General features: G+C 32.9%; 5 protein-coding genes and 1 non-coding gene across 7 annotated transcripts; 4 read left to right on the forward strand and 2 right to left on the reverse strand.

Annotated features, from left to right (window-relative positions):
* Positions 1-613: 613 nt before the first annotated feature.
* LOC105785856 (adenylate kinase 4) lies at positions 614-2,512 on the reverse strand. The gene is made up of 6 exons (XM_012612045.2): positions 2,308-2,512; positions 2,083-2,228; positions 1,868-1,987; positions 1,617-1,784; positions 1,013-1,102; positions 614-915 (listed from the first exon to the last, which is right to left on the reverse strand). The coding sequence occupies exons 1-6, from the start codon at positions 2,417-2,419 to the stop codon at positions 814-816; spliced, it is 738 nt and encodes a 245-aa protein (XP_012467499.1). The 5' UTR covers positions 2,420-2,512; the 3' UTR covers positions 614-813.
* Positions 2,513-42,358: 39,846 nt separating this feature from the next.
* LOC105787033 (B3 domain-containing protein At1g05920-like) lies at positions 42,359-42,718 on the forward strand. The gene has a single exon (XM_012613494.1). It carries the CDS (start codon positions 42,359-42,361, stop codon positions 42,716-42,718), a length of 360 nt encoding a protein of 119 aa, XP_012468948.1.
* Positions 42,719-44,626: 1,908 nt separating this feature from the next.
* Positions 44,627-46,625, forward strand: LOC105785858 (60S ribosomal protein L17-2). The gene is made up of 7 exons (XM_012612046.2): positions 44,627-44,752; positions 44,842-44,878; positions 44,988-45,028; positions 45,672-45,902; positions 46,000-46,102; positions 46,183-46,250; positions 46,340-46,625. The coding sequence occupies exons 1-7, from the start codon at positions 44,750-44,752 to the stop codon at positions 46,391-46,393; spliced, it is 537 nt and encodes a 178-aa protein (XP_012467500.1). The 5' UTR covers positions 44,627-44,749; the 3' UTR covers positions 46,394-46,625.
* Positions 45,374-45,503, forward strand: LOC128033405 (small nucleolar RNA snoR74). Its single transcript, XR_008189540.1, has one exon. It is a non-coding gene; the product is annotated as a small nucleolar RNA snoR74 (small nucleolar RNA).
* A 1,829-nt stretch (positions 46,626-48,454) lies between the features above and the next one.
* LOC105785859 (signal peptidase complex subunit 1) lies at positions 48,455-49,598 on the forward strand. 2 transcript variants are annotated; one of them, XM_012612047.2, is made up of 2 exons: positions 48,455-48,619; positions 49,177-49,598. In XM_012612047.2, the coding sequence occupies exon 2, from the start codon at positions 49,177-49,179 to the stop codon at positions 49,450-49,452; it is 276 nt and encodes a 91-aa protein (XP_012467501.1). In that variant the 5' UTR covers positions 48,455-48,619; the 3' UTR covers positions 49,453-49,598. The 2 variants fall into 2 exon arrangements, with proteins under 2 accessions (XP_012467501.1, XP_052489874.1); XM_052633914.1 differs by having other exon boundaries at positions 48,552-48,644.
* A 70-nt stretch (positions 49,599-49,668) lies between these two features.
* LOC105787034 (small ribosomal subunit biogenesis GTPase RsgA 1, mitochondrial-like) lies at positions 49,669-51,421 on the reverse strand. Its single transcript, XM_012613496.1, has 5 exons — positions 51,397-51,421; positions 50,955-51,313; positions 50,734-50,906; positions 49,894-50,041; positions 49,669-49,701 (listed from the first exon to the last, which is right to left on the reverse strand). Exons 1-5 carry the CDS (start codon positions 51,419-51,421, stop codon positions 49,669-49,671), a joined length of 738 nt encoding a protein of 245 aa, XP_012468950.1.
* Positions 51,422-64,405: the final 12,984 nt, after the last annotated feature.

Genomic DNA, 64,405 nt, shown 5'->3' on the forward strand with positions numbered 1-64,405 from the left:
GAAATTTACTTTGTAAGAATATATAGTGAAAATATCAAATATTATTACATGTGATTATCACTGCAATCTTGAATTTCAAGTATTTGGAGTACTGCCCAACATCGGTCTTTGCATTCTATTACTTATCACCAATGTTAAAATAAGTATTATGAATTATATTGTATCTTGTGCTCTTTATTCTATAAATGGATAAATCAGTATATATGCATTACAGTAAAGTTAAAAATTTTATTCATTTCTATTGTTAATATGTCAGTTTGAAGTACACATGACATGTTACATGTAACTGTTTGGTTATTCCGCCAATCACGCCAGTTTTTAACAATAGAAATGGATTTTTTTTAAATATCAATTTTCTCTTTAATCTAATGTATAGAAATTAATTTATCCAATTTTTTAATGAAGTAAGCAAAATATAATCTAACTTTTGATGCTTACCAAAATAAAATGTGTTTCCAAACTTTAAAACAACATAATTGATTGATAATATCGATAATAAATAAGAATGATTAAGATGGATGAATTAAATATGAAAAGGATGGTTTTGGCTAAAAGGACTATGAGAAGGATATTGACACTACAAAACTACAAAAATAGGGACAGAACTCAGAAATTTAATCACTTCAATGTCACTACAAAACCTGTAGTAAACTATTATTTTGTGGGGGGAAAACCCTCTTGAAGGCTCCCAAAACCAGTAAATACTCATTTTTGAAATGTAAACAACGGTTTGCCGACAATGTATCGGTTTAATTCAAAATGATTAACAAAAATTTGAGAAAAATAAATAAATGAACGAGGTAGGATCAAGTCCTATGAAGAAAGAACCTTCTGAACCTCAGAAGTGACCTCTTTTGGAGGTTTCTCCGCAGGAAGATTGGCAAGAATACCTTTGCTACCATAATAATCGATTACCTGCATATCGTCAAACTATCAGAATTTGTTTATAAGGTCATCACGGCCACAAAGAGTTGAGTGATTTTGTTATATTCCATGGAGGAAACAAGCATACCGGCTCAGTCTGTCGATGAAAAGCCTCTAGCCTTGACTTGAGAACTGCTGGGGTGTCATCTTTTCTTTGAATCAATGGCTCCCCAGTGACCTTCAATGTACAGTAAGAACAAAACGTGTTACATCACAAACCAACTAAGAACTGATAAAAATCCAGATTAAAATCAATAAATTGAGACTAACTAGACTAAAACTATGAAACTCAGAGACCTACACATGGTAAGTCTTGAACCTGGACACTCAAGACCCAAGGCCTCCACCTTTGCCAACTGAGCCAAGGCCTCATTGGCCTGAAGAATCCGATTTTACATATTCCTAGAGAGTGCATCATCATATTTCAAAAACACAACCCTAAAACCTGCAGATCCCTCTTACATATGTGATGAAAATTGATGGATCAGGTAATGCATCAGTCCAAATAAATGAGCCTTAACCAAAAACTCTAAGTATATCTAAGAGAATGCGTGTCATATCCTTTATTTGCTTAATCAACTCAAAAATGTTTGCAAACAAAGACAAAGGTATAAAGATCCAGACGGAGCTTGCAGATTCATTCTGTATCCATAATCATTTAATAGAAAAGACAAATGAAAAAGGAAACCTACATCATCAAGACCAGGAACTTTGGGAGGTGCAAATTTGGTGTGGTAGGTTCGGCCGCTAGAAGGATGAATCCAACGACCGGTGATCCTCTCTTCCAATATGGAATCATCGATGGCAAAGTTCAACACCTTGTCGATCTTAGCTCCCTGCTTCCCAAGCATCTCATCAAGCTATACATCAAACATAAGAAACATGGTTAAAAGACCCCAAGAGTAACCCCAAAAGATTAAAAGGGAAATGAAAAGAAGGGCACCTTCTGTGCTTGAACCACAGTCCTCGGAAAACCATCTAAAATGAAACCTTTTTGGCAAGAGGGTTTCTTCATGGCTTCATCAATAATCCCAACCACCAAATCATCAGAGACAAGTTCACCCTAACATCAAACAAAGCACATGTCCTAATATTATACTTCACAATTAGATTAATAATGGATATGACTATCCAGTAAGGGGAAAGATATGATGTTACTTTATCCATGGCTTCTTTGGCCTTAATTCCAAGAGGTGTTTTGGCAGCAACTGCAGCTCTGAGCATATCACCTGTGGCTAAATGGCACAAGCAGTAATCATCCTTAATCATAGGCGACTGTGTGCCCTTTCCAGATCCAGGGGGGCCTGCAATTCATTGAATTTTGTCACTTCAATCACCCTAAGAAAAAATTAAAGCAAACACTAGAAAAACCAAGAAACGAACCAATGAGAATGAGGCGTTTGTCTGGTTTGGAGGAGCACTTGAAACGGCGAAGTAGCTCAGTCATGATATCAACGGAAGCAACATCCTCCAAAGCCACAGCAGAATCCGCCATTTTCTTTCTGAAAAAATATTACTATGAATGTTATACACAAAACCAAACTGAAAGACTATATGAAGAGGAAGGAGGTAGGTGGAACCAGTGAAGATGATGTCCTGTTATTTTACCTTCAAACTGGCTTTTTAAGGTTTAATTTAGAGTTTCAATCCCTCTACTTTATAAGAATTGATAAATTAGTTTGTTTACTCTAATTTATTAGAATTTAGTTCTCATATTTTACAAAAATTGACAAGTTAGCCCATTTGCTAAACCTTGGTGTTATATCATTAGTCTAAAATTAACAATTAAATAATTTACTAAATTATGTCACATTTTATTTAAAACATATTTTCTTTTAAAATTTGTTCAACAATGATTCTAGGAAAAGGGGCAAGCGTTGAGTTTATAAAGCTTATTATACATATGTCCGATCATTAGACAAAAACATCATAATAATAGTATTTATCATTTAAAACAAGGTACATTAATCTTTTTACAACTGAGATTTTATAATAAGAATAGACATATAAAGAAAAACAACTTACATGTAAAAATTAGCAAAATTAACTGTTTAAGCGCACATGCTTATCAAATTTTGATAAATTAAAATAAAAGAACTAACTTATTAATTTTCATAAACTAAAAGGGTGAAATACAGAATTAAACCTCTTTTTTTAACTTTGGGTTGGTATGGAAACGTTGACCTAATTTCTCCATCTCCATCCACCCCACTTCCCAATGTTTTTGTTTCCTTTTTTCTGTTTTACCCTCTTATCCTGCTTCAAATTGCCGCTGTTGTCCTCTACCACTACAACTGTCATGTCCCTGCCTTCCTTAGGCGACTTTGGGCTTTTTGACATTTTCGATTTTTATTTCTTTTCTTATTTTAATTGTGGATAGTTTGAATTCAGCGCCGGGCCCGTTCTGTAGTCTACCTCCTGAAATACTTAAAATATTTATTCTTCTTTTACTACTTTAATTATATTTTTGGTAGGCCATGACTTAATTATGGTTTAATTTCACTTTCGTCACCTAATTATAAAAATTTTAAACTGATTATTCAACTTATTGAGTTTTTTTCTTTATCTTTTCTGTTAAATCTTTAATAAATCGATGTCGTGATAGTTTTAAAATTGATATAATAACATATTTAACCCTCAACGATTACATATTTTATTATTTTTCATGATTATAAAAGAATTAACTCTCTATATTTACAAATTATCTCAAATTAACCTGATTCTAATAAAATTATAAAATTCTCTTATATTTAATTTTTTTAAAACTAAAATTTTAGCAAATATATTAATCAACCACTTTCATTTACCCAACATTTAGCAAACTTCAAATACATCACTTTACATATTCACCACACAAATTATATTTATTCTATAATATTCACATTATAATATTATAAAAACATATTTTATTCTTTACTGCTTTATTTTTAACTTTTCTTTTTGTGAATTATAAGAAAAGGGTAAAGCTATAGTAGCAACGTGACTAGTGCAACTCGAACCCAAGTTACATCTGGGGCGGTGAACACTCAACCATTAATTATTACACTTATGATAAGGAAAAATCTAGTTATTATTACACTTATTCACCTCAACCATTAATTATACTAATTCTTTAATTCAAAATTATATACAACCCTTTCTATATCGGTCACCCTTTATAATAATATTTCGCAATAAAAGTCAAGTTTCTAATAAAACTGATTTTTATATATTTTATTTTAACCTTTTATAATGACTTTTCACTTATAGCAATAATATCCATGATTACAAATTACATTCTTTATTAAATAAGTTGTTTATCATGCCAAAATCTTAAATAACTATGGTGGATATGATGGAAATATGATTTCTTAAATTGATTAAAGCTTTCTTTCTCTAAACAAACTTTATCTTACTAAACAATGAAACCTTGGTCTTGAATGAAGATGATGATGGTGGAAAACAAAAAATCTTGTATCATTATATCCGCAATGAATGCGTTATCTTGCTATGAACAAGAAATGACTTGAAAATTAAACTAATTTTTTGAATTATTGTTTAATTGATTGAAATTAAATAGTGAAATTCAAAGTAGAAATTAAATTAATTACTCATTGTAGTTTTATTGAACAAGTCAATTAAATTTATTTACTTATAGATACTAGTATGATAAAGTCATTATGACTTTAACGGAATCGAAATTAAGTTGAAAAATAATTTAATTAAAAAAATTAATTAAATTTATTTTAACTAATTAAATAAATAATATTTTAGGAAATAAAAAATTAACTATTAGGTTAAATAAATTATATGAGTTGACTAAAAATTTATATAACGCATAATTATACCCAATACATGAGACAGGCCAAATGATCCATCTCACATAGGATGGGTAACAACCCTAACTTAGAAAAGGGGGTGTCCTTACCCATATGTAGTCACAATAGGGGATTATATGTGTATTTCCTATTAAAACAAATTTTTTTCTTATTATTCAACTAGAATTCTTATATTATTTCTCTATATATGATATAATTTAAGCCAAAACATACACATATTGAATGTCGCTATTCTACTAGAAAATAGTGGTGATTTATTTATAGATAAATTATATTTGTTAAAGGTTCGGTTTTTGTTTTTGTCTCTAAATAGAGATTTAATTTTTCCCACTCGAAAATTATTAAGTTTTCATTGCATTTATCAGTTTGTGAATTGGAGTCCACACCCTAAGTAAACTGAGGGTTCGAGAATAACAGAGAAGACCATGTTAGTAGAAAGCTAGCGAATGATTTAGACCACCTATTCCAAACATAGGTAACAATTCGAGGAATGTTTTATTATTATAAATAACACAATCACTCAGTTTTTAGAAAAAAAAATTAATTTTTCGCTATGCAACAAAATTGATGTTTAAACCGGATTTTTCCAGCACTATGAATAAATTTTTAATAATATATGTAATTTAAAATTTTTATACAATTTGACTATTATTAATTTTATTTTATACTATACAGAACTTAATGCATGAGATATATGAACTTACTTTTAAATGTAGAGGAAGTAATAATTTAATAACTATGATTACAAAATAAAAATAAAAATATTTATCTTCATCCATATTATATGACGGGTTGCTGTGTTTTATAAAAAAAATTTAAATAACAATTAACAATATTAAATAGTGACTGGCATAAAAATTTGCTTTAAACTTATTTAAACTTTGATAGCATATATTTTATTTAGTTGTTTAAAACTTTTATTAGAATAAATTAAAGACAAAATTTGAGCTTTAAAACTTCTACAATTATTCTAAAATAGTATTTCAAATTTCTAAAACTTTTAAAATGCATACAACTTTTGATAATTTATTCTTATATTGTATTTAAAAAATAGTGTTAAATATAAAATAGCTTAAAAATTTTGAAACAAGATTTTAAATTTTTAAAATATTATAAATTTATACAAAAATGTTGTTTTGAAAATTATTTCAAAACAATTTAACTCCTAACACTATTGATAAAATGATATTCCAATTTTAATTTTTTAAAACTATCTTTTCAACATTTTAGATTTTAGATTTAAAAGTTATATGTTTGCAAACTTATTTTAAAAATGAAGTAAATATCCTTCTAATTTTGTTTTTGAAAAAACTTCAAAACCGTTTTAAAGTTTTTTTTTTTGAATAAAAATGACCATAAGGGTCGAAACAAGTTTCATTTAATAGCATCACAAATTACAGCATTATGGATATATGTAGGATAATTCATATAAAAAAACCAATTACAAGCATCCGCACACATTTTCTTACAAATATAATCTGCCACAGAATTACATTGCCAATTAGTCCAAACACAAGTGGCAGACCTAAAATTTGCTAAAGCCTTAAGACTGTCCTTAATCCATGCGCCAATAATTGCCAGGTCCCTTTTCTGGCCATTTATTTTGTTGACTAGCCCTGCACTATCAGATTAAAAAATCACGTCTCCTTTAATATTAAGACGACATGCTATCTTAATGCTCTCGTCAAATGCATACCACTTAGCCTCCTCAACCGATAGCTGCATCTCCTTAAAGCCCCCACCTCCACCCAAGACAAAACCATCGACATCCCTTACAATAACCCCATATCCAGTTCTATTATTACCAGTAGAAGCATCAAAATTAATTTTAATACAGTTCTTCGGAGGTTTATCCCATTTTTTTCTGTCGAGCTGGGCAAATATTATCGGCACATTTAACAGATTATGGATGTGGAACTCTTTACTAAGCATGATGGCCCTTTCCCATATAGCCTTCGCCTCTTATTCTTTACCCTAAAATAAACGGTTGTTTCTATTATTCCAACAATTCCACAAGATAGTCATAAAGTCCGCCATTGCTTTTTATTTTTTATCAACAATTCTCAACATATCTTCCAGCCAGTTGATACATCTATCATACTTCTTGAAAATAATGCTACTGTCTAGACCGCCAAACATAAGAGTGGCCCTCGAAATCGGATAGTCTTTGAGGGCGTGTACGAGAGTCTCATAATCGGCACCACACCTAGGACAAGCTTGACCAAATCCACGATGAACAGAGGCTATCTTGACATTAGTTGGCAGGATCTCGTTATCCACACGCCAGGTGAACACACGGATTTTAGTAGAGTGTCGAGTTTCCAGATCGCTCTCCAAAAAAACCTATAGGGGCCAAACCCAATTTGCTTCAAGAGAAGCCAAGAGTAAGCAGACTTCGAGGTATAATCTCTTAAAAAATTGTGAAACCACACCATTCTATCATTGTGATTCTCGTCCTCGATTGGTAAGTTACATATTTTCTCTTGGCCATAAAACTCATAGACCCTACAGGTATTCCAGCTTCTACTTTCAACATGCCAAAGCTCTCTTACATTGTATTCATTATGACTCAACAGGTTTGACTTAATAACTTCCCTATTTAAGCCTTCCAGCCCTCCAATTATCAGTACGGATATTAATACGGTCACCGCACCCAACTTGCCATCCGAAGCCATCTTTGAGGGCATCAGCCGCAGCAGTAATGCTACTCCAAGTAAACGAGGCTTTGTCAATTTTTTTAGAGTTGAAGATATTCCCATCAGGAAAGTACTTAGAGCTAAGAACTTTATAGCAAAGAGTTTCTTTATTGTTAATGAGCCTCCACACCTACCGACCGAGAATCGCCAAATTAAAAAGGTGGATATCCCTAAAGCCGAGCCCTCCCATACCCTTAAGGTGACACAACTTCTTCCATGAAAGCATTGTCCAAAATCTACCCCGTTCTTTGCCAGTCTACCAAACTCTACTGATATTTGTTTGCATATCTTCGGCAACACCTTTAGGAGCAAGAAAAACCGACATTGCGTATGTTGGTATAGATTGGAGAATCGCCTTGATGAAAATCTCTTTGCCTCCAAACGATAAAAGCCTCTTTGTCCAACTATTAATTCTGCAAGACAAACGATTGTTAATCTCTTGAAAAGAAAATGATTTTTTCTTACCAATAGGCAAGGGAAGGCCAAGACAGTTATCCAGTTTCTCTACCACTTTCATCCTTAGTAAGTCACCAAGTCTGTGCCTTTGCGCATTAAAAGTGTTGCAGCTAAAAAGAACCGTAGACTTACTAAAATTTAGCTCCTGTCCTGAAACAGTAGTAAAGTCCTTTAAAATATTAAGTAAAGCAACAACATTACAATTTTTATTTTTAACAAAAATAAAGGCATCGTCCGCAAAAAAGAGGTGGTTAATCCTAGGGCCATTGATGCTAGCCTAGATTCCATGTAAGACATTATTACCTTGCGCATGAAGAAGCATTCTCGAGAGTGCTTCCATGCAAAATAAGAACAAGTAAGGGGAGAAGGGATCGCCTTAACGAAATCCCCTCTCGGGAATAATAACATCCGACAAAGTATTATTGCACTTTACTATATATCAAACGATCCGAACACAATTCATGACTTTTTTTACCCAACTATTTCCGAAGCCCATCTTCAGCATTACCGCCTCCACGAAGTCTCACTCCACCCGGTCGTATACTTTGCTCATATCGAGCTTAACAATGAGGCCTTTCTTGGGACCATTTTTAGAACTTTGAAGATAGTGGAGTAATTTGTGAGCGATCAAAATATTTTCATGTATCATTCTCCCAGGGACAAATGCGCTCTGATTTGGACTTATGCAATTAGGGAGGACAACTTTGAGTTGTTTGGCAAGCACTTTGGAGATGACCTTATATGTAAACCTGCTTAAGCTAATCGGGCGAAAATTAGTGATGTCATTAGGATCACAAAATTTAGGGATTAGAATTATCATAGTTTCATTTAAATAGAAAACATCTTTATTCCCGTTAAGAATATCAAGGCAAAATCAAATAGTGTTCCAACCAACAATCTCCCAGTTGTGCTTGAAGAAACTCTCCGAAAGGCTATCCACTCCAAGGGACTTCCTCAGATCCATCTGCTTAATGGCTTGGACGATCTCACTCTCTTTGTAGTCTTTTTCAAGCCAATCATTGGAGTCTTTAGTAACACACTCATTGATATAATTCAAAACATGGATATCATCAACATATTTATTAGACTGAAACAAATTGCAAAAATAGTTTTTAGCAACATTGCAAATATCTCTATTGTCCGTCACCCAATTGGCATTTGAATCTTTAAGCTTTTCAATATTGTTTTTCTTCAGTCGACTAGTAGCTCTCGCTTGGAAATATTGAGTATTCATGTCACCCTCCTTTAACCAATGGGACCGGGATCTTTAGGACCAATATTTCTCTTCCTTAGCATAAAGATGATTGAGCCCGCTTCAGGTTTCTTTCAACACTGGTGTACTATTAATACCTTGAGGTACGTCAATAACCATATCAATCTTGTGTTCCAGTCTACGAATGTCTTTTTTCATTTTTTTTTGTATTTACCACGTTGCCTAGGGCCTAGCATTAGACACGTATTATCAAGCTTTTCCACAAAGTTTTTGTCACTGCAATGCCATGCGCCTTTAATAATGTTCTTAGCTTCCACGTCAGTGGTCCAACACTCATCAAACTTGAAACTAAGCCTGGGATCTTTATACTGCATCTTAGGCTTGCGGCCTCATGTATCCAAGACAATAGCATCATGGTCAGACTTAGTTTGACGCACCACACATCTAGCCATAAAAGGGAAATTTTCAATAACAGACACCGAAGTAAGGAATCTATCTAATCTCTCCTTAATCATGGTATTCCCACCCCTATTATTAACCCAAGTAAACCATCCTTTATCGGGTTTGATATCAACAAGGGCCAGCTCATCCATAAGATCCTTGAACTCATTTATCTGTGACCTAGCCTTCCTGTGCTACCCTCTTTCTCAAATTGTTTTAAAGTTGTTTACACATTTTGAGGGATGTTCTAAAATTTTTGTGTTGAAAATATAAATTTAATTATAATTGAAAACATATTTAATTTTAATCAATTTTATCATTTATAAATATTCTAATTTAGATGCATTTTCCAATTTAATTTATTTTTTATAAAATAGTAAACATATTTTTAAATATTAATATTAAAAATACCGTTTGTAACCATAAGAGAGCGTGAGGTTGTTGACAGTCATCTAGAGGAGCTTGAAGAGACAATTAGTTAAAGAGGAAGCGTAACACCCCTAACCCATATCCATCGCCGGATCATGGTTACGGAGCATTACCAAAATTTACAGAACAAATACAGTTAATTTATAACATTTACTATTCATATCTGAAATCATACATAATCAATCATACTGCCCCTTAAATGGACCCTCGAGATCCAAATTATGCATTAGAAACAAGTCGGGACTAAACCGAGAACTCAAGAACTTTTTCACAAAATTTCAAAAATTTTCCTTATGCGTAGGGGACACACGCCCATGTTGCCAGGCCGTGTGGCTCACATGGCCAAGTGACACACCCGTGTCTCAAGCCATGTGGGTATTCGATGTGAAGCACACGGTCGTGTTCCAACCCATGTCCAAATTAGGTTGCACACTGACTTAGTTACATGGCCAGGCTGCACGCTTGTGTGCTAGGCCATGTGAGCATGCTAACTTGCATAACTAAGGTGCAGGGTTCACATGGCCAAGTCACACGCCCGTGTGCCAGGTTGTGTGATACATACAGCTGAGACACACACCCATGTCTTTGTCCGTGTGAGCAATTCGAAGCATTCTGTTTCTCAATTTTTAAGATACAGGGGACACACGAAAAAATCACACGCCCGTGTGCATGGCCGTGTGTCACACATGGCTGAGACACACGCCCATGTCTTCACTCGTATGGACGAAGTTAGGCCATTTCCAAGGCCACATTTCTCACCCAACTTGGCATTAACCTAACCAAGCAATTTTGCACCATTACAAGCCACAATAAAACCTTCAATTCAAGCCAATTTCAAGCTCAATTCATGTCATAACATCCTATATTTCCAAGTATTCAATATTACCTATTTGGCCATATAAACGTAATAGTATATTTTACCAATTCATGCAACCTTTAACATACTTATGTAACTTCCACCATTCAACCGTTTCAACACATGCATCAAGCATAATAAGGCCTTATATAATTACAACAAAATATGTCTAACACTAGCCATTCCAATGGCTAGTTACAACCAAAACATTATCATGCCATCATTGGCTAAATAACCTACACATGTCATTATAATTTAATTGAGTTTTCTAATTGTACCAAAATGAGCAGAGGGATAATGTGAAGATGCTCTGACCAGCTTCCAACCTTTACGAGCTTTTGAGTACTATAAAACAAAATAAATAAACAAAGTAAGCATATAATGCTTAGTAAGTTCGTATAACTGGAAATTTAACTTATCATTCATTTTCATTAAAATAAACATATAAATGGCATCAAAACAATTTGGTTAAAAACCTAAAACACACAACTTCACTAATCATGTTAGTCAAGTAATTAACATAAATACCAAGAACATGAATTAGCTCATCATGTAATAACTTTCACATACATATGCTTTTCATATCATATTTCCATATAACATGTATATTTCAATAACAAACCATCTCAAGTTCAGTTTAGCCCATGTCAGAACTTTGCTAGTTAAATTTATTTGAAATATCGATGGATACACATGTAGTACACTCGAAGTGTACAAAATTGTAATCTGTCAATTCATATTTAGGGGTACTCATTAGAGCACATAATCAGAAAGCACTCTCTCGAGCCATATAACAGGAAGCTCATGTGAGTTATATAATGGGAAGCTTATCCAGGCTATAATAGGAGACCCATAAGAGTTTAAAATAGAAAGCTCATGTGAGTTTGACAGGTAACTCTAAAGAGCTATTATCAGGAAGGTACGGATAGCCAAATATCAGGAAGTTCAAGCAAGTCATATCGGGAAGCTCATGAAGAGCCATATATCGGGACGCTTATAAAGAGTTGCGGTATGTCTGCAATACATGCGGGATCAATACCAATCATATAATAAGACACTCACAAAGAGCTGAGGTATGTCAAAACACATGCATGATTAATACCAATTGGGATGCTCGCAGGAACCATGTAACGGGAAGTTCGAAAGGGCTTATAACAGGACGCTCTTTTGAGCTATGGTGTGTCTACAACATATGCAGGACCACGACCAATACGGGAAATCCTGCATATATCGAATTTCATTATTCAAACGGGATTTAACATTTATCAAGCTTTGTTAGAAATGTAGTCAATTTCATACATATAGCAATTACACAATTCATAGTACAACATTCAATTCAATCATATAAATATAAACACAATTTAGTTACACGTACTTACCTCGTTACTTGCTCGTATATGGAAATCTACTAATCCAACACTTTTTCTTTTCCTCGATCTAATTCCTTATTTGATCTTTCTGGATCTATATAAAGAAATTTAACACCAATTTAATAAATTTCATATTCAATTCAATCCAATTTACATCTTAGGCAAAAGTACCATTTTGCCCCCATGCTTTTGATAAATTCTAATTTCGTCCATAGGCTCGGAAAATGAAATTCATGCAATTTAATCCTTATTCCAAGCCTAATCAAATTTTTCATATGACATTTACAACCCATGTATTTCACAAAATTTAGAAATTTTCCATGAATTTTACATCTTTTCAATTTAGTCCCTAAATCACAATTTCATGAGAATTTCCTTTACAAATTTTGTTTACCTATTAACAACCTTTCATTTTCTACCATGAATTTCAAAATTTCAGCATACTCATCCATCTAAAATTTTAATACTTTAATAACTTTGCAAATTAATCCCCAAACTAACTAGATTAAGTTATTACGATATCGTAAATATAAAATTAATAAAAACGAGACAAAATTACTTACCCAATTAAGCTTACTTGAATTTCTTTCTCTTAGCTAGGGTTTCCATAGAAAATTTGGGAAGATAATGATAAAATGATATTTTCTTTTATTTTATTATTTATCATCCTATCATCTTTTCTTTCCAATTTCATCATTTTCTTTATTTAGTTTTCCATTGATGACTAAGCATGCTTATCTACTAACTACATTTAATGGTCTAATTGCCATATAAGGACCTCAAGTTTTGAATTCCATAGCTATTTAATCCCTCTAGCTATTAGAATTCAAACTTTTGCACTCTATGTAATTTGGTCCTTTTTAGCAATTAAACTTGAAATCTGTAAGATTTTCTTAACGAAATTTTCATACGTTATTCCTATCTCAATTCAGACCATGTAATAAGTTTAAAATAAATTTTCTTTCTGACTTGAATTTGTGGTCCCGAAACCACTATTCCGATTCTTTAAAAACGGGATGTTACAGGAAATGGGACCATCAGAAATGATGAATGACTGCAGGAAGATTTTTTTAAAGTTTGTTAGGAGTGTGTGACTTTTTAGGGTTTGGACTTACTTTTGAATTTTTTTATTTTTAATGAATCGGGCCTCTCTTTGGGCCTTTTTTTGGTTTTTTATTCTATTGTTTGTTCTTAGCCTTTTCTTTCAGTTGAATATAAATACAGGACAATATATTTTCAAAAAACAAAATCACGTTTAATTATTTTGTTAAATATTTTTACAACTACATATTTTTAATGTTTTTATCATTTTAATTAATTCTAAATATAATTGACTAAAATAAAATTTATTTTTAATGGTAGAAGATGAAGTGAACTTTTCTCATAGGAAGCAACTTGGGAACTATGCAAAGAGAAGTATGAACCATTATGGCTTAAAGGGGGAAACCATTGTAATTTGGAACTCTAACCTGAGTACTTAAGGCACCTTAAGAAGTTCATACTAGCCATCCACAAACTTCAACCTCCTCACAATGTATCGGACCCAAAACCTATGGATCAAATCGAGCAAAGCTTCCAACAAAGCCAAGCAAGGCAAGGAAAAATCCAGACAAGCACTAACTATAGAGAAAAAGGGTAGGCCAAGTTTTAGGCATGGAGAAAAATCTAGGCTAAGAATAGATAATGGAGACAAAGTAAGAGTTAGCACAGACAAAAGAGAGAAATCAAGAGACAGAAAGTTAAGACTCAACTTTCAAAAGTTATGTAACAATATCCACTATCATTATCAGATTTTTACATTTTTATTACTCGGCTATTAAGTTCCATTAAAAAAAATAACATTGCACCTCAATTAAAAGGGTTAATAGCTAATGGTCTTGAGCTATAGTAAAAAAAAACCATTTTGATATTTTTAAAATTTTCATAACAATAATTGTAAAAAATTTAAAAAAATTCTTTAAAATTAATATAAAAAATTAATATAAAAAATCAAATGCAACAATGAAAAACCAAGAACTTTACAGCTAATTTTTTCACATGTTGAGTAATATTTCTCTCTTCGTTGTTGCAAAATAGTTGTAGGGTCTTAGTATGCTCCTCAGCTTTGAGTTTTTTGCTCCTGTACTCGTCTCTTTAGTCCAAACTATCCAAAACTAGAGCCCGACTTGCTAAGTCAACCTTTTGCAAACTCTGCCCCTCGGTCCCAGGTTCTCTCGCTTGCTTGATAGATAACATATGGCACTGCCTCGCAGTGCACTAATCAGATCGTAGGAATCCAACCCGAGTCTTTGTCGAGAATTTAATTTTCATACAGAATGTTGCAATTATCATCCTTACCATTCTCATTATTAGTCTTCTAAAAATGGCGTTGTATGGCATCGGGTGGTCCACCACATAGAACTGAACGTACTCTGTGGTAGTGTGCTCTCCATCCCCCAAGGTGACAGGCAGGGTGATTGAGCCTTTCACCTCGATTAGGTGGTTCGTGAAACCGTACAACAGGCTTACTCTAGACAATGCCTGCTCTTTCAATCCCATTTTTCGGTATGCTTCCCAGGATAATACTTCCACTGCACTTCCGCTGTCAACAAGTATTCTTTTGACTTGAAATCGGTGACCGTTGCTAAGACCACCATCGGGTCATTTCCCTCTTCGTCGCTTACCAACTCGTCGTTGTTGCCACCTAACTTGGTACTCCATTTTTCTTGTCGGCACGACCTCTTGGGAGCATTAACTAACATCACATTGCTCATATGCGCTCTTCTTTTATTGTTGGAACCTGCCCATTTGTCGTCTATTTCTACGATCACATGGATGGTGCCTCGAACCTTTTCGTTGCCTTTGGGATCACCGCACGAGCTCTGCCCTGCTGCAAACCACTCTGACTCACGTATTTTATGAGATCGTCATTTTGGACTACTTCCTCTTTGACGTCTTTTAGCGTGAAGGATTCTTCGGTCTTATGCCCCATATCCTCGTAGAAGGTACATTGATCTCTCGAGTTCACCCTTCTCCCCATGCTCCTCATTGGGGGTGGCTTGGGCAAGATGTCGATGTTCTTAACCTGGTTGAGGATGTAAGTTCGCGTAGGATTCAGGGGGTGTAAGCATCAAACTTTCCCTAGGGGGCGTATCTTCTGGCGTGCCCTTGCTGGGGTCTCTAGGGAGTCCTGAGGGTATCACTCTGAGTCTGACTTCTTTGTGGCCTATCGTTTCTTACTCGTAATGATTGGCTAGGTGTAACAGCCCGATTTTGGGTCTAGATGGAACAGTGATTTCGGGACCACAAATCCGACAAGGAAAAATTTATTTTAAAATTATGACATGGGTTGCCTTATGATAGGAAGGTTGCATGAAAATACTGATATGAAAATTTTATCGAATTAGTGATTAATTAAGGAAAGGACCTATTTGTATAAAATGTAGAATTTGAATTCTAGAAGCTAGAAGGGTTAATTAGCTATGAAATTGTAATACCCCGAAAATTACTACAATAAGAAAGTAAGATAATATCCCGATATGGTGAAATAAGGAAATAAAGTGATAAAAGGGTAATTGAGTTATGTCAACATTGGAAAGTATATTATGACATATTAATTCAAGAAAGGATTAAATTGCAAAAGTGAGAAAAGTTTTGTTAAATACTCAAAATTTGAAGGGTTAAAGTGTAAATATGAAAAGTTGAAGGACCAATAGTGTAAATATTTTAAGGGTGGAATAATCTAGAAACTAAGAAAGATGGATGAATTGGGACCAAATTGAATAGATGAAGAATTATGAGGACTAAATTGTAATTTTGCCAAATTAAGTGATGACTTAAGGATGGAATTTTAAAAGATCTAAAGGAAAATGGTCAATTAGAAGAAAGAGAAATCTAGAAAATAATGATGATGTTGGAGATATTTTAGATTAAATAAATAAATATTAGTTTATTAATATTTTAATTTGATTTTTAAATGATATTTTATTATTATTTTATTTAGTGTATATATATGGAAGAAAAGATGAAGAATCATCATCTTCTTCCCCATGCAACTAACGTATGAAGAGAAAAGAAAGAGAGAAACTTTCTTTTCTTTACAATTTGGTCCTTTACCAAAAATTCATCATTTTCACTTAGAAATCAAAAGAATTTCCATATTCATCAAGAGAGAAAGATAACAAGGAGACTATGGGGAGCTATAATATCAAGTTAGATTCAAGAAATAGAAGTTGAAGGAGGGAGAAAATTAAGTTAAAGATTGAAATCAATGGCATAAGGTAAGAACATCAAGATTTTTATATACTTTTAAGTTTGATATTATTGAAAAGTAGGAAATTAATGTTAAGGTAGAGTTTCATTATATAAGGTTCTATATTCTTGTTATGTTAGAAAAGGAAATAAGAGAAAGTGATGGAAAATATTGAAGAGAAAGGAAAGGAAAGTGTTATAAATTTAGTTATCAACATTTTACACTAAAAGCAGTTTTGAGACAAAGAGAAGAGTCCGGCTTTGAAAATCTATCAAAAATCGTATAAATGGAATTAGAGGATGAAAAATATTAAATTAAAGCTTATTTACTTTAGTTTCTTATAGAAGAAACGGTGTAAGCAATGGAACTGTAAATTATGAGATATAATAGGTTTTGTGAGATAAGATCGAATGATTTGGGTTCCCTCTCCGACTTTGGAAAATAATAAAAATTATAGAAAAATAATTATAGGCTTAAATTTATTTATAAATCCTTAATGAGTATATTTTAAATATAAATAAATGGTAACATCATTCGAACCATGTACGAGGAGATAATTAATTTTAGTGAAGAAGGGTCTGAGCTGTGATGCATGAGTAATGTGGATGACTTTAATGAATAAAATGTACTTATTCGCTAAACCAAAAATTCTGAAAATTTTATGGTAAGAATATATGTGAGTCTAGTTTCATATAAAATTAACTGATCTTAATTTGGATTTCTTTAGCTCAATATATAAATAATTTAGTGACTATGACTCAAGTGGACAGCTTTGAATTAATATATAAGTAAATGGTGAAATTATAGATAATGTTACCTATAAGCATGTTATATACATTAAGGGTGTGGAATGGAGAGGAGGAGGAGGAAAATATATGATTATTCAACTAGCATGAGTTTTCATTAAAAATGACCAATTTACATGTTTTAGGTTCAGGGACTAAATTGAACAAATGTGAAACTTTAAGGGTAAATTTGTAAAAATGTCAAAAAGTGACCAAATTACGTGAAATGAATTGTTTTATTATTTAAATTAGTAAATTGAATGAAATATTAATTTAGATCAAGATTGGGTGGAAATTCGAGAAAATAGAAAATTACCAAAATGTCCCTAAATTTTGGTATTTCTGCAATTTAGCCTGCTAAGTTTGTATGAACTATATTCTGTATAATTTTAATTAAATTTAATTCTATTTAATGATGAATATTATATAGATATGTATTTTATTATTGAAATTGAATTATTATTGGTAATATGTATAATTATTAGATGCAGTGAGATGATTATCGGAAGCTCAATTGTGGTTGGTAGGAAATGTTGCATTATTTATATTGTGAAGAATTATAAAAGCATGTTAATAATTTGAAATTTTTAATAATTAATGGAATTTTATAACTCTGTTCAATACGTTTACAAGTGTATGTGTTCTGGTAATGCCTCGTACCCTATTCTAGTCTCGAATATGGGTAAGGGGTGTTACACTAGGGGGCCTTTGTCGACTGCGAGGTCCTTCTCTGTTCCAGAATTGCATGTCTTCCCTCTTAAATGTGGCACGTGATGCTCTCTTGATTCTTCTACTTCTGCAAATTTATGAGCTCACTCATACAAATAAGCTAGACTCTGTGGTTTGTTATCCATGAAGGAACATTGGCATATGAAATCTTTTTACATAATCCTAAAGAGACTTGCCTTCCCTCTGTTTCACCGACATCAGACCCATAGGCGTGTTCATGATTGCCTTATAGGCCCTGAATCTGCCCAAGAACATTTGACTCAATTGTGAGAAGTTTTAGATCGAACCTTGTAGAAGGGAGAAGTACCAGTCCTTGGAACTTCCTTTGAGTGTTGTGGGAAAAACTTTACACTTGGCTGCGTCCGATGCTCCCAGTATGATCATATAGTCGTTATACTGCATCAGATGAGCTCAAGAGGGAAGAAGAACTATATGTTCAAAAGAAGAAGAGACTCGATTTTAATAACCTAAAATTTTTACCCTTAATTCCACTTCCCAGTAGACCTAGTCCCAATATTCCCCTTTCCCTTTCCCTTTCCCTTTCCAATCCCTATTTCCATTTAACCCCTAATCCTTAATCCCTAAAAGTTTTGTTGCTTCTTGCTTCTGTTGCTTTTTGCTTATTTATTCGCCACTATTGCCATTGATGCTTCTCTTCCTTCTGTTGTTTCCGCTTCTTGCTTCTTCGTAAGTCACTACTGCTGGTTTTCGCTTCTCTGTCTTTTGCAACTTCATTGCTGCTCATTTGTCTCCAATTATCGTAAAAACATCATTTTTAAAATTTAAATAAAATGAAAATACTTTTTGTATTCTTATCAATATTGTTAAGAATATCACTATTCCACTCACATTTAAACACTTTCGGTCATTTTTTTTATCTTTATTTATTTCCACAATTTTTTTGTTAATTCACAAAATTATATAAATTTTCCTTTTTTTCTCACAAGCTAATTTCCAGCTTGTATTGAACTACATCAATTATGGTATTATGCTCAGATGCTTGTATTAAACATTTGAACTGCATTAATTATGTTTTTTTTACTTAGATCCTTTGAGGTAACTCATTTGCATCGATTATGGTATTATGCTTAGATGCTTGTATTGAACATTTGAACTGCATCCATTATGTTCTTTTTACTTAGATGCCTTTGCGGTAACTCATTTGCCTCTTTAATAAGTTTTCATCCAATTTTTAACATTTGTTAATGCAATTTGATAATTTTTAGGAATTGTTTATTTTAATTTTTATAGTTTATTTGATATACTATTTTTAAAATTTTATTTTATGTAATAAAATATTTTTTTAAAAATGGGTCGGGCCAGGTCGGGCCAGGTCGGGCCCAAGTTTAGTATATATAATATGGGCTGGGCTTGGACAAAAATATCAGCCCGTTTTTAGGCCAGGTCCAGGCCTTCCAATCGAGCCTGAAATTTCAGTTGGGCCTGACCCGACTCATAGACACCTCTAATCCTATTTAGATTTATTTAGAGGATCAAAGATTAGATTTATTCTCCAAGGTTTTTGACACAAGATGAAGAGATTTGTAGGAATTTTTTATAAAATATTTTGTCTAGATTTATTTTAATCTTAATTTTATTTCATGATTAATTATAATTGATTCGACTAACTTGTTTTATTTCTATATTTTTGACGATGGTAAAAATTTGATCTTAACATTAATTTTAATTCTTAATAAAACTTTGATCTTAACATTAATTATAATTCTTAATCTTGGATTTATCAGGCAAATTTTAGATTAGCAAGAAGCTTCGATGTTTTTTTTTAAAATTAAGGTATGATTGTTATTTTTATTTTTAAAATCTAATCTAATTATCAAGAAAGATTTTTAATATTGATGGGTTTATAAGGTTTATTAATGAACATATGTAGTATATTATTGTCAAATGATTTTCTAATGTCTTATAATATTTCTCTATAAAAATGTTGTATAGTAATATTTTTTCTTATCAAATTTTATTTGTTTAAATATATATAATTTCCACAAAAGATAAGCTTTTGTGATATTGGTTCTCTTTAAATAAAGAATATTTTTTAAATATATATGTTAATTGCCGATTTAAAAGATAAGCTTTTGTGATATTGGTTCTCTTTAAATAAAGAATATTTGTTTGAATATATATGTTAATTGCCGACGAAAAGATAAGCTTTTGTGATATTGGTTCTTTTTAAATAAAGAATATATTGGAACGTTTAGAAGTTATTCTACTACATCTGTTGCATTCCCCGAAGTGAATGCAAGCATAAAAAAAATTAAAGGATGTAATATAAGTGACATAATAATAACCACTAAAAGTGACAACATAGCAATAAAAAAAAGGATAATGAGAGTTCTCAAGATAACCCTTCAAAAGGTAGAGATAACTTATGTTACCGACGTGATATGAAAAATAATTGGTTACATACTTGTCGTATGTCCAAATATTTTGTTCAAAATCTTTTAATTTTCTTTGAGGAAAAAAATATGTCTCATTGACAATGTAACAATGAGTACTACCTTTTAGGTAGAAAATATTTATCTTAATTGGTACTAAAGCAAACCAATATTAACGCAATATTTGGTAGTACAAAATTATTTGAAAGCTCCGGAAGAGCTAATTATTTGGTAATACAAAATTAATTAAAAGCTCCGAAAAGCTAATATATCAATACTTGAAGTAACAAAATTAGTGATGGTTATTGCATAATCCTCTAGAGAAATCGATCTCATATTGAGACTATGAATGAAGAAAATATTATATTTAGTATGAATCACTCTTACTATGATTAGCTACTTATTTTAATATAGAAATATTTCGTTATTAAACCATATTATGCATGATACTTGGATACTTATATTTATTTTGAAAAGGATAATGAAAGATTGGATTGTTGAACTATATTTATCACTCTTGTTATTAAATTGAAGTGACTATGATTATCTCGTGTTCTTCCTTTGTCATTATCTCCATAAAGGGTTGAAAGCAAAATACTTGATTGTGAAAGATCTAATTGAATTGTGGAATTATTTAAAAGTAATATATAAATTATAGAAATATGATAATTGTATCTAAAGCTCATTATGATTGGATACACCAAGTTGTAAGATTTTAAAACTGTAAGTGAGTAGAACTCTGCAATAGTTAAAATAAAGTTTTTAATTAAAATTATGTGGGGAGAATATGTTAGATCTAGTGCCTTAAGTGTAGTATATTCGTTTATACACTTATAATGTAACACCTAAGTATCTCATTGACCCAAAATCTAGGGAAAAGTTAGGATCGAATTGAAACGATTAATGATTTATCGGAACCCAATAAGAAATTCAGAAATTTTAGTGTTCAAATTTTGATTAGTTAGACCCCAATCCTAATTCGGTTAGGAGGGAACCGTTTGGTCCCACAGTAGGAGACAAAATGATTAGGATTAAGTGGCGGTAAAGGTCTATGGAGACCGTATTGAGGGAGTATATATATGTATGTGTGTGGAAATCAAATTCCTCTCAAATCTATTTCCCAAATATTTCTCTCTAAGCATCGTCTTCTTTAGTCACTTTAAAGAAGAAGAAGATTTAGTTGAAGGAAGCTCTGCATGCTACAGTCGTCGTGTGATTTGGAATCGGGAAGTAGAGAAATTGGGAATTATTAAGTTTCCTTATTCCTCTAAACTTATGGGTTGAAGAAAAGAAGTAGAGTAAGAACTCTCAAAGCCTCAGAATGATTGTGGATTCTGGGTTTTAAGGGTTGAACACCTTTAGTTTAATCGATAAATGGTTGTTATGCTTAGCTGCCAGGACAAAGGAGGTTCTGGCATTTGGGAAGCTAAGCTGTCAAGGATAAGAAAGCAATGTGTGTTTTTGTACCTTACCTTTGGATGATAGATGATGTTGTGACTTGCATTTGACGCATTGATGATGTTCTGAGGTTGTCTAAGATATGGTGTATTATGCTTGAAGGAAGAGAAGGTTGTGTGCGTGCGTGATACTATGTGAATTTTTTCCAGTTGACTATTGATTATTGTATGCATGTTACAATGGGAAACTACTAACAGGTTAGATAAATTTAGGATGGAAAAAATGGTGACTTTGTTAGATACCGCTATACGGTGTTCCTGAATGCATACTGTGATGTGCGAAGCTCCAGGCCCTGCGAAGGGGACATTGTGGTGTTCAAGCATCAATGTTAGGAAAGGCGTAATGGAGGAATGGGTGAAGGAATTGGGAAATTGGAATTCTGTTAATATTTTTCCATCTAGGATTGTTGAGAGCTAACCGCGATATGTGAAGCTCTGGGCTTTGCGGGGGGACACTTCAGTGTTCGAGCATCAATGTGAAATTTGAAACATGTCCTTTGGGACGACACCGTAAAGGCAATTATTAGGTTCCATTGAGCAACACTGCGATGGCGGTTAGTAGGCTCTATGGGGTGACACAGCAACGGTGGTAAGGTCCTACTAGACGACACCTCAAAAGAGGTCTAATGTGTAAGACCATAGCTCGACTATGACAACTACTATAATATGTCAAGATGGTAAATAGGGTTAGCCTACTAGGACAATAAACACAAGGCAGTCTGTTGGGACAATAAACACGGGGTAGTCTGCCGAGACAATAAACATAGGGTAATCCGCTAAGATAATAAACATGGAGTAGTCTGTTAAGACAGTAAACATGGAGTTGCTTGCCAAGACAGTAATGACGTGGGAAATCCACCAAGACGTAAAACATATGGATCAAAATTTAAAAGTTCTCGGTTCATGAAGGACGTCAAGGGTGAAAGTAGAGTTCGCGATATGACTAGAGCGATAAGTCACAAGAATGAATGAGCTTGGTGTGTCTAAGGAATATAAACCACCGAAACAATGAGTGATGCCAAGGTTATATCTCAACCCCTATTAGATTGAAAAGAAAAAGAGGCTCATTAGGCAATAAGGTATACATAGTATACGCAAATGCTAGTTTTCCCAAGAAGCTGCGAATTCTACATGGTTTAAACAGGCACAAATTAGTCTACAGTAGAACGTAGTCATATATTGGTAAGTCAACAAAGAGTCCATCGAAAGATTGAATAGATAGATAAGGGTCTTCATGAGAGGAAATGTATGCCCAATGCTGGGTGGCCAGTAAATTCTAGTAGAGGATAATGGATAGTAGAGGTCCAACATGACCATGAAAGACGATAGAGATCTTGTTGATCTACCAAAGGTATGAACGACATGTCTAAATAAGCCTATTTAGAAAATATACTGATAGAACGAGTACTATGGCGTTGTGTGGTGGGCATTAATACTCCCAAGCAGTGAGGACGTTGAAATCTAGTAAAGACTACAGTTGTAGCAATTACTTGGGTAGTCGCCAAGAGTCGCCCATCAGAAATAATGAATGTTATTATTAGGGAGTTTAATTATGAGCTGGAAGTATCACATTTTCCTTTAATTCTATATGCAGCTCTCACTAAGTTCTCTTGAACTCATAAAATTTTTGCTTGAATGCAGGTTAGTTAAAGCTTCGAAAATCAATAGGGACCAAGCTAGACTCTACTAGGAACTAGGTGTTCTTCTACTTCTTTTTTATTTACTTATTTACTTATTTATTATTATTTTCTCCTCTTTTTTGATTTCTTTTTTATTGTATTCCCTTTCATCATTCCCTACGTCCCACAAGTTTGATCCTATAGAACCTGACCCATTTTCTTATTGAGCAAGGGGTACGAAATAAATCAGATTCATTTTTTGATCAAAAGTACTATGTGAAATCTTCAATTTTTCCTCTAGTTAGGGTGAAAAGAAAAATAGGCTTATTAGACAATGAGGTACACATAGTATACGTAATTACTAGTTTTCTAAGGAAGCTGCAGATTCTACATGGTTTAAACAGGCACGAATTAGTCTACAATAGGACGTAGTTATATATTGGTAAGTCGAAAAAGAGTCCATTGAAAGATCGAATAGAAATATAAGGGTCTTCATGGGAGGAAATGTATGCCCAATGCTGGGTGGCTGGTAAAGTGTGTTAGAGGATAGTGGATAATAGAGGTCCAACATGACTATGAAAAATGGTAGATATCTTGTTGATCTACCGAAGGTAGGAAAGACATGTCTAAAGAGGCCTATTTAGAAAATAGACCGACAGAACGAGTATTATGGCGTTGTGTGGTGAGCACTAATATTCCCAAGCAACGAGGACGTTGAAATCTGGTAAAGATTGCAGTTGTAGCAATTACTTAGGTAGTCGCCAAGAGTCGCCCACCAGAAATAATGAATGTGATTATCAGGGAGTTTAATTATAAGCTGGAAGTCTCACATTTTCCTTTAATTCTATAAGTTCTCTTGAACTTATAAAATTTCTACTTGAATGTAAGTTAGTTAAATCTTCAAAAATCAATAGGGACCAAGCCAGACTCTGCTAGGAGCTAGGTGCAATGTGACAAATGTGCATGAGTATAGATGAGCACCCATAGAGGCTTCACCTCAGGGTTTAGGTTGTCTATATACGTTTTTGAATCTCTATCCAAAATTTGTACACGATTGTTGGAATCAAGGTTTTAAAGTTTTATTACTAGTTTAATAGGAGTTGTAAATTTAGTCAGATTTTCAGATCCAAGTATTTTAAGTATGTAATTAAACTTGAAACAAAAATTACGTTAAGCCATTCTGATTAGTGTAGCATCCGATACCTAAACTTAGAAATTGGGTCGAGTAAAGGGTGTTACATATACTTTTTTCAAACAATTTGGTTAATAAAAGTATTCATGAATTACATTAATATCCTTTGTATAATGTCCTTATGTGGATTTTGCATGTAAAGCAAAATAGAAGAAAATATTCACTCACTTGTTGTCTAATGTTTAACTAATGTTAGGCGGTATTACATGGTCGAATCGTAATACGGAAATACATCTTATATTATTAGATGAACCTAAACATGTCCTTAGTCTAATAAAAAATGAGCAATCGATTAAAAGACTAATATGTTTTCCATAAAGTCTAATTGAGGAGATGTTTTGTCTTGGGCATCGAAGTAGATGACTCATAGAAGATAGAGACATAGATGTGACTGACTGGACAAATAGTACATTGGATTGGACCTAAGTAGGATAGATTCTAAATTCAATTCACTTGTAACATTCATAGTGTGACATACCTTAATCCTGAGTGGATGATGGACTATATATGCATGACTCGTATACTTTGATGTAAGTAAAAGTTTGAGTTCAAATAATAAGGGACCAAAAGCTGGTGCGTTAGGTATATGACTTCTAGAGTGTGTATCATTATTCACAATAGTAGAATTCATAGCCCAAGACATGGGTAAATGATATCCTCCTATTGGCATTAGATGATAGATGAAAAATAAACGTGGCCATGGGTCGTTCTTCTTTGTGATGAATGACTTAATTCCTATTTTTAATAGTAATTTACTCTTCATAAAGGAAGATGTAATAGTTATCATGAGATAAAATAAGATTATTTTGAGAAAGTGAATTTATCCCAAAGAGAGTAAAGATTGTTGGATCCGGTGCCCTAAGTGTAGTATATTTGTTTGTAAACTTATAATTTTTTGAACATAATAGTTAATAAAATAATTCATGGATTACATTAATATACTTTGTATAATGTCCTTATGTGGTTTTTGTATACAACAAAAAATAGAAGAAAATATTGGCTAATTGGTTTTTTGATGTTTAAACTAATACTAAGCGGTATTACGTGGTTGGATCATAATATAGAAAGACAACTTATAATAGTAGACAAACTAAAACATGTCCTTAGTCTAATCAGAAATGAGCAAATCGATTAAAAGACTAATATGTCTTCTATCAATTCTAATTGAGGTGATGTTTTGTCTTGGATATCAAAGCGGATGACTCCTAGTAGATAAAGATATAGATGTGACTGACTGGCCAGATTGTACATCAGACTGGACCCAAGGGGAATAGATCTTGAATCGGTTTATAGATTTATTCACTTGTGACATTCATAGTGTGGCATACCTTAATCTTAAGTGGATGATGGACTATGTATGCTTGACTCGTATACTTTGATGTAAATAAAAGCCTGAGTTCAAATAGATAAGGAACTGAAAGCTAGTGCGTTGGGTATATGACTTCTATAGTGTGTAGTATCATTCACAATAGCGAAATTCATAGCCTGAGATATAGGTAAATGATATCCTCTCATTGACATTACATGATAGATGAAAAGTAAATGTGGTCGCGGGTCATTCATCTTTGTGATAAATGAGTTAACTACTATTTGATAGTAATTGAATTTTCATGAAAGAAGATGTAATGATTACCATGAGATAAATTAGGATCATATTGGGAGAGCGGATTTATCCTAAAGAGATTAAGGATATCCTATAAGGATAACACACTTATGACAAGGTAATTGAATGAGCATTGATCGAATTGTATTCGTAACGGTATGTTTTTAGGGAGAGCTTACTACTATCACATGTGCTCGTTAAAACTAATGATTTTGCAAAGATTATTTTGGAAAGCAGGTTTTAACTGCAAGCGTACAGTGTCAATTGTAATACTTGTAGTGTCAATGGGACACTCGAGTATCCCAAGGATCGAATCCAAATGATTGCCAATGCGGTAAATGTGTTTATCGATTTAATTACTAGTTATGAAATTACTAATGTAATCAAGCCGAGAATTATTAGTGCAAGTCCAAATAAAATTTTTATAAACAATAATTAAACTATTAATTAAACTAACTAAGCTAAACATTCTTCCTACTATTTTAGATAATGTAAATGATTAAACGAAGGTAGATTGATTAGTTGAGTGCTAATTAAACAAATAAACCTATACCGATTATATTGGTTGCCACTCTTAGTTTGTAATCTCCTCTTGGTCTCGTCTTAGACTAAAAGATACCACCTAAGATTACCTATCGGTCTCACTACTTGGCACCATTATATTGAACTATCTAAGGATAAACTCTCCTCTCGGTCTCGTTTATCTAGGTTTTCCACTAGAGGCATAAATTCTAATGTATTAAGCATTTCAATATAATAGAATAACCAATCAATCAAGAATAGACATCAACTTAAGCTAACAAACAACCAAACAATCAACCATCCAAAAAATTTAGCACATATTCAAACTCAAACTCAAGCTCAAATTCCAAACAAGCATTTTATCAAACATATTGTAAGCATAAAATGAAAGCAAAAGGGTTTAAGAAAATGCTCATTCAATTGAGGAAGTTTCATTAAAGTCCAATAGTTTGTCCATCATTGTTTACAAAATCTTTAACAATAAAGAAGAAAGTAAACAACAAAACTAAAATCTAACCTAAAATGAAAAGAAAAAGCCTAATCCAAAAATGGAAAAGAAAACAAAACAAAACCTAACCTTAAAACTATGGAAAACTATCAGCCAACAAAATCTTAAAACAAAGGCTTATAAAGTTGTATTTATAGCCTACTAACATTTAACCTTATATTGACCATTATGCGTTTAAATGAAAAATAAACTTAAGCTTGTTTGGACATAAAATTGCCCCTGCAGTTTTTTTCACTCGTTAGGTAGCGGTATTGTGATAAACCAGGCTTGGGTATGTGATACCCACAACAGTTTTGAGATTGGGAGTCTTGGGGGTCTCGGTATTGCAATATCACTGTAAATTGCCTCGATTCTCTTCATTTCAAAACTTTCAAGGGTATCACAACTTCCATGCTTTGATATCACAATACCCCTCTTCTTGATGATGTTTTCTTCATGTTCGGGCCATTATCGACTCCCTACATCACGCAATCACGTTGTTAGGTTCCCTATGGCACTATTGACCAATTTGGGTCTCAAAAATGGCTTAAAACTAATAAAAATAAATTATTAACAAAAAAAAATAAAAAGCATATAAAAGACATTTAAATTGCTTGAGAATAGGCTCTTCAAGTGTATTAAAGAGTCCAATTTAGAATATCAAATTACAGCAAATCAAGAGCTTAGCCACGATACTATAGTGGAATAACTTCGCGACTAAATGAGTTTATAATTAATAGGCAAAAAGTTGGAACTTAATTATAAATCATTAGAGTCCTAATTACATATGTCCAACCGGTCCCTCCGCCAAGTTATTGAAACCATAAATGGATTGCATGTTGAATCAAATGAATAAAAATAGATACAAATGGTAAATTTAGAGAAATAAGAAACATTCGAAAATGAATATGGTTTTCTCACTAAATGGAAATGACCTGGAAATTTAATTTATGGGTTTTTTAATTATTACTTAATTAATTAAATAATTGAAGTTCAAAATAAAATAAAATAAATTGGTCATAGTGAACTCGTTGATCTGTAGAAATATTAAATATATTTTCTCATAGATTCTTTCACGGTAAGGTTACAATGATTTTAACGGAATTAGAACCGAGTTTAGAAAATTATTTAATTTGGAAATTAATTAAGATATTTATTTTGGAAAACAGAAAAACATGTATTGAGTTGTTTTAAATTATAAAGTATTGGATTAAAAGTTTAGGAAGTACTTATAATTGGATCCAATACGAGAGAGGCCCAAAAGGCCCTCATGCTAATACATGGGAGGGCAAACTCTAGTATATTTAACTAGGTTGTCACCCCTCTCTCTCCTAGTTAAACTGGTATTTTGTTTTTCTATTGTTAATTTAATGAGGGTTTCACTTCTTCTCCCTATAAATAGATGGCACTTGTAAAGCTTAATATACAACTTTGAGATAGTGTTATTCTGCTCGAAAACAGTGATAATTTATTTTCTAATTATAAATTCTATTTTTTTTCAAATACCAATTTTAGTTGTTTTTATTGAAGAGAGATTTTTTTTCCCAATAAAAGTAAAGTAAATAATTTCTGGTTTTGTGTTTGATTAGAATTTTTTCGAGCCCACACATGAAGCAGTTTGTGGTATGAGAATAGAGGAGAAGGTCATTCAGTTGAAAGTTAGGGGCGACAACGATCTGTCTAGTAGAAAACACAGGTGTAATATCGGTAAAGGGTTTATTGATATAAATATCACAAACCGGCTCGATTTTTAATATTTTAATTTTTTTAAAATGTTTTCAAATCAAATTTTTTTCCAATAAGGATATCCTATCAGGTTAACACACTTATGACATTCATTGGACGAGCACTTATCGACTAGCTTTCATAATGGTATGTCAATAGGGAGAGCTCAATTACGATACTATAGTGGAATGACTTCGTGACAAAATGAGTTTATAATTAATAGGCGAAAAGTTGGAACTTAATTATAAATTATTTGAGCCCTAATTATATATGTCCAATCAATCCCTTTGCTAGGTCGTTTAAACCAAAAACAAATTGTATGTTGAATCAAATGAATATAAATGGATAGAAATATTAATGTTAGAGAAATGGGATACATTTGTAAATGAATATGGTTTTCTCACTAAGTATGAAAATGACTTGAGAATTAATTTATAGTTTTTGAATTATTAATTAATTAATTAATTAATTTGAAAATAGAATTAAATTAATTGGTTATTGTGAATCCGTTGAATGTGGAAAATTAAATATATTTTCTCATAGATTCTTTTACGGTAAAATTATCATGATTTTAACGGAATAAGAATCGGGTTGAGAAAATTATTTTTATTTGGAAATTTATTTATTCAAATTAATTTATGATATTTATTATCGAAAATAGAAAAATATGTATTATATTAGATTGAATTATAAAGTATTGGGTTAAAATATAAGAAACACTTATAAGTGGACCCAATACAGAGAAGCCCTAATTAGCATAATACATATGAGAGGAAACACACTATATTAGCCCTCTCTCTCCTAGTTAAACTAGGGGATTGTTTTTCTATTAAATAGATATTAAATGTATTTTACTAATTCATCTAGGGTTTCACTTTCTCTCCCTATAAATAGATGACATCAATAGGGCTAAAAAAACAATAAGTTACATACAATTTTGAGATATTATTATTTTGCCCCAAAATAGTAAGAATTTATTTATAAGTATAAATTCTATTTTTTGGGAATAACAATTCTACCAGTTTCTATTAGAGAGAGACTTTTACTTCCCACTGAAAGTAAGAAAATTATTTATGGTTTCGTGTTTGATTCAAATTTTTTCGAGCCCACACTCGAAGCAATTTGTGGTACAAGAATAGCGAAAAAGGTTGTTTGGTTGAAAGCTAGGAACGACAAGGATCCGTCTCGCCCAAAACACAGGTGCAGTTTCGAGAAAAATTTATAGTTATAAATATCACAAATCAACTCAATTTTCAATTTTTTTTTTTTGCTATGCAAGAAAACCATTTTCGAACCAGATTTTTTTTTCCAACAATTGATATCAAAGTCAGGTTGTGCTATTTTATAGTATAAATCAATACCTGTAACACCCCAACCCTCGCTAGTGAACTAAGGCATTACATCTCAAAGATTTCCGTTACACTCCACAACCTTTACTTGTTATTTGGACACTCATTGATTTTTCTCCAACGAATAACTCTCTCTTAATTGGGGTACAAGAATAAAAACAAAGCAGAAATAAAAATCCCCACTACATCAGGCACACCGCTATTTATAGCCTACACGACTCCTACAATAACCCTACACGTGCCCAGTAATTATAGTTGATTCGGCACCCCTTGGTGGCTGAAACATCAATCTATAGACACTCCTTTCTACCAAATACCACTAATTAGAGTGGTACACTTTGCTTGGACTCATAAGCTGCCAACTAAACAATTCATTCAGTTACCTAAACACATAAAGCTGTTATTTATAGTACTCTAGTTCAAATCCAACTAGCTTTTAATAAGTAACTAACTAAAACTGAACAATATACTCACGTCTCACAAGCAAGCATGGTAAATTGTTCCACAACTGCGCCCTTACTCGCCGCGCTCTTAAGAACAACTATCGAGTCCAACAATTTTCCTCTAACAAACTCTACATACCAAGTGAAATAGACCACTTGGTGGATACTAATAGAAGGGTCCACCAACACAAAGCTAACCAAAAGAATCCGCTGATTGGTGGGTTCTCCACATCAACCACGCCAAGATGTATAGAACAGTAACCTACACTTCGTCAAAACACAAACCTTCAACTAAGTCTTTATGGAGTTACCTGATTACCTAAACAACATGCCAATCATAGCACAATAATCAACACAAATTTAATGTATCAGTGATCCAACAGTGGTATTAGAGCCACTTGTGCGATACAGACTCGGGTTTAAATACTTGGGTGATGTAATTGTATGAGATGCATGATTTATTTTTCTTGCATTTTTTTATTTAATCTTGAATATGTGATGTTTGTTAATACTACTTTAAGTCGTAATATGCGTAATCTATTCCTTTTGATTATTGATTAAATGTTAATCATAATTTTTAGGCTATTTGGTTTCATTTTTGTTAAGTGTTAACAAATCTGTTATCTCGATAACAATGATGAAGTTGCGATTTCTAGTTAAGAATTAATTGGTTGTTTTCGTTCAGACTTAGAACAAGGGTTGTTCTAGTAAGAAATCTCAAGGATAAAAATCCTGAAAACACAATATAGTTGATAAAAGTTATCAAATCATGAGGTTTCAAGCATATCCCATTGAATAGTAATCTCATTGGTGTGCACTGTATCCTCATTTTCTCTCAATTTATTTCTTCGACCAAGCGAGTTGCATCGCAAGCTTTTCAGGCCAAATCAAAACGAGGGCCCTGGGTGTAGGTCACAAAAGTAGAAAGGACTTTTAATGGTTCTCTTTTAAAAAAAACATTGGATAAAATATGTTGTATCATGTCTGCTATTTTTGACATGCACGGTGTTTGAAATGCATAGTTATAGCCCAATAACCCATTTGAAAAGTTTGTAAATTTTATAAATACGGCCTGCGTATTGTGCCTTACTATTTTTTTTCTTGTATTTCTCTTCCCATCTTACTTCTTCGTATGTAAAATGAGTTTCTACAAATTGTAAATTGCATGAGTTGCTGTGGACCACACGAGAAGAAAGATGGGCCAACTAAAGTGGATAAGAAGCTTGTGAAGCGGCTTACACCTTTTGGTTCTCCTGTTGGTTTGGGATGAACCACCTTAATTTATGGGCTATAACTATTGCATTTATTTACTGTTTTACTTATTCATGTATGAGGTGCTATAGATGTTTAAAACATGCCAAATTTTTAGTATGTTAAAATTTGATAACAAAAAAACAACAACATCAATTAATGAGATCAGTTAAAGGATTAAATGGACTAAAGTAGACCATAATTGGTGAGATGCAACCTTAATAAAATTCCCTCAATCAAAATATTAAGTCGACATTGCCTTCCACTAATTGCCCTCGTTAGGGCCTCGATCGATACTATGTAGGTTTTTACTAAAGTGAAGTACTAGTATCTATCTTGGTTAAATGCGAAGAATAAGCAAGCAATATTCGCTGGTTAAAACATTGGTTAATGACTTAACTAGATTACTCTAATAGGATTAGAAACCTAGAGGTAAGTAATTTGGATAAATCATAAGATAATTAGAACAAGAGTTGTCCACCAAATATTTAGGAGTTATATGTGATGTAATTTGCAAGTGTTGCTTACCTAAATAACCATAATCTTGAGAGTAAAGCCAAAGCTGACTTAAGAGGAGGTGAAATATGGATCCTTAACCACTAGAAAAACTTTCAAGAAAATCTTTATGAAATTAAAATATGAGGGTTATTAATTTTGAATAAAATAGTAGGAGAATCATTTAATAAAGTCCTTTTAATCATTAATGTAAACTTGGTAAGTTTACTCACTCGAATATTTCATTATTGTAGATATATTATGGTTACAAACATAAATTCACTTTCATTACGATCGGTCCTTAAGAAGGACAAATTGAATGGTTTAAACTTCCTTGACTGGTTTCGTAACTTGAGGATTGTCCTTAAACAAGAATGGAAATTATATGTCATTAAACAACCCCTTCCTAATGAACCACTTAGTAATGCTTTGAGGGTTGATAGATATGTTTACAGGAAGCATCTCGATGACATGGTAATGTCTTATACTTGCCACTATGAATCATGAGCTTCAGAAGCAACACGAGGACATGGTTGCTTATGATATGACCGAGCACCTGAAAGAACTTTATCAGGGGCAAGCACGGCAAGAGAGGTTCGACACCTCTAAGGCCCTTTTCCAATGTAAACTAGTAGAAGAAAGCCCAATAGGACCTTATGTTCTTAATATGATAGGCTATATTGAAAATCTGTCTAAGCTTGGATTTCCACTGAGCCAAGAGTTGGTCACTGATGTTATTCTGCAATCATTGCTTGATAGCTATAACCAGTTTGTCCTGAATCTCAATATGAATGAAATTGACAAGACTCTACCACAGTTACTCAGCATGTTACGAACTGCTAAAGGTAACATGAAAAAGGCTAAACCCAAGCCCAATCTGATGGTCCGTAATAACAAGGGCAAAGGTAAAGCTAAAGTTAAGGCAAAGCTCAAGGGAAAAGGCAGACCCTAATTTGAAAATGGAAAGGCTGCACTGAAGCCTAAAGGAAGGGTGGCTAAGGAAGGAAACTACTTTTATTGTGGTGTGACTGGACATTAGAAAAGGAACTGCCCTATCTATCTTGAGGAAGTTAAGAAGGCCAAAGCAAGCGGAGCATCTGCTTCAGGTATTTATGTTATTGATTTTAATTTATCAACTACTACTTCTTAGGTATTAGATACTGGTTGTGGTTTTCATATTTGTACTTCTGTACAAGGACTGCAAATGAGTAAGACTCTGGCTAGAGGAGATGTGGACCTAAGAGTTGGAAATAGAGCAAAAGTTGATGCATTAGTTGTAGGAACATATACTTTGTCTTTGCCTAGTGAACTTATTTTATGTTTAAAGGATTGTTATTTTCTGCCTAGTTTGACTAAGAACATTATTTCAATTTCTTGTTTAGTCATAATTGGTTTTGAGATAATTATTAAGAATAATTGTTATTCCTTTTATCTCAATAATGTTTTCTATAGTTCGACACAATTGGTGAATGACCTTTATATTTTAGATCAAACTAATCCCATTTACAACATAAATACTAAAATATCTAAAATAAATTATTCAAATCAAACTTATCTTCGGCATTGTCATTTGGGACACATAAGTGAGAAACGCATATCCAAACACCATAAAAATAGTTTTTTGGATTTTTTGTTTTCGAACAAATTGAAGTATGTGAATCTTGCTTATTGGGAAAAATGACTAAAGCTCCTTTTACTGGTAAAAGTGAGCGAGCTAGTGATTTATTGGGCCTAATACATACTGATGTATGTGGACCAATGAATACACAGGCCAAAGGTGGATTTCAGTACTTCAATACTTTCACTGATGATTTCAGTAGATATAGGTATGTTTATCTTATGCTCCATAAGTTTGAAGCCCTTGAAATGTTCAAAGAATTAAAAAATGAAGTACAAAATCAACTAGGAAAAACTATCAAGACATTTTGATTTGATCGAGGTGGAGAATTTTTTAACCTAAAGTTTGGTGACCTTTTGAAGGAATATGGGATAGTCTCACAACTTACTCCTACTAGTACTCCTCAAGGGAATGGAGTTTCTGAGAGAAGAAATCAAACTTTGTTAGACATGGTTTGATCAATGATGAGTCATGCTGATCTACCAACTTTCCTTTGGGGACATGCACTTGAGACAACTAGTTTCACACTGAATCGTGTTCCATCTAAATCGGTTCAAAATTTGCCATATGAGATGTGGATTGAAAAATGTCCCAGTACGTCTTTTATAAAGATTTGAGGTTGTGAAGCTTATGTTAAACGTTAGACGTCTACTAAGCTTGAACCCAAATCTGAAAAATGTATATTTGTGAGATATTCGAAAGAAACCAAAGGATATTATTTCTTTAATCCCACTGAGAACAAAGTTTTTGTTGCTCAGACTGATGTCTTCTTAGAAAGAGAATTTGTCTCTAGAAAAGGAAGTGAGAGAAAAATTAAACTTAAACAAATTTAAGAACCACAAATTATCACTAAACCAGAGATAGAACAACAACAAGTTCCATAAGAAATTGAGGAACAAGTAACTGTTGTAGAAACACAACCACCGTGCAGATCTTTAAGAGAATGCCATGCACTTGAGAGATATGAATTTCTCGTTACAACATATGGTGGCATTCTTCTTATGGATCAAAATGAGCCTAGGACTTATCAAAAAGTGGTGGTGAGCCCAGACTTTGAGAAATGGCTTGAAGGCATGAGGTCTGAGATGGATTCCATGTTAGAAAACCAAGTATGGACCTTGGTTGACCCATCTAAAGGGTTTAAACGCATAGGGTGCAAGTTGGTTTTCAAAAAGAAAACCAACATGGATGGTAAAGTACAAATATACAAAGGGAGATTAGTTACTAAAGGTTTTTTCCAATTTCATGGTATAGAATATGACGAAACCTTTTCTCCTATTGCAATGTTTAAATCCATCCAGATTTTACTTGCAATAGTTGCATTTCATGATTATGAAATTTGGAAGATGGACGTCAAAATCGCTTTCCTTAATGGAAAACTTGAAGAGGATGCGTACATGATACAACCTAAAGTTTTTGTAGATCCAAAAGATGCTAAAAAAATATGCAAGCTACAAAGATCCATTTATGGATTAAAGTAAGCTTCTCGAAGTTGGAATCTTCATTTTAATAATGCATTCAAAGAGTTTGGTTTTATCAAAAATGAATATGAGCCTTGTGTTTACAAGAAATTTAGTAGAAGCATTATTACATTATTGGTATTGTATGTGGATGACATACTTATCATAGGAAATGACATACCTATCTTACAATCTATTAAGACTTGGTTAGGAAGTTGTTTTTCTATGAAAGACTTGGGCGAAGTTACTTACATCTTCTGAGTCAAGATCTATAGGGATAGATCAAGACAACTCCTAGATCTAAGCCAAAGTACATACATAGATAAAGTATTGGAAATGTTCAGTTTGGAAGAATCTAAGAGAGGATTCTTACCTATGAGACATGGTATTTCACTCTCGAAGTAATTGTGTCCTTCAACTCCACAAGAGAGAGAACGCATAAGTAAGATTCCATATGCTTTGGATATAAGGGCTATCATGTATGCCATGTTATGTACTCATCCATACGTGTCATATGCTTTAAGCATGACGAGTCAATACCAAGTAGACCCGGTAAAGGTCATTGGGTGCAATTAAAAACATCCTTAAGTATTTGAGAAGGACTAAAGATACATTCCTTATGTATGGAGGTGATGAAGAGCTAAGTGTAAAAGGTTACATTAATGCTAGCTTCCAAACTGATAAGGATGATTCTCGATCGCAATCAAGTTTTGTGTTTTACCTTAATGGTGGTATTGTGAGCTGGAAGAGTTCAAAGCAAGATATAGTAGTTGATTCTACAATAGAGACTGAGTATATTGCAGCTAGTGAAGCAGCAAAAGAAGCTGTTTAGATCAAAAAGTTGATTATTGAACTAGAGGTAGTGCCTAGCATATCATATGCTATAGAACCCCGTTATGACAACAACGGAGCCATTGCACAAGTCAAGGAACCCATATTTCACTAACGATCTAAACATATACTTAGGTGATATCATCTTATTCGAGAGATTATTGATGGAGAGGATGTGGAGATATACAAAGTACCTACAGATGATAACATTGTTGATCCACTAACCAAGCTTCTGACACAGCAGAAGCATGATCGTCACACTAAGTCACTTGGTATTAGATATATGAGTGATTGGTCTTAAGTGCTAGTGGGAGATTGTTAGAGTATGCCTAAAGACCAATCATGATATGATTATAATAACATACTTGTTTTACCTCGTTTATTAATATAAGGCATTGCCATTATTATTTCAGTTTCTTTTCATTGTATATAAATAAATTATTTTATAATAATGTCTTTAGAATAATATGGTTATTCTTAAAAGGTCATTAGTCTAGTATTATTGTGGGCTTGGACAACAATAATGCATTAAGAATAATATGTAGTTGATTGATGAAAAAGTGTTGTCATTGACATGGGATGTCAAAAGCAATACATGAGTATGTGAGTTAGAGAACAACTTATTGGATTGACCCGCTATGAGTATGTATCTTGGATTATTATGTAATAGTCATAACATTACTCATAATGATTACTACGTATACGATCCTCAAACTTGAGATCATCATCATCCTAACATCGTGAGTCGTATATTTTGATACAGTCAAACGTCCACCGTAACCGGTTGTTCTATAAAGGCTGATGTTTGATATACCACAATCTATGTAGTATGATATGGTTGATCAATATATGATTTGTCCCTCCTACATAATGGGAGCAATATATTAGGCCACTTGATTGAGTGAGTCTAGAAATGTATGGTCATACTCGAATAAGTTGATATGGATATCATACTTATTTATTTATCATAGTCTACCCAAGATATCAAGAAACATTAGATGGGTTATGCAAGTGTGACTATTCCATGACTTATGTCCATTCTAGATATAAAGGACAAAAGGATTAAATACATGAAAGGTTAATCACAGAGAGGTTTCGTTGAATTATGACTTCTTGTAACTTGGGTAGCAATGATGCATTGCTGGATGCCACTCATTGTTTGTTATATTAGAATCGTTCTAGTATTACTACTAACGTTACAATAACCTACAGGGTCACACCTTACGGTTAAAACGAACGCAGTCCAAATATAGTTGGTATTGTGTTTAACTGTCACAAGAATTAAATTGATTATAGAATTAATTTAATTGGGCAGTTAAATATCGAACGAATTATACTTACAAGTATATTGTACCGAATTTGATTCGTATAAAATTTAACTAAACATAGTTTACCAAATCCTTGTTATAATTATTGTAATTATAATTTACTATTGAATATTATTATAATTATTGTAATTGTAATTTTTTCGGTCAAATGTTATTATAATTATGGTAATTATAATTATTATATTTAGTTAATTATTATAATGAATTTTGATTCATTTTAAAATATCAATTATTCCTAAATTAGGAAATAAAGGGGTTTTTAAGAAAACCTAATATCCTGAAATAAAGACAAGAAGGTCTAGCAGCCGTTAATGATATTTTCTCTATGAAAAAGTTTGAGAGAGTTCTTGTTGTTCGTTGTCACACTGAATGAATTACGTAGAGGCTGAAATTTTTCGTAGCGGCTTGGAATTGACATAAAATTGCGTAATCAGTTTCACAATAGTTATCTTCAGTTTTTAGACGATTAAAGGTAATCGTTCATACCCTTCTCACCCTGATTCGTTCCACGCACATGGATCCCTAGATGTGATCGTCAGATTTTTTTTCGCTGCGCCATGGGGTGTATCAGTGATCCAACATTTAACCTGGCAGATACGGTGTAAATCAGCCTTCATTAGCTTATACTTTAGCCAACAATCCGCCCATACAAACCACCAACTGGGACTACGCCGGATGGGGTGTTACAATACTGAAAATTCTTTATTCTTCATGTGCGATTAATTTTGATAAAATATGGTATTTTTGTAATTATCAGCATGTTTAGAGATATGTATGTGAATGAATGTATATTATTATTTTATTATTTATATGATAAAGTAATTTTGTCTAAGTTATGGTTCTTAGAAATTTGAATGTAATTATTATTAATTTTTGGGTATGTAATTAGATCGTGGGCTATCATCTTTACGCAGGATTTATTTATTTCATTATTTTAAAATAATTTATGTAAGTCGAAAACGGATATAAGATTTATGTAACTAATATTTTTGGTGAAACCCGAAGAACCGAGACACATCCAGGCAATCGAGACGATGTAAACCTGACCCAGCCAAACCAACAAAATATCGATGGTGGTTCAAGAACGGAGGCTGTTGGTGGTCCAACGGTGGTGATCGACGGTTTGGTTAATAAAATAAATTCATTGATTATATTAATATACTTTGTATGATTGTCCTCATATGATTTTTGCACGCAAAGAAAAATGGAAGCAAATGTTGCTCATTGGTTATCTAATGTTTAAATTAATATTAAGCGATATTACGTGGTTGGACCGTAATACGGAAAGACAACTTGTATTAGTAGACAAACCTAAACAATGTCCTTAGTCTAATCGAAAATGAGCAAACCGATTGAAAGATTAATATGTTGTCTATCAAGTCCAATTGGGGAGATGCTTTGTCTTCGGTATTAGAGTGGATGAAAAGATAGAGACATAATTATGATTGACTGGACTGGCAATACATCGGACTGGACCTAAGTAGAATGGATTCTAAATTTGTTTATGGATTTATTCACTTGTGACGTTCATGGTATGGCATACCTAAATCTTGAGTGGATGACGAGCTATGTGTGTGTGACTCGTTCACTTTGATGTAAATAAAAACCTGAGTTTGAATAAATAAGAAACCGAAAGTTGGTGCGTTGAGTGTGTGACTTTTGCAGTATGTATCGTCATTCACAACAGTGGAATTCACAGCCCAAGACATGGGTAAATGATATCATCTTATTGGAATTACATGGTTGATGAAAGTAAACATGGTCACTGGTCATTCGTCTTTGTGATAGATTACTTGATTACTATTTGATAGTAATTGACTTTTCATGAAAGAAGATGTAATGGTTACCATGAGATAAAATATGATCATATTGGGAGAATGAATATTATCCCAAAGAGATTAAGGATATCCTATGAGGGTAACACATTATGATAAGGTCATTGAACGAGCACTAATCGAGTTGCTTTCGTAATGGTATGTTGTTGGGGAGAGCTCAATCATGATACTATAGTGGAATGACTTCATGACCAAATGAGGTTATAATTAATAGGCGAAATGTTGGAACTTAATTATAAAACATTTGAGCCTTAATTGCATATGTCCAATCGGTCCCTCCGCTGGTTCGTTGAAACTAGAACTGAATTGCATGTCTAACCAAATGAACAAATATGAATAGAAGTGGTGAAATGGAGAAATAGGAAACATTTGGAAATGATTATGGTGTTCTCCAAAAATGAAAATGAAATGGAGAAATGGAATCATTTGGAAATGAATCTAGTTTTCTCCAAAATGAAAATGACCTGAAAAAATGAATTTGTGTTTTTCGAATTAAATGAAGTTCCAAAATGGAAATAAATCATTTGGTCATAGTGAACTGTTGAATATGAAAATATTAAATATATTTTCTCATAGATTCTTTTATTGTAAAGTTATCATGATTTTAACGGAATTAGAATTGGGTTGAGAAAATTATTTAATTGGAAATATATTGAAGTTTATTTTTGAGAAATAGAAAAACAAATATTGGGTTGGATCAGATTATAAAATATTATGTTAAAAGCCTGAAAAGTACTTGTAATTTGACCCAATATGGAAGGGATCTGAAAGCCCCTTATGTTATAAGATGAGACGACAAACCCTAGTATTATTAACTAGGGTTGTCCCTCCTACATCCTTGTGGAACTACGATTTCGTTTTTCTAGTTGAAATAAACTTCTACAATTTAATATGGGTTCTACTTTCTCTTCCTATAAATATATGCCACCGGTAGGGCTACACACAACTTTAAAATATTGTTACTCAGCCAAACAATAGAGAGAATTTATTGTCAACTATTAAATATATTTTTCCGAAATAACAATTCTGTCAATTTCTATTTTGAGAATAGAATTTTCATTTTCACCCAAAAGAAAAGAAAACAATTTCTAGTTCTATGTTTTGATTCAATTTGATCGAGCCCACACTCGAAGCAATTCACGGTACGAGAATAGTGAAAAAAATTGTTTGGTTGAAAGCTAGGAACTATAAGGTTTCATCTATCTGAAAACATAGGTATGATTTCGATCTAGGGTTTATTACTATAAATATCACAAATCGGGTCAGTTTTCAAAATTTTTAATTTTTGCTATGCAAGAAAACCATTTTCGAATTGAATTTTTTCCAACATGATGTACTTTAAGATTCTAATATTAATTAGAAGCAGAGTTTTATTTCATTTATACTTCTTATGTTTATAAATATATACTTTGGAAAAACATTGTATATGTTCTTTGATCACAAAAATATTTTTCTTTTGCTCTCCTATTTTTGTTCTTAACCCTTTTATTTTTATTCCATAACAAAAAGCATTATAATTTTAAATTATATTTTTATTAATTTAAAACAAAAATGGATATATATACATATAAATTATTATGTGATAAATCGATGGTGAACCTTTTAACTTCACAAGTGGACTTAAGAAATTGCCAAGTGTCCTTAATTGATATTTTAAAAAAATTAAACAAATAAGACACATGACGGTTTCTTAAGTCCGCTTGAAGTTAAAAACTCCATCACTAGTGTATTAAATAATAGTATATTTAAAGTAGATCATCTATATATTTAAATGATAGTATATATTTAAAGCAGATCATCTATATATTTTATCATATATTGGAGAAATTATTTTATGAACCATTTCACCATATCATTCATGATCTTTTTTCAATTATTTAATAATTACGATTATTTTCTAATTATTTAAAGATATTTCAGTAATTTTTTCATGTGATTAATATGTAATTTTGCTAATTTTCTTTTACCTAGGACCTTGAATCTTGAAACCTATACCCAAACCCCCAAACTCCAAACCCCAAACCCCAAACGTTGATTATGAATCTTAAACCTTAAATTCTAAATCCGAATTCAAGCCCCGAATCCCAAACCACATTCTTTGATGCATATTGTATCTCAAAACAACACCCATACAGTTTTCTTTTGCGTATGTGTAAAAATTTCTCAGAGTTCTTTTAAGTGATAATCTTAACCGATAAGGAAGGTATACTGCCTTTCATCAATCCAAATTAGTAAGCGGCTTCTAAGTGTATTAAAGAGAATGCAAGTTTTACTTTTTCTATCGTATGTCACAGTTAGACAATAGTACAATGAATGTCGCATGAGGGTTTCTTCCTTCATCGGTTATCCCATCCACCAAACTCCCTAACATTATACAAAGCACATGTCCTTGAGTACTAAATGATCCCATGCGTTTTCTAGAGGTTGTTACGCTATACTTCACAATTAGATGAATAATCGATAAGCTTCTTTTCTAGAGGTTTTTATGTTCGATAACATATTCATCAGTGGAGCACCTGCAGTTGTGGCTCCTTGAGTACTAAATGATCCCATGCGTAGACTTACTATTCCTGAAAAAATCCGCCTTTTGCAAGGAAAGAAATTTCTTTATGAGTTCCTATGCAAGGAAACAGCGTTGGACTGAAAACGACACGTAATCTCAAAGCAGTAGAAGAGGAAGACGATGGCGATTGAGAAGCACCAAAACTGAAGCCGAAGAGAAGCAAGAAGCAAGACAAACCCGTTTGCCCAATCCCACCACCAGACTTGCCTCCCAAATTTAGACAACTTATAGTTGAAGAAATGGGTGGTAAGGGTGTGGTTCTGGTCATACAAAAGACCATCTTTTACTCCGACATCAACCTTACCGCCAATCATTTCTCCATACCTTTCTCCCAAGTCAAAACCCATGACTTCCTTAACGAGGCAGAGGCCAAAGAGTTGACTGGCAAAAACCCCATGCAGGAGTGGTTGTTAGACCCATCCATGAAGGGAACAAGCATTACCTTTAACAAGTGGGTTATGGGGTCAAGTTCGCTCTATGTCCTAACCAACACATGGAACCCTGTGGTGAAGAACAACCAACTCAAGAAAGGCGACATGGTGCAGCTCTGGTCTTTCCAAGTGAATTCCCTCCTGTGCTTCGCACTCGTAAAGCTCTAGCTTCCATTCATATTTGCCACTATATACAACATTAAGGTTTTGACTTGTTAGTGTTCTTTTTTGTTTTCATTGATTAATATGTTTTTTATACTGGCCAAGCATGTTTGGTGGTTAATAGTTATTGAAGTTACATTTTACTCGCTCTTTTTTCTCAACATAGTTGAAAATTCACTCAATCTGTTTTGCACTAGATGATGTCCCCTCGTTTCATTTCAGGAATGTATGATATATACTGGTTCTTTTATATTGTGTTAAATCCCTTTGAAAGGTAATTAAAGAAATGATAGTTGGGATTCCTTGTTTGGTGGTATATACTATACGGGTTCTTTTATAAATGCATTATCAAGGAAATAGTTAAACTTGCCAAAAATCAAAACTGGGTGTGCAACTTTGTGTATTAAAAGCTTGATCGATGATACTAAAATTGAACACCGTTTGATGAAAAATGAAGAGAACAGAGAGAGAGAGTGGTATGATTGTTGAAGGGTTTTAAAAGTGGCTTGAATCAATGTGAAAGGGATTATAATCTTGTCTCTGAGAGAATATGGACAACCATCCATGAGTTCTAGAGAATTTTCATTTTGATATTGTTGCAGTCATAGTGTCAAAAGACTCCATGTTCATCTCTCCAATGCCTCAAAAGTTACACATTGAGTTTGAGTTGTGTAGCCACAAGCTCTAATGTATTTGCATCCATCTTCTCACACTACCTTTTTTGTGCTTTTCTTAAATGTACCCAAAAAAGAAAAAGAAAAGTTGTATTTTGATATCTATATGTATATCTATCTAATTTTTATTTTTTTATATATAAGTGTTAACTCCATTTTAATTATTAAAACTGATTGACTAAAATAAGTCATTTTATTATTTTATTTAAATTTAAATTAATTCATATTTAAAAATAGAGTTCACGTTATATATATATATTAATCTATTTCAAAATGAATAAATTTAAATATAAATTTTAAATTAGTTTATTTAAATTTTAAATTAGTAATTGTTCTCTATTTAAGTGTGTTCATAATTAATTTAATTAAAATAATATAGAGTTAACTTATAATTAAGCCATTAAAATCTAAATTTTAAATTGATTTTTGATAAAATTCGTTATAAGAAAGTTTTTTTAACATTAAATAGTTTATGAATAAAATTATATTAAATTTATGTATGAAGGAATAATTATATAAAATTTTAAATTAGTTTATTTAAATTTTAAATTAGTAATTGTTCTCTATTTAAGTAGGTTAATAATTTAATTTAATTAAAATCTAGTTCATTAACTTATAATTACGCCATTAAATTTTAAAGTTTTAGATTGATTTTTGATTTCATATATAACATTTTAGAAATAATAAATTTATATAATATAATATTTTATATTATAATTATATTGATCATGTATTATCTATGAACTATTATGAAGTTATTGACTATTAAAAAATAAAATTGAATTAAATATATTAATCCTTTTAAAGTTTATACAAACACTTTAATAATGCTTAGAAATATTTTTATTACCATTATATTTGAATAACAAAAATAATTTATATATGTTAATTATATTGATTGTTATAAATAATTTTATTTACTCCCTTTCATATGAGTGTAGTATCACAATTTCTAATCTTTATTTTTTGATATAATACCTAGAACTACCCATACTCCCTCTCCAACCCTTAAATAAGAGGATAACACTTCAGTGCACTTGAACCCACATCTTTTTACACTATCAATAATACCGATGTCAACTGAACTAAGACTTAACTCAGTACTTTATATTTTTAATATAAAATAAAATTATATAAATTTTTTTATGAGATTAGAAATTAGTCATAAAGAAATATTTTGGGCCTACTGGGTCTGTAAAAGCTTCAAAACCTAGGTCTTGAACTGGGCACTCGTAAACTCGAACCCTATAAAGAAAGCACTTAAAAACCCTAGAATCAGATTCATATATATTCTTATACCTTCCCTCTTCTTTTACTTCCTCTTTTAGGCGGCAGAAGCAGCTTAGGCAACCAGTTCGCAGCCATGGTACTCATTTTTCTTTGTTTATATTTTAATTTCTTTTTATGAAATAATATAGCACTAAACTCGATTTTTCTTTGAATTTTTTTTTTCAGGTGAAGTATTCGAAGGAGTCAGATAATCCCACCAAGTGTAAAGTCCCACTTGTTCCTTTATTTTTGAGCATTTTACTTTCTCTTTGTGCCTTTTTTTTTTTTTATAATGTGGGAAACTGATGATGATTTGTGTTGTTCTTGTGCAGCCTGCAAGGCAAGGGGCTCTGATCTCAGGGTTCATTTCAAGGTATTACAATTTTATTTTGATATAATTTGATCTGATTCTTGACATAAAGTTACGGGCATTGATTTGCTTGTTGTTTAAGAACCTTTGTCTGTTCTATACAGTTAAAGATACGACAAATCATGTGAAACTAATGAATAGGTTGGTGCTGCCGTTTTCTTGAATGCATAACCAGTCGTATTATTGTCATTAGCTAATAATTGTAGTATCTAAGCAGCTGCTGTACGGCTCTGTTTTTTTTTCATACTTGTTTGAGGGAGGATCTTTTGGTTATTTTTTTAGGATGTATTGTTTATGCTGTTAGACATTTTCTTTTTCGGCGTAGTATTAGGATTCCTAAATCTGTTGGAAAAAGCAGGGTCTTGTTGCCTTTTTTGAGTGAGGCTCTCGTAAACTTCAGGAAAATTACTTGCATTGTTATTGGGTGAACCTCTGGATATTCTTGGTGACTGAAGGTTCTGTAAATGATGCCTCATTTTGTAGTGCTCTAGGAAGACTCTAGCTTTTGGATTAGATATGGCACGGGATTGTGTTCGATTGTTCTTTGGGGTGTCTTGGTGTTTGTTGATATTCTTTTGCCCATTTGGTGATTTTTTAATTAGCTGGTGGTCATCACTGAGTCTCACACCCTATTATTGCTCTATAGAACACAAGGGAGACTGCGTTTGCTATCAGGAAGTTGCCTTTGGGTAAGGCTAAGAGGTATTTGGAGGATGTTATGGCTCACAAACAGGCCATACCCTTCAGACGCTTCTGTGGTGGTGTTGGACGTACAGCTCAGGCAAAGAACAGGCATTCTAATGGACAAGGTCGCTGGCCTGTAAAATCTGCCAAATTCATTCTAGATTTGCTGAAGAATGCTGAGAGCAATGCTGAGGTATGCTTTACTCTTTTGGTTTTTTTGCTTTTTGCTGTTGGTTTTTTTTTTTATTTTTTTATTTTACGTTTGTAACAAATTGAAACTAACTTGTCAGGTTAAGGGTTTGGATGTGGATGCACTCTATATTTCTCACATCCAAGTTAACCAGGCTCAGAAACAAAGGCGTCGTACATACCGTGCCCATGGAAGAATCAATCGTATGACTTAGAACCATGAACTTATAATTGTTTGTAGTCTATTTTATCCTTCTATGTTAGTAAGATGGTTGTTTTGGCAGCTTACATGTCTTCTCCTTGCCACATCGAGTTAATTTTGTCGGAGAAGGAAGAGCCCGTCAAGAAAGAGGTAATTTATAACTAAACTTAAAATCTCCTTAATGAATGCAAACTTTGGTGCTATCATGTTGTTTTGTTGAAAATATGTTGTCCTTTCAGCCTGAGACTCAGTTGGCAGCTAGCAAGTCGAAGAAGTCCCAAGTATCTGTGTAGACGCTCAGCAAAAGATAAAGATTGAAATTTTAGTCGATGAAGGAAGTTGTATCTGGGAATTAATTTCTGTCTTACTCTGTGAGTAAGTAGTTTTGATGTTTATTCAAAGTAGAAAGAGTTGTTATGCCTTTTGAAACCTTGTTTAGTCAAATGTTATTGATCTGAGATTCATGTTGGAGATTTTTGTTTTAATCCATGATTTTATATGAAGTTATTTTGTTGAGGAAAATAATGAGTGTTCATTGCCATAAACCATAATTAGTTGAGCAAAAGGTGGTTGCTTACTTTTCTCAAGATTTAGCCATGGATTTCCTAAAGTTAGACAAGTTTTTGTTGGCAATGAGTCTAAGATCAGCTTGGAAAAGATTGTTTGCTGTTAATTTTGGGACTCTTTTACTGGCTATTTGTTCCCCCAAAAAAAAAAAGTAAATGTAAAAAAGAAGATTTAGAATTTATGAATAAAAGAAATTTATAATCTTCTCCCTGAAAGGAAAGCCTAAATTTGACATGTAATGTATATTTACTATAGTTTAGTCGACAATTAGATTTGCTCATTTAAGTTTGATTCGCGAGATAGACTCTTCTTAAATAAAATATTGAGGTTTGCACTAGTTTTATGAAAATTGGTCATTTAGATTTCACCAAAAAAAAAAAAAAATTGGTCATTTAGATCAGTTATGCACAAATTAATTTTCTTGGTTGTGGTATGATTTTGCTTTTACACCACAAATTCAAGGAAAGAAAATGGAAGGTTAAATTTTGAAGTTAGACCCGTACCTGTTGATTTGTGCAGATTTAGGTTTTTTCTTTTTTATTTTAATTTGTTCAAAATTGGTCTCTCTTTTTTTATTTACTCATTTCCAGTCCTTTTGTTAGGTTTATCTATTAATCTTATTAAAAAAAGGTGAAATCACAAATTTAGTTCCTTAATTTTTTCAGTTTTTGTCAATTTAGATTTTATTTTTTATGCTTTAATTACAAAAAGAAAACCTTAACAAATTATCATACTTTCTCAAATGTGTCAACAAATTAGAGATGTAAAAAAAAAACAAAACTTGCTATTAATCATTTCTTCAAGAATTTAAGCTGCAATTCTCATTTAAATATTATAAAAAATCATAAGAAATTTAGTGTTAATGATATTGTGATCAACCCATTTTTCACTAAATCTAAGTAACTTTGACGTATCTTAGAGATATAGCATATTTGTAACTGACAAGCTGGCGAAGCACTTGCCTCTCTAGGTCTTGGGGTGAGATAATAATATAGGATTTTGTTTTCTTGCTTGCCTTTACTTTGATTGGGCATGTCTTGTCTTCGTCTCTTGGAAACTCAAATAAAATTTCATGATTTATGCCAAATAGGTTGGCCATCATCTGAATCAAATATTATACACTTACTTGCTATTTTTTTTTTGTTGACACATTTGAGAAATTTTACAAAAAAAATTTAACTAGTCTGTTTTTAAATTTTTAATATCTTTTTAAATTTTTTTGTAATATTTATAAATAAAAAAGAGTTGGGTCACAAAAGTAATAGTTGAGGAATTAAATTTGTAATTATACCTAATTTTAAATAATATTAACAGTAGCAAAAGAATCAATTTTGAGTAAATAAAAGTAGGATTAAATCCGCACAAATCAATTATCATTAGAATTTAACAAAAAAAAGAAATGTTAAAATATTTCATAAGTCTTTATACTATTCACAAATTTGGTATTTAGTCTTTGTACTTTTATTTCTAAGATTTTAATCTATTTATATTTTAAATTTCAAAATTTAGGTCCAATCATTATATCATTAAATTTTTTATTAAATTTATTGGTATCACATTGAAATTTAAAAAAAACTCACTAGGTAGCAATATAACTAAAAATAATATTATAATAAACCTGAATTAAATAAAATAATTATACCAATATTAACAATTAAATCTAGATTTTAAAATTTAAAAAATAAAAAACTAAAATCCTAAAAATAAAACTACAATAATTAAATTCCCACGTTATAGCATATTTTAACTTGGAATAAAACAGCATGGTTGCACCTAGTTTGGAACAGTTGATCCAACGGCTGTTGTATCCAATATTGCTTTTCATCGTGTGGCCATGAAATATCGTCAGTTGTCGATATATATCAAAATCTGAAGTTTAATTCTTAACGCTTATACTTGACTTCCACTTTCAGACATCTTCTCCCTCTCTTCGCTTCTGATTTCACTTTCAGGTAAGTTTTACTCCCTCTTTCACAGGTTAGAGCTTTACACTTTCTAATTGATTCAACCTCCCTTTTTCAATTTCTCTGATTCCTTTCATTTGCTCCTTGATCGAAATTTAAGATTTATGGAAGGGATTGGGCATTCGAGCATGATTTTAGGTTTATTTTCTCCGATACCAAACCAAGTCCTAATGTTTAACCTTTATGTTTTGATTATCAATTTCCTAATCTCTCTTTTCCTTTTACCCCCCTTCTGATCCCTAATCATTTATATCATCTTATAATCAACAATTCTTGCTAACCGAACAACATTCTAGGGCTTTGGTTTAGGGATCTTCGCTCCCAAGTCACAATAGGGTTTAATAAACAACGGGCTTGTAGGAGAACCGGTTTGGCGTTCCGGATCCATGATACCTGCAATAGTAGTGAAATTGGAAATAAAATGAGCTAAGATTAATGATGTCTTTTAGTTGTAGTCTGGTTAGTTAATTGGTTTTGGTATTTGTTTATGGTGTTAATACTTGGACTTGGGCTTTATTTTGGTTTTGAATTGCTGTATTGGATAGATGGATTGGCAAGGGCAAAAGCTAGCAGAGCAGATAATGCAGGTGATGCTATTGGTATTTGCAGTGGTTTCATTTGGTGCTGGTTATGTGTTGGGATCATTTCAGATGATGATGCTCGTATATGCCGGAGGCGTGACCCTCACCGCATTGATTACTATTCCAAATTGGCCTTTCTTCAACCGCCACCCACTCAAGTGGTTGGATCCAAGCGAGGCCGAGAAGCATCCCAAGCCACAGGTAGCTGTGAGTTCAAAGAAGAAATCCTCCAAGAAGTAGGGTCATTTTGATTTCATCTTAGCATCATTAGAAAGTTGCTAGGGGTATGAATTGATGTTTTCTGCCTTCTTTCCATCTAGTCGGCTAGGTTTCTCAAAGTTTTTGAACTATAATAAACAATTAGTTGAAGAGAACCCCTTTATGCATCTCTTTATCTTCCTTCTTTTGCCTTGATCAATTAGTCGAAGAGAATCTTCATATTACATCACTGATTTGCTATCCAATGCCGGAAAGCCTCTGTTTAGCTGGCTGCAGAAGAGTGTATACCAAACAAGACTTGACAAATCCCTTTAGTGTCAAAGACTTGAGTGGCTAGTGGCAAGTGGGCGATCAAGTTCATATTCTCTTCCATGGAAAAAAAAGTTAGGAACCTAATCATTTACACCACAAAGTAAGAAAGCAATGAATTTTCTACTGGTTTTCATTCTTTGTTGCTCTTACAATTGGGTCAATTTCTAAGTGTAGGTTATCGTCATCATTAAGTTCATCTACTATTGACCGGTTAATCTTTTTGCGTGATTGCCTCCCATGTTTCTTTGGTTCCAGTTGAGGTTCAGCTCGCTGGACGCCCATATCTCCCACCGTGTACCTGCAAATGACATTCAAAATTTCAGAAGGAAATGGAAATGTTCACAAGTTAGCCAGTCACAAAAACAATATATAGGATGAGAAGTTGGGAAAATACCAAAATTGAAGGAAAAGAAGAAAATAAGTTGCGTCCTTAAATTATAAAAACGAAGTTGTGGTAAAATGGTTGAGTTAATTCTTAGAGATATTTGGTTATACAAGTTCTTCTAGATAAAAGATACTGGGTTGTCATAAGCATATCAACTTGAAGAATAGAATTTAACATATTCTAGATCTAAGCATTTCTCACAAGACTATCATTTCAGAACTGTAGGAACTGCTGCAAGTATGAACAGGATACGAAAAATGATCCCTTATTGCAAGATTAGTAATTAAATTATCTTTTTAGAGAAAGAAAAAGTAACATCGGACAATTTCCATGATGAGTTCAAACAAAATTATACACATTTAACATAAGTTAGCAACACTACAGAAAGGGTTTAATGCCTCTAATTGAAGCATGTAAAGTAGAAGATTGTCAAAATATTAATAAAAAATTAAGACTCCTAGAATTCTTTTTACCCATTTGTCTTGGCTCTTTTTGATTTGTATGTCTATTGATTATATATGGACGTATGAAAAGACATTTTCTTTTGAGGCAATAACTTTTCAACTGATGTGCATATCCTCCATATTTTAATTTACATATCTAACATCACTCTCTTTTGGTCCCAAATGTCCTCAATTGAAATTCCTCTCTGATTCTGATCTCCCAGAAATTGGAAATGGTAAGAATTTCTTTCCCAATTCCCTTTCACAATGCACCCTGGTTCACCGATATGTAGGCAATTGTTGAATGAGCATTTCATAGGTCGCTGTCTTTTAGCCTTTTCCGAATATGAAAATAAGAGTGAAAGAAATCAGATGAAACAAACTGGAGCCAAATGCATATTAGAAATTGATGCAGAGTACACAGAGAGTGAAATGCAACAAATTGTGTATAATATTATAGCCGACAAGTCGACAACATTAGGAAAAGCTTGTGCAAGAGATTGCCTTGTCACTTTCAACAAATTAGGTCGGTTAAACCTAGCTGTATCAGCAAGATAACTCGCTCCTGATAGTGAAAGCAAAGAAACATGTCGAGTGGTATGCTTTCCTCTACCCCTAGTTGAAACCTTCCCAACCCTCCGATTTTCAAACCAGTTATCTTTTTCAAGGGCATCAGAAGAAGGATGATTACTCCTCAGAACATTGATAAGGCTTGATTTCGCAACCCCACTTGTATCCACAACTATAATTGTTTGACTCCTCGAGTAAAACGCAAGAGATCAATGCATTTTTTAGTCTCAACACTGTAAAAAAGTGGTTCATAACCCAGCATCACAGCCTCTGTTTCCATGCAATAAGAGTCTGCACATACATTTCATATTTCTAATGCGTAATTTGTAATGAAATTGAAAGCCACACACAAAACATTGCTTTGAGTAGTAGAGCATCAAGATTCGACCCTCTTCATCAACGAGTTTGGTTTTGTTGAAAGCAAACGTGAGGGGTAAGTCAGTGGACTCGGCTTCAACTAAGAATCTTGTAAGCATAAAGGGCTCTATAGTGGGTTGTTCCATGGTGAAAAGGAGGAGCACGTGATCGACATTAGCGACGGGTGGGTCCAAAATCTCGGAGCTCTGTTTGAACACATTGTTGATCACGCCACATCATTCCACCAATTTAATGGACCCCATCACCACTAGTCCCCTACCAAAACCTTCTTTTTTTATCTTCTTTAAAATGTCTCCCACCATGCACAATAACTCAACGTCAGAATCTTTTCCATCGATGGGGCTGCTACAAGGTGGGATGATGATACGCTTGAAGTTGGCTTGGGAAACCACGATGGTGCTGGTGGATTCGGATTGGGAAAGGGAAGGAGAAAGCACGGGGGTGACGGAGGAAGATAATTTAAAACGTGCTTAACATTGAGGAGATTATAGTCCGAGTGGGGATTTCTAGATAGGTGGTTGGCAAGGAGGATAAAGAGGTGGTGGAGGAGAGAGGTGGGTGACCGCTAACGAAGCATAGAAAATGAAATAACCGATATGGGGAGCAGAAGAGGAAATTATCGATTGTTGAATTGTAGTCATCAAAATTTGATAGTGATGAAAAGTGGAATTTTATCTATTTTCTGGTTAGCAGGAAGCATCCAATGCTTTCTTTGCCATTTTTTTGCTACAGATTGTTAGCAGGATTTTGTTATAGGATAAATTATGTTATTAGTCTATATACTTTTAATATTTTAGTCCTAACCAAATAATAGTTATTAAATTCATTAAGTTCTGTTGTTTTTAAAGTCGATAGATTTAACAATTGTGGTTTACATTAAGATTGAAATTTCAAAATTTAAAAATAGCGACTAAGAATGATCTAGTGTCACAGGCCTCGAATCAAAGCCCGTGACAAATGCGTATAGAACGTCCCATAGAGGCCAATTGATGAAATAGGGCTCATTTGACCCATTTGAACTAGCCCTATTCGTGGAACATGTGGAGAAGCCAATCTATTTGAAGCCTTGGTGCCCAAGTGAAGTACTTAAGAAAAATTAGGGCTACCTTAGTAAATGTGGGAAGTAATCTTTAAAGATATTTAATCTGATAAGATTTGATTTTATAATATTAAGTGTTCATGTAAATCCCTTAAGAATCTTGATTGTAGATAGGCTTTAATCTCGATCATCGATGTGGCATGGGGGAGTTTAACTATAAATAAAGGCATTACCCCTCATTTGTAATCATCCCATGGAATCCCATTGTATTCTATTTAAAGTTAGTGAATATACTTTAAAAGCATTTACTCAAACACTTGGCGTGCACTATTTTTCTATGGTCTTTCTGTTCGTTCATGACTTATTTCTCTTTCGAGTTTGTTTTTGATTTGCTTCTGTGCATTGGAAAATTTTTATAATGAATTTTACCTTTTCGAGAGCTAAGCTGACTTAAGTGCATTTGAAGTAAGGATATCACCTAAAGTCACACGAATTTCGAGACTAAAATTCTAGCCTCATGACGATTGATATCAGAGCCAATGTTCGAAGATGCAGGTTGAGATGACGAAAGGAGTAGATAACCAAAATGTCTCGATGAAGATTCATGTTAGGAGCGGCAAGAAAGAGAGTAGATCGAGGGATATGTTGTCGGCTTTGGAAGTCATGTAGTACATCTCGAGGAATCCATGAGTAAAGTGAAGGAAACACTTAAGGTAGTTCAAGAATGCACTGATGAGTTAAACTCGATGAAAAATAGTTCAAGAAATACATGGCAGAGGCTCTTAGTTCCAATATAGACACGCTGCAAACATTTTCCAATACTACTGTGGGTAAGTTGGTAAAAAAATGATGCTATCAAAGCTGAGATGGTAGCTATGAAGGAAGAAAACGAAGCCACGATGACAATTTTGAACACAAAAATCGAAGAGCTTGAGGGAGAGCTCGCTGTATGTAGAGTTGCTATGGGAAAATAGGTGTTAGGTGCAACACCGAGCCATAAGATTGATGTCCCCAAATCGGAGAAGTATAAAGGGGCAAGGTCCATGAAGGAAGTGAACTTCTTATTAGGAATTGGAGCAACACTTACATGCAATAGGCATCAAGGATGTTGATGTTAAAGTAAATACTACTTCCATGTGTTTTACTGATGTTGCTCTTTTGTGGTGGCATCGTAGGTCCACAGATAAATGCAAGGTGGGGTCAGAATTGAGACTTGGGTGGAGTTCTAGAAAGAGTTTAAGGGGCAACTTTACTTATAATATGTCGAGAATAAGACTTGGCCTAAGTTGCGTCGATTCTCGCAATAAGACATGGTTAAGGAGTATGTGAAGGAGTTCAAGGAACTAATGCTCCAAATGACGAATTTAAGTGAGAAGAAGACATTATTTTTCATTGATAGGTTAAAGTTGTGGGTTAAACAAGAATTGAAACGTTAAGAGGTTCAAGAACTGTCCAAAGCTATGATTATGGCAATCTTCAATCGAGCTTGTTTTAAGGAAAGACAAGTTTGAGTTTTCCAAGCCTAAGGAGAAGGGCAATGGTGGAGAAGATGAAGGACAAGTTGAGTATATCGACAAGAATGGTGGCAATTAGAAATCATGAAATGGAAAGGGAAAACCCAACAACCCAAAGGAAAAGAAGAGCGAGATATAATGTACAATGGTTTTTATGTAGCGGTCTACATATGGTAAGGGACTGCCTGGAATGATATGTGTTTTCTGCCATCAAAGATGATGAGCTAAAAAATATGCTAATGAAGCTTGGTTCAATCGTGAGTGGTGTCAAAGCTAAGAGAGTGAAAGGGAATGAGAAGAAGCCAGTGAAGTGTTTCTTATGGTTTGCATAGGATGCGAGACTGTCCAGAATAATCCAAGTTCGCTGCAACCAACAAAGAAAAGGAAGAGCCTAATGAGGGTAGGTTATTGAAGCTTGGATCAATGATACTCAATTCTATTAAAGCGATGAGGGATCATAAACAAAAAAGAGTTAATGTTTTTGGACATTAACATTGCAGGCTGAAGGAGTGCTTTTGTCGATATGGGGACATTTGATTTGTTTATATTGGAAAAAGTCATGGGTAAGCTTGGTCTTTCAATTTACAAATTGAATAAGAAGATCAAGACTGTAAATTCAAAAGAGGTACTAATTGTGGGAGTAGCAGAAGGAGTTGAGCTACAAATCAGTGAGTGGAAAGGCAAGGAAGACTTGGAGGTAATTCACTTAAATGGTTATGATTTTGTTCTTGGCTTGAACTTTCTTGATCAGATTAATGCTTTATTGATTCCTTTTTCCAATCGCATATGTATCTTGGATACTCGACAACAAAAATGTGTTGTGTCGGTGTGTCAAGACATGAGAGGTGGAACCAAGGTATTGTTAGCAATCCAACTAGCTAAGGATATTCCGTGTGGAAAGAACATCGACGTGGTAGATTAAAGTGTTAAAAGACCCCCTTAGAAATTCTAGAGGTGCGACAAACATATGTGAAGTTTGTTTAGTTATCAGTGAGGCTACCACCTATGAGCGAGGTAGGTTGTGCATCAAACTTTGGGGAAAAAATGGTGATGCAAATTGGGCAGTCAAAAAGATTAAATGTAACGAGTGAAGTGCATTTCAAGCACTTACTTAGTGTTTTTCATTATGACTTACCGTTAGCACAAGGATATAGGGGCCCCTTTCTAAATTCTGAATTGGGTAAGCTGAATAGCTTACAAACTAGAGTTGGTGGGAATATTCAAGGTTAACCCGATGTTCAATGTAGTTGTGTCAAAGCCTATTTGTGTAAACCAAAGGGATTCCAGTCGGGGCAAACCCCAATGTGGGCAAGTAAGAGCGACGAGCTTTTGCGAACGATATGTACAAAGGAGAGGAAATGTTCAAGTTAAGCAATGACAGAAGCTGAAGCAAATGTTTCGAAGGGGGAAAACTACTTGACAAAGAAACTAGTTGGGAATCAATCGAGGGATCGAGAAAGTTTCGAGGTGAGTCAAATCAGTGTCATTCCAAGGATGCAACTAAGGCATTGGAAGAATGGGTAGGTAAAATGCCACCGGCTGCGGATCAAAGTCCGTGGCGAATGCATACGAAATGTCCCACGGAAGTCAATTGATGAAATGGGGCTCATTTGACCCACTTGAATTGGTCCGGTTCGTGAAACATGTGGAGAAGCTCGTCTACTTGAAGCATTGGTGTCTAAGTGAAGCACTTAAGGAAAACTAGGGCTACCTAAGTGTATATGGGAACTAATCTTAGAATATATTTAATTTGGTAAGATTTGATTTTGTAATGTTAAACGATCATGTAAATATCTTAAGAATCTCAATTGTAGATAGGCTTTAATCTCGACCATCGATGTAAAAGAAACTGTACCGTTAGATTTGGGTGAGCTCAACTATAAATAGAGACCTTCCCCCCTCATTTGTAATCATCCCCCATTGTATTCTATTCAAAGTTAGTGAATCTTTTTTTAGAGTATTTATTTAAACACCTTGTGGATGTTGCTTTTTTGTGACTTTTATGTTCTTTCGTTGACTTTTGTCTTTGAGTTGCTTCCATTTTATTTTTGGTGCATTAAAGAATTCTATAGTGAATTCTCACTTTTTGAGAGCTAGGCTGACTTAGGCCGCATTTGAAGTGAGGAAATCACCTATTTTGTAAAATAGGCCGCACGGATTGCGAGACTAAATTTTTAGCCTCGTGACACTAGTTGAACATTGAACTAAATCTATATTTTTAGACATAATGCATGACTTATAGCATAGTTTAACCGAACAAATTTAATTGTTATTGTTTGGTCATGACTAAAACTTCAAAATTCGAAAAGTACATGTACTAAAATAGACCAATTCAAAAAATACATGACCTAAAATTAATTAAAGGTACTAAATCCTTAACTTCTATAAAATACAGGGTACAATAGTTGAATTTGACCTGTTTTGTACTTTAAATAAGTTTTGGATGTAATACTTGTACTTCAATTTTAGTCCCTATACTTTCTAGATTGGCCAATTTTAGTTCTTGTACTTACCAAATTTTGAAATTTAAATCCTAGCCAAATAGTAGCAGTTAAATTTTGCTGTTAGTATTGTAGTGCACCTAAAGTTGTAAATTCAGTTTAATTTTTCTAATTAGATAATTTATTAATTTCTATAATTTTTGAAATTTTAGTTTTGACGGAAACGATAGCTTTTGAATCCATAACGACTATTTTATGAATAATATGTGAAAATAGCAAGCTAACATGTATTATATTTGTGATAATATGTTTATCACATTAGATTTTGAAAATAATAAAACTAAATAAATTTAGTAATTATTGTTTAATGAGGACTAAAATTTTAAAATTTATAAAGTATAGGGATTGATCATATTAAAATACATAAACAAAATTCACAATTTAAGCATGGTAGAATTTAAGCTTTTGTTTATTATTATTAGGTTAACAATCTCGATTAAGTAGCATTTTAAAATAAAAATCAATTAAAATTTATAAAACAATAATTTTATTTTATTATTATATGAAGTGGGTAAATTTTTAAATTAAAAAAATACCCATTTGGACAGCATTACAAGTAACTATGAAGCGGTCCAATAATTTGGTTACGATTAGGATAGGAAGGAACTCCTCTCCTTCTTGCAAAACAATATTATGAGTATGATATATGAAGATGTAATATCATTTACAATGTATGCTTCGATTATCAATTACCACTAAACCTTGGGCTATAAATTTATTTAACAGTTTTGTTCCACAAAATATGCTTATTGGTACCATATATTGTCCTGTCATGGGAGACTTTCGTATAAATCATATATTAATTGGGAATTATAAATCACCTGAAACTATGTCAACTGAAATTGAGAAATCAGAGTCAGTATGCTAATATAAAATTAAGCCAAATTGATAGATTGCGAAACATTGGCAAGTTACACGTAATGCCAAACTTCAACTCCATCACTTTCGACTTTGTTGGAATTTGCATGTAAGAAACGGCCTCTTGACGTGCCAAAGAGTCATTAATCCAAATTATGTTTTTATTTTCATCAAAACTTTGATTTTGTCTTAAGAAAGGGTCGACGGGGTTAGCCTTTACACAATATTCTTGGTTTTCAGCATCATTTGTTTTATTATTGCAAAATAAAAATATAAAATATAAAAAAATTGGTTGAAAAATAGAAAAATCACAATAATGAACACAAAAAAAAAATATTTATTTTATAAATTATAATAAAAAATTAAATATTTAAACTAGTTTAAATAAGTTCAAACTGCTTTTTAATCGATTACTTTTACTCAAATCAATTAATTCTTTTATCGATTCAATTAAATTTGTATCCGTTAAATCTTTCTCCAATTTTTAATATCAGTTAAATTAATTGAATTATTAATTTCTAAATTCAACTAATTTATAATCCGATTTGATTCCAACAATAATTTAGATTAAAATATAAGCTAAAAATAACTTGATAGGTTGAGAAAAATCATAGAGTTAGAAAATATAATAAAGCAATTGCATTGGTTTAGTGGTCATCAGGATAAGAATCAAATTCCCAATCTTTGATGTGATGAATCAGCAAAGGATATGAGATTGAAGTCAAAATAAAAACTAGTGAACCATATTCAACAAAGCCCATGTGTTTGACCGATTCATCTATATTTTTAATTTCATAAATCGAATTAAAAAGAGATGGTTACATGTTATGTATTTTTAATATATGTTGCCAAACTTGTTTATAATATCTAAAACTCTTTCTTAATTCATGCACTTTATAGCAGATAAGATGCAAGTCTTGGAGACTAAAACCCTAGCTATCTTCAACATAAAGTTGAACAAACTATTATATGGGTAAAGATTAAGGCATTCCGCGGATACCCTTAATTCAAAAAGTAAGGTGGACATCGAATTTGAAACATTTCTTGCGGATACTTTAAATTGGCGGACTATTCCGCAAATATCCCATATTATGGTAGGCCCCGTGAAACTTAAAACACGGAACAAAATAGAACTGAACTTTTATTTTATTATCATACATCATAAGAATTCAAAACATTTACCTTCAAAGTTTAACAATTCGTTTACAATTAGCTCAATGACTATATACATGCCATATAGGCTGACTCAAATAGATTGGGAATCTACCACAACATCTGACAGATAGTGTGAACTTCTTGTTAATTCGATCCACGCATTCCGAATATTCTAAAATCTACAAGGTAAAAGCAAGCTAGAACTTACAAAGTCTGGTGAGGTAAAATCTAAACTAGTAAATTATGATAGCTAACACCTTCTTTAGATGCAGATTTATCTCATCAGAAAAGTTGTCCAGTCTAACCCAAAGTTCCATCACCTACATATCCTCAAAGATTCCAGCCATATAAGCAGAAACAAGAGGTGCAATTGAAGAAGTTTTTGGACATTCTAAAGCAAATTCACATCAATATACAATTGGTGGAGGCTTTAAAATAAATGCCTAATTATGTCAAGTTCATGAAAGACATTCTATCTAAGAAGAAAAGACTTAGTGAGTATAAGACTGTAGCACTAACGAATGAGTGTAGTGTGTTCTTACAGAATAAGCTACCTTCTAAACTGAAGGACCCTGGAAGCTTTACTATACCCTATAATATTGGAGAATCCTACTATGGTAAAGCTTTATGTGATCTAGGAGCGAACATCAACTTGATGCCCAAATCTATTTTCAAGCTGTTGGGAATAGGTGAAGTAAGACCCACGACTGTGACATTTCAACTGGCGGATCGATCTTTGGTATACCTAGAAAGAAAGATCGAGGATGTTTTGGTACGTGTAGATAAATTTATTTTTCCTGTTAATTTCATTGTCTTATATTTTAAAATAGATAAGGAAGTGCCGATCATCCTAGGGAGACCTTTCCTAGCCAAGGGAAAAACAGTAATAGATGTGCAAAAAGGTGAACTCACCATGAGAGTTCAAGATGATCAGGTAACATTTAATGTTCCTAAACAAATGAAATTTCTCGGTCCAACAAAGGAATGTTTAGTGATGGAGGAGTTAGAAATCTTAGTTTCTATGGAATGGGAGAATAATTTTGTAGAAGAACCATTAGAGAACACCTTAGGGATTGAACCATTGGAAAATAAAGAAGGTGATGAAAATATGGCTTCAATGGAAGCCAAACTGAAAAACTATGTTCAACCAGCTCAGTTTGAACTATTAGAGTTGGAAGCTTGAGAATTCACACAACCGAAGTTGTCAATCAAGGAACCACCTAAACTCGAACTTAAGGTACTTTCTTCCCATTTGAAATATGTTTATTTGGGTAACTATTCTTTGCATGTGATTGTTTCAGCAGAACGAACAGAACACCAAGAGGAGCAGTTGATCGAAGTTTTAAAGAAATTTAAAAAGGCGATTGGTTGGACTATAGATGATATTCGAGAAATAATCCCACCCTTCTGTAAGCATAAGATTATCCTAGAGGAAGGCGAAAGAGGAAGAATCGATGGGAACAGGAGACTCAATCCAATAATGAAAGAGGTAGTTCAAAATGAAGTTATCAAGTGGTTAGATGCGAGAATTATCTACCTCATCTTAGATAGTTCATGAGTAAGTCCGGTATAGTGTGTACCAAAGAAAGGTGGAATCACGATTCTTGAGAATGAACGAAACGAGTTAATCTCGATAAGGATGATCACGAGTTGGAGAATTTGTATTGACTATAGAAAATTGAACAAAGCCACATGGAAGGACCATTTTTCGTTACCTTTTATGGATAAGATGTTGGAACGACTTGCAGGTAACGAATTTTATTGTTTCATATATGGATATTCAGGATATAACCAAATAGTTGTAACCCTTGAAGACCAACATAAAATGACTTTTACTTATCTGTACGGTACAGTTTGCTTTTTGGTGAATGCCTTTCGATTTATGTAATGCACCTGCCACATTTCAGTGATGCATAATGGCAATATTTACTGATATGGTAGAAAATTTTGTTGAGGTATTTATGGATGATTTTTTTTTGGTAACACTTACGATATTTGTTTGAGTAATTTCGCTAAGGTACTGAAGAAATGCGAAGAGACAAATCTTGTCTTTAATTGGGAGAAATGTCATTTTATGGTGAATGAGGGAATTGTCTTAGGACATAAAATTTCCAGAAGCAGGATTGAAGTTGATAAAGTGAAGGTGGATAAAATTGAAAAATTACCACCTCCAGTTAGTGTGAAAGGAGTTTGAAGTTTTTTAGGCAATACCGGTTTTTATTGAAGGTTTATTAAAGAATTTTAAAAAAGTTCCAAGCCTTTGTGTATACTATTAGAGAAAGACACCATTTTTTTAGTTTAACAAAGCATGTTTGGAAGCTTTTGAAGAGTTAAAAAGTCAGTTAATCTCAACCTCAACAATCGTTACACCTGATTGGAACTCACCGTTTGAGTTAATGTGTGACGCAGGCGATTTTTTCATTGGAGCTGTCTTGGGTCAAAGAAGAAACAAAGTGTTTCATCCAATATACTATGCAAGTAGAACTCTTTGCTATAGTTTTTGCTTTTGACAAGTTTCGTTCTTATCTCATAGGTACAAAACTCACAGTATTTACCAATTATGTGGCCATTAAATACTTACTCACAAAAAAAAGATGTTAAATCGAGGTTGATTTGATGGATGCTTTTACTCTAAGAATTTGTCCTTGAAATTGAAGACAGAAAATGTGTTGAAAAATCAAGTAGTTGATCATCTGTCAAGGTTGGAACAAAATAAGGTAACTCATTCACTTGTTCCTATCAATGAGAATTTTCCAGATAAGCATATCTTCAAGGTAAGTCGAATTCATGAAATTCTTTGGTTTGCTGATTATGTGAATTATTTAGCATGTGGAATAATACCTTCCAGAATGACGTACCAACAAAGGAAGAAACTCCTTCACGATAGTCGATATTATTTTTAGGAGGATCCATTTTTGTTTAAACAATGTGCAGATAATATAATCAAGAACTGCGTAGCTGGAAGAGGGATTGATGAGATCTTGTATCACTGCCATTCATCCCCTAGTAGGGGACATTTTGGTGGTTCCCGCACTACAGTAATTTTACAAGTAGGATTGTGACACCCATAACTCGTACTTGTCGTCAGATTAGGGTTATGACATATTACCGTACAATTTAGAAGAATCAATAACCGGTAGCATCAAGTTTATTAGATTAATTATCAGAATTCATAAATAACTAAGATTAGAATAAATCATACATTTATAAGCCTTAAATCGAGCCTACGTGGCTTTAAAAATAGTTTTGAAACAATCAGGGACCAATTTGCAACAAATCAGGAGATTTGGGACAAAAATAAAAAAAATCAAACCAGGGGTCACACGACCGTGTGACAGAGCCCAGATTGTGTGGCTCCAGACTTGGTTGTATGGTTATCCCACACGCTTGTGTGACTACTTCACATACCTGTGTGACCACCCGTGTATCTGCCCATATAACTCACTAACTTGGGTCGCACGATCGTGTCGCGGGCCGTGTGCTAGCTCGTATGAACCTTGCACCTAACACACTTGGGGCACATGCCAGTGTGAGTTGACCGTGTGAGACATATGGTCGTGTGAGAGCCCGTGTCCTAGGCCATGTGTGCCCAAAAATGACCTAAAATGTGTTCATTTTTCATCCAAATGCTTAAGTACCTAAATCAACTTATAGCACATGATCATAAGGCCTCAAACCACACCCAAGAACAACCATAACATGTCAATTCAACAACCAAAAGACCTAACAATGTATCATTAATGACACCACCATACACACACTTACCCAATTCATTTCCTTAAGAAAATATACAAGCCACATAAATATTCATTATTGACTTATATTAAAATTCAACATACCATACGCTAAACATGTCATACTTACCCTTTCATGCTAGACCACTTATGTAAAAGCTTAGGATTAAACATGCATACTTTATTTAGTTGCTCAAACCATAATATCAAAAGCATAACACATACACATTGCAAAATACTTATGAACCATTACAAATATGATCAAACGGTTCTATTACATGCCATATAAGCCAAGTTAAATTCAAAATCTACCAAAGAGGTCCTCAGATAGTGTGATTCTTCAAGTTAATCCAATCTCCTGAATTCCATAAAATGTAATCTATAAAGAAAGAGACAAAGACACGAGTAAGCTTACATAAAGCTTAGTAAGTGTGTCATTTAAATGATAAAACTTATCGAATTAAGATAATAATTTAAAATAATAAGTTTATTAATAGAGTTCTTGTAAATCACAGCTCACAAAGGTGAGTAATGTTCAACGATAGTACAAAATAATTCTTTACATTTCAATAACATTTAGAGATCAATAAAACGATGCCTGATGAACGATATATGAATACGAGTACCCAATGAAGCATCCAGAACACACCAGGCACTCATACGAGCTAATCCAACCGATAACACATCTCGACACCAAGTGCCTAGCCCAAAGGCTAACGTCTACCCCCGTAACACACCAAATAAGCATTGTAATATAACTCGATAGTCCGCAACAAATGCAAGACCTCGATATATTCAGTGAACAGAAGATATACAGAAATCATTGTAACATCTCATACCAATCCCGTACTGTGCACAAATAACCTATTGGCATGCCAATCATACTCTATCCTACGTTCATCTAGCTCAGGGTATTTCATCAGTGATCAAGCGGTAATAACTCATTAAATCTATTTTCATGTAAAAGAATTAATTCATTAACAAAAATTAAATAACTAAGTCTATATAACAAGAATTTAAATTGTATTACAATTAAATTGAACAAACTTACCAGACTAAATTGCAGCGATGTCAAAAGTACAAGGACTATTATGTAACTTTCTCTTTTCCACAATTATCAACTCGTTCTTGATCTGGAATAATAATTTCATTCAATTAACTAGTTGTAACAACAAAATTAAATCATTTTATGCAATTAAGTCCTTTTAGGCATTTTTTACAAAATTACCCCCAACATTTTACTTTTATGCAATTTAGTCGCTAAGCCCCAAACATGCAAATTAACCAATTTTATTTAAAACCCAGCCTATTCGAATCTTATAAGACCTCATTACAACCTATATTTATAGTTAGTTCACAACAAAATAGTCCTTAACATTTTAACGATTTTTATCCTTAACATTAAAATCATCAAAAGCTACTTTACAAAATAGTCCTAACTAACAACCAAACTCAATATTATTCCATAAAGCTTCAAGAATAACTCAAACTAAACAATGGAATAATCCAAAATATTTAACATTTTTACAAGTTAATCATTGGGTTAACTAAATCAAGCTAATACGAGCTCAAAAACATAAAATTACTAAAAATGGGCGGGGTTTACTCACCAAATCGAAGGACTAAAGCTCAAGCGAAGCTTTCTCCAAAGTTTCTAGGGTGTTTGGCTTTTGAAAGAAAAAATGAATAAGATGGAGTTGTTTTTCCTATTTGATTTTGTTATAAATTTACTTATTAATTAAATAACTATTATACCTTTTATTATTTCATCCAAATTTCATCAATTATTAGCCCATTATCGTCCACTATAAAAAAAATGGTTTAATTATCATCCTAATATTTTAATTTAATTTTCTATAGCTATTTGATAAGTTTAACTAATTGCAATTTACTTTTCTACTTTTTACGATTTAATCCTTTTTACTTAATTAACTATCCAAACGATAAAATTTCCAAACCAAATTTTAATACGAAAGTACTGACCTCATAAATATTAAATAATTAATATTTATAGACTGACACGATAGAGTTGGGTTACCGAAACCACTGTTTCTGACACCACTAAAAAATGGGCTGTTACAAGGA

This window comes from Gossypium raimondii, chromosome 1, assembly GCF_025698545.1.
Source record: "Gossypium raimondii isolate GPD5lz chromosome 1, ASM2569854v1, whole genome shotgun sequence".
Lineage (NCBI taxonomy): Eukaryota > Viridiplantae > Streptophyta > Magnoliopsida > Malvales > Malvaceae > Gossypium > Gossypium raimondii.

Bases quoted from the DNA above. Each gene is read 5' to 3' on its own strand.
- LOC105785858 (XM_012612046.2), top strand. The intron at 44,879-44,987 runs GTAAAGTCCCAC...GTTCTTGTGCAG, and splicing joins GTCAGATAATCCCACCAAGT to CCTGCAAGGCAAGGGGCTCT. The intron at 46,251-46,339 runs GTAATTTATAAC...TTGTCCTTTCAG, and splicing joins AAGAGCCCGTCAAGAAAGAG to CCTGAGACTCAGTTGGCAGC.
- LOC105787034 (XM_012613496.1), bottom strand. From the start codon at position 51,421: ATGGAAACAGAGGCTGTGATGCTGG. The intron at 50,907-50,954 runs GTTTGTTTCATC...TATTCGGAAAAG, and splicing joins CTAATATGCATTTGGCTCCA to GCTAAAAGACAGCGACCTAT. The intron at 50,042-50,733 runs GTTAGATATGTA...TGTCATTTGCAG, and splicing joins TGGGACCAAAAGAGAGTGAT to GTACACGGTGGGAGATATGG.
- LOC105787033 (XM_012613494.1), top strand. From the start codon at position 42,359: ATGGGTGGTAAGGGTGTGGTTCTGGTCATACAAAAGACCATCTTTTAC.
- LOC105785856 (XM_012612045.2), bottom strand. From the start codon at position 2,419: ATGGCGGATTCTGCTGTGGCTTTGGAGGATGTTGCTTCCGTTGATATC. The intron at 1,103-1,616 runs GTAGGTTTCCTT...TGTACATTGAAG, and splicing joins AAGTTCCTGGTCTTGATGAT to GTCACTGGGGAGCCATTGAT. The intron at 916-1,012 runs GTATGCTTGTTT...GACGATATGCAG, and splicing joins TTCATCGACAGACTGAGCCG to GTAATCGATTATTATGGTAG.
- LOC105785859 (XM_012612047.2), top strand. From the start codon at position 49,177: ATGGATTGGCAAGGGCAAAAGCTAGCAGAGCAGATAATGCAGGTGATG.